Source organism: Calliphora vicina, chromosome 5 (assembly GCF_958450345.1).
Source record: "Calliphora vicina chromosome 5, idCalVici1.1, whole genome shotgun sequence".
Taxonomy (NCBI): Eukaryota; Metazoa; Arthropoda; class Insecta; order Diptera; family Calliphoridae; genus Calliphora; species Calliphora vicina.
Window position 1 is genome coordinate 99222550 of NC_088784.1, and position 72089 is coordinate 99294638.

Here is a 72089-nt window from a genome sequence, read left to right on the forward strand (position 1 = left end):
ATGTTAACAATTTAATTTTCAAATGCGAATATCTCCTAAGCTATAAGAGACAATTGACAGCTACGACTAGGTCTTTTGCAGCACTCGATGAAGAGATTTTATTTGTGTAATTTTTTTGAAATCGGAACACAAACGACGAAATAGGATCATTTTAAAAATGTAATATGCCCGAGGTGTCCTACTTTGAGGACCCTTGGTCGTGCCCCTGGTGGTCCCATGAGGTCCACGTTCAGAACGTAAACTCAACAACACTTCTTCTTTGCGCATGTGAAATTTCATTGAAACCAATCTAACCATTTTGAAGTTACAGATTTATTTCCATCTTTTTTTCTATACCACTATGTGTCGCTTACGATAAAATCCGTTTACTGTAAAATGTATACATTAACTTACGATAAAATCTAACCCACTATAATTTTGAAGTTATTAACAATTTTGATATTCTGAGAATGCTAAAACATCAGTCGGTCCATACAATTTTAATTTTTGCAAAAAAAAAAAATTTGAAAATATCGCTTACGATAATTTGGCGCTAGGGCTCGATATACTTTATGAAAAATGTAGAAATTACAAAACCGAATGACAAACTTAGCACTCATGGTGAAGGGTAGCAAAATGTATGCAATTTTTAATAGGCGTCCTTCCAAAGACCAGATTATTATACATTTTTTTTCAAAATCAGGGAATTCACTTAATTGTGAATAAATTCGAAAAGAATCAATCGATATTTATGACCGATATCTTATTTTGTTCCTATTACATGTGGCAATTTCTGTCATTTTCGATTTTTCATGATTTTTTTAAAACCAATAAAATTGCTATTTTCACGTAAAAAATATATTTTTAGGTACAATTTGTTAATTCAACTCCGAAACTACTGAGCCGATTGAAATGCAATATATATGTAAAAATTTGTATATGGCATGAGGAAAATGTTTTCAAAATTCAATCATACATAAGAGGAACATTAAGTACTCAATTTTATGTATATAAAACTAAAATTTTTTGAAAATAAGCGAACTGACTTAATTGTAAATAAATTCCAAAATAATCAATCGATTTTTATGATCGATATGTCATTTTGTTCCTATTACATGTGGCTTTGCGATAAAGCAATAAATCTGAACAATTTCAGCTATTTTTAATATTTCATGATTTTTTTAAAACGAAAAATGTTGGTATTTTCATATAAAAAATATTTTTTTTGCTTCAATTTGTTATTATAAGTTCAAAACAACTGAGCCGATTGAAATATATTGTAAATATTTATTGTGTAAATATTTATACATATCACATATTTCAGAATTCTTCAAAAGAAGAATATTAAATTTTATGTATATCAAAAAAAAAAAGTAAAATTTTGTGAAAATGAGCGAATACACTTAATTGTGAATAAATTCGAAAATAATCCATAAATTTTTATGATCAATATCTCATTTTGTTCCTATTATATATGGAACAAAAAGAACCTAGAGCCTATTTTAGTTTTTCATATACAAAATTGCTTTTAGTGGGAAACAAAAGTCATCACAGATAATCGCTATTTTTCCATTTAGAACACCTTTAAAGCCTATTAATTTTTTCATATAAAAAATATTTTTTTAGTTAAAAGTAAAAGTTTTTTGATGTATTATACTAACTTAATTGCATAAAAAAAAAATAATTTTTGTAGGAAATAAAAATTATCACTGATTATCGTCCTTTTTCCATTTATAACACTTTTAAAGATGCCAGATTGTGTTGTGGGTCTTCATATAAAAATTCGTTTTTTAGTGCCAAATAAAATACATTTCCATTTATAACACATTTAAAGATGCTATTAAAGTAGATGGAGCCTATTTTCATCAACCTCATTTCACTCAACCTGGCCTACTACTTACACTTGTCTATTGACAATTTTCATGAAAATCGGCCCAAAAATATATAACATTTCGCTATCTTTTTATTAGAAATTCCAAATATTGAAAAATTAGACCTTTGACCTTCACGATTCAAAGGTTATCGTTTTCCGATTTTAGTAAAACTTTCAGAACATATTTAGAATTGCAAGGACTATAATATTATGAATATGTTTTACTTAAAATTTATAACAGTAAGGAAATTGGACTCATTCGCCTAAATATGGACAAAAAATTTGTTTTTCTTGAAAAACGCAAAATTTAAATCGCATAATTTTTTCATATTTTTATTCCCTATTTTGATCTCTCAAAATTTGTTCAACAAAATTTTTAAAAATTTGAAAATGGAGTTGGCTGTTTCAACCGTTAAAAAAAATTATTTTTTTTGGCCATACCTGCGAATAGGTTAGCGGTAGCCTACGAAGACAAAAACTCATATACAAGTAAATATGGACATATTTTAAGTAAAAATGAGCTTTTATTTTAATTTTTCTAGAAATATCTTAATTTTTTTCCTAAATTGTTTGTTCAAGTGGCCTGAAACACGTTAATGGTCTGGCGAATTTGTAATAACTTTAAAATTTTTTAATAAAATTTTGTCATTTATATCTCATTACAACGATAATTACGTACATATTTCGATTCTTTTGCATTTAATTGCAAAAGTATTTATTTAGTATCAAAATTTTTTCAAAAACTGAAAAATTTGCATTTTTCTCTAATTTTGGCGATAATACAGTTTTTGGGTCATTTTGAACCAAAGGAGATACAGGGTAGTGTTTATAAACCGGTTAATCGGTTAACCGAAAAACCGGTTTTTCTTCGAAATCTCGGTTTTTTGCGAACCGGTTAATTTAAAATGTTGATTTTCGGTTAACCGGTTTATCCGGTTTTTATCAGTCGGTTAACCGGTTTTTAAAATTTAGGTCTAAAATCAAGAAATCTCATGGTTTTGTGCATTTTTTATATTCTTTGTATACACATTATTGGTCTTATTTGAAACCTAAACTGCTGATTTACAATACAAACCTATTTATATTGATATTTTTAAGAATTACAATGATTCTAAATAGTAGAGGACGATGAGTTTACTTAAAAACATTTTCTGAATAAATTGCACATAATGAAACTATTAAAAATGAAATTCCGCATAATTCTAGAAGTTAAGTTAAATCTTAATAATGATTCATTATAAACTGAGTGATGATTTTACTTAACGTTAACTTGAATTTGATGTGCATACCTTATTTCTATCAATTTGAATTCATTAGTGTATTTTGTTCTTAAAATTTAATTTTAATATTTTTGAAATCTGATAATGTAGTTTTATTAATTATTTGGTAAGATTTATAATGACAAATTATCACAGTTATGAAGAAGTGCGTTTGCACCTTATATGTCCTTTTTTGGACTTGGAACATTCTCTGTTTCATATCAGAAAGTCGAGGTGATAATAAGTTTAAAAATTATCAAATATTTAATTAAAAAATTGATTTACATATATTTTTTGGTTGAAATTTAATGAATACACCAATAATTAAAACAAGTAATATATATATAGTAACATATTTATACTCAATTCCATTTGACTGAGATAATAATTTTGAAATTTTTACAAAATAAAATGGACTTAGCACTTTTGTCTATTCATAGTTATTTAATATTAACCATTCCTGACTACTAAAAACTAAAATTTTTTAAGCAGTATATACTTTATTGGACATTTTATGTTTTCTACACATATATGACGGTTAACCGGTTTAACCGGTTTTTTCGATGTCGGTTAACCGAAAAACCGGTTTTTTAAAAAAGGCCAATTTTCGGTTAACCGACAAACCGGTTTTTTAAAAAGTCGGTTTTTTATAAACACTAATACAGGGTTAATTTCAAAATTTTTTTGAATGTAATATTCATTAATATAAATAAATCTACTTATTTCTAGAAAACAATCCAGAAAGTTAACAAGTTTCACCTATTTATTCCATATTAACAGTAAAATTTTGAATATATCTGAACTTTGGCCTCGATGCGCGTCCAGAAATCGTTGCCCGATTTGGCTCAAATTTTCAGCACTTAACATCTAGGCCTAGTGTCATAATATTCCACCCGGCACTCTTCAAAATTTTAACAAACATTTTTTTCCATACAACTGATTGTCACTCTAATGTAATATATTGTTAATGTTTTAGTTTTAAAACCTGTATTTTAATGACAATCTGGTATATTTTTTACGCCTTCACTATGCAAAATCGTTACGGCTTTTTTTTAATAATTTATTGACAAAACGTTGTATATACAGCAGCATGAAACGTGTAGTAGAAATTTTTTTACAAGACAAACTTCGCCCGTACTGTATGTGACAATGCACCCGTATGTGTCAGTAATTTTCGCAAGAATCCTGTCACATGACTGACCCAATTTCATGCTATTTCACTGTCACCATGTTATCAATTGGGGTTCACTTGACACTTTGTGTAGTTACGTATCATATTTTTAGAATTAGTTACTTGGTTGATTCGAGTTATAAATTTTGAAGAGAATTTTTTCTGTGCCTTATTAATGCAGATTTTTTATATTCCAATAGCTGCTTGACCGGTTACATGTTATCTGTGGTGATGGCAATTGCCACTTTACTGCCCCTTTGTGACGTATTTAGGGGTCAGTTAGAAAATAGTGAAATGTGAAGTAACCAATAGTGACACTTTTTTGCTAGTCTTGAGACCAGTCCATAAACTACAGGGAATTAATTGTTTACTCATACATATGTATCTGTGTCATGTATTTACTTTGTGTTGATTTTTAATAATCTATCTGGGATTATAAAAAATATAAAATAATAAACAAAAAAAAAGAAACTGAAAAAATGCATTAAAAACAACTTGCCTCACATACATATAATCCAGCAACAAACTTTCAGCTAAATAAGCACTACAGCTGAAATACAAACTTTTATTCTTTAATTTTATTCCAAAATAAAAAAATAAAAAAAAAAACATTGACCTTTTATACAAAATTAAATTTCCTCCACTGTGTTGTGAGTTCCAACACAATTGCACATGTGGGATGTTCGGGGTAAAAGTTAAATTTTATTTTTGGTTATTTCGCATTTACGTTCATATTTGCATTACAAATTTATAAAATGAAAAATATGTAGGAATGAAAATACAATTATTATTTTCATTTAATAATTCGTGTACATATTTAAATTCTGAATTTCTATAACTGCACAAAAAAAAGTTCTTTGATACGTGCATACAAAGGAAAATATAAAATGTATATGGTATTTGTATATATACTAACCAGGAGATAAGCACGTGGTTGGGTCAATAAGTTTTGAAATTATTTATTAGTTTTTTCACTCTAAATTAAAAAGTTTCTCTGTTTACAAAGTAATTTACATGAAGTTTGAAGACTCTCCCTTAATTTTCGATTATAAACATTTGCTTTGTATGGTAGATGCCATGCCCACTGTTTCGTTCGCGCCCATTTTTAGCCAAACTAGCTACAATGATAGGGAAGTAATTCATACAAAGTTTGAAGACTCTCACTGTAACAGTTCACCAAATATTCAGCAATAATTGTTTATTTTGTATTGGAGGTGCCACGCCCACTATTTTTCACTCATTTATCTTCTAACTACGTCAGTAATGCGCAGCCCATAGCACAATTGTGCAGAATCAAATCACACGTATTCTTATGCTCTTACATTTTAGTAGTCGTTGTCCACTCAACGAGACAACTAGGAATACGCATGAGCTCTGGTGTATGACTTCTTATTTATTTTTTCAGTTTTTGTATTTGTGTGTTTGTAAGTGCACTGAATAAAATAAAGAATTGAATGTGTTGGTAAGAGTAAGTGTATTGGTGAGAGGATTTATTTTTGCGAACCTCTGAACTACGTGCAATGGATATAAAGTAACTCTTACAATGAATTGAGAATCGCACTATAATATTTCTCCAGTTATTCAATAACAATTATTTAAATTATATAGGAGGTGTCACGCCCACTGTTTCGAACACTGGAAATAAAGCATTTTAACTTTGTAGGCGAGGGGTCAGCCCCACCCCCTGTTTCCTATTCTATTCATTTGTATCCAAACTACATAGAATAATACATAATAAAATAACGCACGCAAAGTTTTGAAAATCTCGCAATAATATCGATCCCTTAGCGAAAAATTATCGTAAGCGACATTTTCTATTTTTTTTTTTATTACAAAAATTAAAATTTTATGGACCGACTGATGTTTTAGCGTTCTCAGAATATCAAAATTTTTAATAACTTCAAAATAATAGGGGGTAAGATTTTATCGTAAGTCAATGTTTATATTTTACAGTAAACGAATTTTATCGCAAGCGACACATAGTGGAAAAAAAAAGAGGGAAATAAATCTGTAACTTCTAAATACTTAGATTCGTTTGAATGAAATTTCACACGAGCAAAGAAGAAGTGTTGTCGAGCCCCACCAGGGGCGCGACCAATGGTCCTCAAAGTAAAACACCACGGGTATGTTACATTTTTAAAACGAGCCTATTTCTTTCGTTTACACATATAAAATCTCTTCATCGAGCGATACAAAAGACCTAGTCATAGCTATCAATTATCTCTTATAGCTTAGGAGATATTCGCATTTGAAAATTAAATTTTCAAATTTTTACCCAACCTACTCCAGTTTTTTGATAACAGCGTATCCAAATATTTTTCCGATTTTCTCCAGTTTTCCTTTATTGGACTAACAACATATGTATGTGTCAAATAGAAAAAGAAATGTTTAAAAATATTGACTAAGTCTAAAGTTATATGCATTTGAATTTAAAAAATTTTAAAAAGCCGATTTTTCGCAAATGTTTTGGGAAAAAATAACTTGTTTTCTTTTTAAGTTATCGCAAAAAAATTCTAAGAGGATGTATAAGGAATTTATACTTTCTGAAAGCTAAGTTTTCATAAAGTATTTTAAATGAAAAAAAATTAAAAAAATTTGTTACCGAGGGGACCAGGTCCATTCAAAAAATATCTAGTTTTTATGTAAAATTATATTTTAGGGCAAAAATTCTCAAATCGCATATTTGATATCAAAATGTAGTAACCGATTTTAGATGGCCCAAAATGCTTTTAATTATTTTGTAAAGGATTCCGATAACTCCGACCCTTCTATGGATATTATAGCCAAAAAAGTAAAAATTTCCATTTTTGGGATTTTTCAACACTTTTTTGGGAATTGCGGGATGGCTGATAATAATTTCAAAATTCGTTTTTATTTTTCCATTTTCAATAGAAAATTTTACATAACTGTGCAATTTCATTAAAAACTATTCATAAATAACAATTTTATTTCAATACGAAAAATTTGTATCTTTGCAAAAATTCAATAAAAAACATTTTTTGTCATATTTTTCAATAAAGTATTCCATGAATTTTTAATTGTCAAAAGTTTTTGAAAAATAGACAAATAGCTTGAACGAAATTATTTATATTATATCGCATCATAACATTTTTAATTTTATGTATAAATTTCAAAATAATCGAAAACACCTTCTCCTGTAAAATTTGTGTTTTGTTGCTTACGATAATTTGGTGCTAAGGGTATTGTTACGAAATTGTACTTGAATTCAAATATAACGATTTTAAGGGCTGATTTAAAAGTAGCATAATGTTTTCAAATAATAGTGCTGTAATAGCAAACTTAACATATCTATGGGCATTATTAAATAAAAGCTTTCAGTTGACCATTGATCGTAAGTTGGCAACGCTGTTTGAATTCGAATATTCAGTTAAAGAACATTGTAGAAAGTACACCACAGATGGCGTATGATCTAGAATATTCGAACTTTGACAGTTAAAGAGCAATCTAGAGTGCAGATGGCAGTGTTATAAATAGTGGCAGAGGTTGCAGTCGTTAGTTTAGTTTATCAGAGACGCTATTTGAATAAACATCAACTGAGTGCCTTAAAGTGTGCTGTATTTTTCAAGTGAATTCGTGTACATTATAAAGTGTGTGTATTTCTGCGAATTTATAAACGTGTATAAAAAAAACATTGAGTGACTATTTAATTCTGTTGTTGTACATTTTAAATAAATAAAGAGTTGTTACAATTTTCAAACTACTAAACGGCTTTTATTTGCAATCAAAAGTATCCGGTTTATTTAAAGGAAATAAACCAACGTTTTGAAAAGGTTAAGACGTGACAGTATATTCGAAAATAACAATTTATTTTTTATGGGAGCAGTTACGCCAAACTTCAAACATTGGTAACAAACTAAATCATACAACATTTGTAGGCCCTCGTTTATATTTATGTATATTAAGGTTCCCCTCATTTTGCAGTTTTTTGTTATCCGTCATACCATTTGCTAAAAATTTGAGCCACCCTATTAGTTTATTAAGTAGTTTATATAAATTAAATTTTCATTTGAATGATTATATTTCCGTACATTTAAATTCCTTTTAATTCAATTGATTCAAAAATATTGTTTATTTTCATTTTGGCAAAAACAGCTTTAAACTTTTACTGATAATTTAGAGACTTGAGAAAAATTATTCTACTACATAAATACATATTTTATTTGTGTAATTTATTGTTGTCATTTTCAAGCCTTTTATGATTTCATGAGCATTTTAATTTATTTGAAAATTATGGTAGAAAAATGGTAGAAAATTGTTTAAGCCTTTAAATCCTCAGGAGAACACGTTCTGAGTTTTGTTTGTTTTACAAAATTATATTTTAGGCATAATTGTTATTTGTTTAAATTAAAACTAAATTATAATGCAAATAATATAATTGTTTACAAAATTTTCAAATTATTATTTTTCTGCTAAATTAAATTTAAAGGTTCATTGATTTATACTTATTATAGCCACCATGAAAATAGATGGAGGTATATTGATTTTGTCATTACGTTTATAACACATCGAAATTATAAGAGGATCTATCAATGCAAAGTGTGGCAGAATAAAATTTTTTTGGATATAAATCTGGTATTTGTAAACGTCTAGTCCGATCGGGATACAATTTGAAGCGGACGTAGCCAAGGAGAGCAAATTTTGCCATACCTTTGTCCAATTTTTTTAAAAATATACGGCGTAGTTTGGGGCCAAATGGACTCAAATTCAAAAAATACTAGATTTTTTGCTGTTTTTTGTTCAAAAAAATTACATAATTTTGAAGGACGGAGTTTTGTAAGACCAAAAATTAACTTATCTAAACAAAAACAAAATTATTACGGAATAAATGTGGATCAAATTATTACTAATATTTGCAATCCTATTAAAATGTTGATACAAGTTTTAGTTTTTGAAACTCAATAAATATGTAATATGTAATAAAAATCTTTATATATTGTTACGTTTTAACCTTTTCAAAACGCTGGTTTATTTCCTTTAAATAAACCGGATACTTTTGACTGCAAATAAAAGCCGTTTAGTAGTTTGAAAATTGTAACAACTCTTTATTTATTTAAAATGTACAACAACAACAGAATTAAGTAGTCACTCAATGTTTTTTTTATACACGTTTATAAATTCTCAGAAATACACACACTTTATAATGTATACGAATTCACTTGAAAAATACAGCACACTTTAAGGCACTCAGTTGATGTTTATTCAAATAGCGTCTCTGATAAACTGACTAACGACTGCAACCTCTGCCACTATTTATAACACTGCCATCTGCACTCTAGATTGCTCTTTAACTGTCAAAGTTCGAATATTCTAGATCATACGCCATCTGTGGTGTACTTTCTACAATGTTCTTTAACTGAATATTCGAATTCAAACAGCGTTGCCAACTTACGATCAATGGTCAACTGAAAGCTTTTATTTAATAATGCCCACAGATATGTTACAGTTTGCATTACAGCACTGTTATTTAAAAGCATTATGCTACTTTTAAATCAGCCCTTAAAATCGTTATATTTGAATTCAAGTACAATTTCGTAACAATATTAACAAAACTCAATGAAATTTTCAACGTTTTTTTTAAATTTGTCATTCTGAATAACAAAGTGTAAAAAAAACTTGTCAAAGAGCAAACATTTAAAAAATGGTATTTTTTACAATTTTGCTCCTAACATTTCTTTCGGGGCGGGGAAAATACTATACACATAAATAGGGAAGACATCAAGGTTTCCTAAGCTGCTTTCCGTTTTCTGATCACGGCTCTGGTATTTTAGAACATGTGGGCCAAATTTTAATAAGACATATTTTTACACCAAAATATTCCTCGTTAAGATACCTTACAGAAAAACATAAAAATCTCCCTAAAGTATGCAGTACAAATTTAGATATTTTATTTGCAAATAAATAATAACAGGCAGGTGTATGTATGTGGGTTGGAGAAACTTGAAGAATTAACATTAGTAAATGCTACCCGGCGAAGCCGGGGTGGTCCGATCAACTAGTCTATCTTATATATATAAAAATGAAATGGTCCATGTATGTAATGTCATCACGTGAGAACGGCTGGAGCGATTTGTCTGATTTTTTTTTATTCGATTCGAAATTTTCAGGAGATGGTTTGTAAAGAAAAAAAATTAAAAATAACGGCTTTTTTGAGTCCAGTAAACTGTAATAAAAAAGCTCCCTAAAGTATGCAGTACAAATATAGATATTTTATTTGCAAATAAATAAGAACTGGCAGGGTTAGAGAAACTTGACGAACTAACATTAGTAAATACTACCGGGCGAAGCCGGGGCGGTCAACTAGTTTTAAATAAAAAAATAGTTAAGTCACCTTTTCGTCCAAAAAACAGTAAAAATTTACTATTTTTGGAATTTTTAAATTTAAAATCGCTTATTTTTGGATCCATAATTTATATTGCTCTGAAATCTTTTGTATATTATTGGCAATTTAGTTGTCTGACTAACCAAAAAAATTCGAGTCCATTCGCTTTAAAAGTACGACCCATATTTTTAACAAAGCGGACCAAGGTATGGCCAAATTTTAAAATTTCAATTTTTAAATTCCTATAACTCGGAAATTATAAGAGACCTAGATCGCTTTCCAAAAATATAAAAATCTTTTAAATGGGATGAGAAACAAAAAAATGGCACGTCTTTAAAAATTTTACATGTAGAAGGTACACTATTTGAAGCACCGATAGCGCCGCCCCGAAGCATTTGTAGGGTTCATTTTAATAACGTTGGCTACGCCCACGTCAAATTTTATCCCGGTTAGTTAGTTAGTTAGTTAGTTAGTTAGTTAGTTACAAATCGCTAGAATAATAACCGTACTAGTGCCACTTAATATTTCTTTAGAATAACAATGTATTTTTAATTTAATAAAATATGCTGAAGTTCATTATTATTATTTTAAGTAAAATCTATAATTAAATTTCCACTACAAATAATACAAATTAACTGCGGGAAAAATTTCACTTTTCATTAAACATTTAATGATTTTTTTAGCTTCAAATAATGTGAATAAATATTCATAATCAAGTTGAACTACAAAATTTCCATGTGAGAGTGCGATGATTCGTTAATAATTTATGGTAATTTTTTATTAGATTAAAGTAAACATATTAGCGGTATTCACAATGTAGAGTACTTGGCCTGTTAATGTAGTAAAAGATTACATTAATACAAATTAAAAACAAAATACATTAGAAATAAGAATGTTTGTCAATAAATAGCTCTTTTGTTTTTTTACTAGGTCATGTGCTCCACATCATGAATACCGCTAATATTTCCTACTCATGTTCAGTTTCCTTTAATTTTAAACATTTCAAGCAGAATTAAATTTTGTTTTAAATTTAATGCAAAGTATGTTGAATATGTTTGTCAGGCCATAGCTGAAATTAATTGAAAACAATTAAGAAGTTAAACTCTTAAATAAAGCTCTGACACACCATCTTGAGTCATACATTTTTTTATAAAATCTCCAAAAATCCATTTATAATCCGAATGAATTGAAATTTAAAATGTACATAGTCCTTGAGAAGATTCACAAAAAACATTCATAAATATTTAAGTTATCTCTTTTAGTTCAAGAGATATTTAGGTTTATTTTTATATGTTTTTAGAATATCAACTATATTTGTGATAAAAATCCGAATAAAATAAAAACAACTTGCTATCAATTATCTCGTCCCTATAAAAAGTTTCTTCGGGACTATACACAATTTTTATATGAGCCGGAAGAAGAACTTAATGCAAAAGCGTGTTCCCCTAGACCTATCTTAACTTGTGCCAATTTTGAAAAAAATGTTAGGTTTGAGTAAAAAATTCTAAAAACGCAAAGCACCGATCCTCGAAAAAGCTTCATAATTATATAGCACTACATGTTACTGAATTACATGAAAGGTTTTATTACAATCATTTGATAAATAACGTCACAGTGGGCACTTAAGAAAAAACTCAGTTTTTGGAAAACATTTTCCCAGTTTTAGGAATTTTGGTGTTTGAAAATAAAAATGGCAAAATATTTTATGCCATTGATCTTGGAATATTTAGATCTCTACCAGTTGACCTGCCCGGCTTCGCCCGGTAGCATTTACTAATGTTAGTTCTTCAAGTTTCTCCAACCCACTCACATCAGCCTGTTCTTATTTACTTGCAAATAAAATATCTAACTTTGTACTGCATACTTTAGGGAGCTTTTTTATTACAGATGACTGGACTCACAAAAAGAAGAATTTCCGAGTTTTACCCGGTATTTTTGATTTTTTTTTTCTTTACAAACCATCTCTTGAAAATTTCGAATCAAATAAAAAAAATCAGCCAAATCGCTCCAGCCGTTCTCACGTGATGCCATTACATACATGGACCATTTCATTTTTATATATATAGATTTAGATTAGTTCCGAATTTTGTTTTGTTTTAGAAAATATTAGAAAATTTCGTTTTTGAGCACTTCATTTAATTATGAAATAATTGAAACCAATTGAATATGTGATAAATATTTGAATTGCAACTGTTTAGGAAATAAATTTTGTATGTGATTCTCATTTCGGATTGATCAAAATATAATTTATGGGCCAGTGATGGGATAACATTTCGTCTGAACACGCCCTACCAAATTTAGTACTAATCGGTTCACATTATATTAGAAAATAGGTTACGAAATATCTTTAAATTATCAATTTTAATACGGAAAAAAGCCATATACCCTTCCAAATGCATCTTCAGGCATTTCATTCTAATATTTAACAGAACTGTTTTACTAAAGTCTGCATCTTGACTGTCGAGTATATTGATTTTGTAAACCTATTTAACTTAATTTCTTAATTTCTTACTTCATTAGATGGTAAATGTTACGAGAGAGTGCGTGAATATTTAATGTTTAATTTTCTACATCATTATATAATTAAAATCCATAATATACACTATTTGAAAATTTCCAATTCCTCTGCACACACACACCTTATACAAACATAGAATTATTTATACCTTAAAGCTCCTTAATGTTATTTGCACTATGGGTAGATTCATTATTATCCTTTAATACATCTTACATACTTATGTATCCATATACATATAAATATATATGAATCAGTGAAATACTTAAGTGTATGTTTTAAACAGATAGTCTGTAATATGATACCAAAAGTAAATATCTCGAAACCAATACAAACTCTTATAAATTATGCTTATACTATAATTGTAGGAACATACATATGAGCAATCATAGTTTAAGAAAATCTTGTCATTGCTAATACTATTCATTACTATTCATGTTTGTTATTCTCTGCTCAATATTAGATTTTAACTATACATATGAAGATTATGGAAGCCTGACATTTCTTGAAGTTTTTCTATTTTTACTGTATGAAAGTTTTCTTTGGACCTTTGTATCCGTTTAGGCTTACTGAAAGTGTATTCAATTCGAATGTTTTGTTGCTCCCAAAAAGCTCTTAAGGGTATTTATCTGTTTTTTTTTCTTTTTTTAAGACTGAATGACAAAGAATGAACAATAGGGTGATACTTATTTTGCACTTTTCGGATTTTCGATGAAATTTTAGATTTGAAATTTTTAGCAAAATCGGTTTTCTATAATGTATTTTAACATAAACTGTATGAATTTATTTCCAAAACTTTCTCATTATAACAGTGGGAGGATATAATGAGTTTGTAATGCCCAAAAATATAAACTCAACACCCAACTTAATGTATACCGATTGATTTAACGATGTCCTTCCGTCCGTCTGGTTGTCTGGCTGACTGTACATTTGAATGACGAAAACCAATAGACCTTATGGCAGCGATATTTTAAAAACTCCAATATAAGGACCAACTTAATGTAAAATAAAAGAAACTAATGTCAATGATGACTTGCAAAAAATTTAAAAAGAAAGTAATGGAAAGTGTTTACATTCTGCATTTTATAACATGAGAAGAAAAAGACAATTTTAAATCGTTTTGTATTTCTGTAGTTGTTTTCATACAAAGGATCCTTAAATTTGTTTGTGCCTAGTCTATAATCTAAATATAACTTAGGGAAACTTTGTTAGTTGTTCTTATTTATGATATAACAAATTTTGTCAATAAATGTTAAAGATAAAAAGTAAATTTTAGAGGATCCTAGTTTGAACTCAGAACCAAATTAGCAAATTGACTGAAAGTTCGCTATTTATATTAAAAATATTTTATATTTTGTCCATTAAAAGCTAATCAAGGATATCCTTGAAACTTTAACAAATTATACTCTTTTTACCTTTTAAAAACGGTGGTTTATTTCCTTTAAATAAACTGGATTCTTTTGATTGCAAATATAAGCAGTTTATTAGTTTAAAAATTGTAACAACTCCTTATTTATTCAAATTTACACAACAACATTTTACAAACTTATACAGCACACTCTAAGGTAGTTAATTTGACTTTACTTAACGATCCCACTTGACCACCATGAATGAAATCACCATCGAAGTTTTCTCAATAATTTCTCGGGTAAAACATTCGAAAACGGCTATCGAAAGCGACAAGAGTTCAACTGTCGCTCAGTTTTTTTTTTTTTTTTGTAAAACGAACCTTTGAGAAATTTTGAAGCATAGATAATTTCTCGAACATTGTTGTTTCGAAATTTTAACGAAAAAAACATATTATCGACAAATTATCGAGGATTAAAATTTTTTTGTAATTTTCGATGTTTTCTCGAACATTTTTATTTCGAAATTTCTTCATTTTAGTGAATAATCTTTATTTTCGAAACACAGGTCGGGTGGGATGCTTCAAATTAGACTGACCGGCTGGTGTTCTCACGGCCTATTTATATACACTACATTACTATCTAGATGCTTCTTCAAAGCTCTATTTCTACAACGATCTTAAAGGACAAAACTAGTATATTCGAATTCTAGAACTTTCAATGTTAATGTTAGCAGCTTAAACATCTAGTGTTGTCATACTTACAAACAATGCTAATAACTGCATGCTATCAACATTGTTAGAAGCTTCTACGGATGGACATGTTTATAAACATCATGAATGTTGTAATCATTCGTTAAATTCAAATCGCTATTGCATATTCGTAACAATAACAAGGAAGTGCCTTTAGGAGAAAAAGTACCGATTTCACTTGCGAACATTTTTTCTGATATGTCTCAAACGATTCGAATCTGTATTTATTAAGGTGAACCTTATATTTTTATTTTCGATTTTTCAAAAACGAAAGGCAGTTTGTGTGAGGTTACGATGAAAAAAAAATTTGACAAAATTTTGAGCACGAAGGTTAAAGTTCGTGAGAACGTAATTGGGGGAAACATGTAAAGTCAGTTTTTGTAAAAATGTTGCCATTAAATAATTACTTTTGCAATCTATATATATAAAAATTAAATGGTCCATGTATGTAATGTCATCACATGAGAACGGCTGGAGCGATTTGGCAGATTTTTTTTTATTCGATTCGAAATTTTCAGGAGATGGTTTGTAAAGAAAAAAATTCAAAAATTCCGGGTAAAACTCGGAAATTCTTTTTTTTTGTGAGTCCAGTCAACTGTAATAAAATAGCTCCCTAAAGTATACAGTACAAATTTAGATATTTTATTTGCAAATAAATAAGAACAGGCTGGTGTGAGTGGGTTTGAGAAACTTGAAGAACTAACATTAGTAAATGCTATCGGGCGAAGCCGGGGCGACCAACTAGTTTAATATAAAAGAATCGAAATGTGTAAGTAATTGTCTTTGTAATGAGATATAAAGTATTAAAAATATAGTTGTACATGTTTACTGTAACCATTTCAACATTGTTACATGTTTTGTAACAATATTATAGTCACAGTAACTATTTACATAATTGGGTAACCATACTATGGTTAATTAAACCATATATATGGTTAATAAAATCATGTAGATCGTAAATTAACCATATTATGGTTACCACAATCATGTAAATAGTTACTGTGACTATAATATTGTCAAAAAAATTGTAACAATGTTGAAATGGTTACAGTAAACATGCACAACTATATTTTTTCTCTGGGCGTGGCTAGAATTATCCGCGTTTTCAGCTTGAAGTGCAGCCAAAATGCTTATTAGTTTACAATAGCCACTTTAATTTTATATATCCTTAATAAGCAATAATTTTCGAAAGTTCTTTTCAAAATACCTCAACAATTTGTTTACAATTAGATTTTGTAAAATAAAACTCTCATACACTTTTGAAAAGTTTTTATTTAAAGCAATATTTTGCAGCAAGTACTTACTTCCAACTAAAAATAAAATGATGAATTTGTTTGCTTTTGTAATTGTGTTCTAATAAAACCAGCAACAATATCAATTTTGAAATGAATGAAAGATATACTGATTTTTTTCATATGATTGTTTCTCAATATTATATCTAATAATAAAAAACATTTTGTTGAAAGTTTTAAAATGTTTAACTTTATGAAATTTATGTCCATATATAAAACTGACATTTGAGCCCATTGATCAAATGAGAGAGAAAATGTGTCTGTGTTATGTTAGAGGATATAGAATACTGAAACACCCACAAAATTTATAAATTTCTTTTAAGATCCATTTGTTTTTTTCACTACAGATTCATTTACATTTTAACAACAATAATAATATTCGACAACTACTACTATAATCGTAAAACGATATGCAACAAAAGAGGGAGTCATTGTAACAGAGTAATTAAAGTTTTGTTCAAAGTTTTTTAGCCAGACAAAAGGAAAATTTTATTAAAATTTAAAATGTTCAGTTCTAAACATATTCGCTAACATATCGCTAGATAACTCATTTTAATATGAACATTAAGATGGCCCCAAAAAACTGTTCAAGTTTTAAGAGTTCGAATTAATTTCGAATTTATGGTGACCCTTATTTTAGCCTTTTATGGATTTCTCATGCTTCCAAAGTCTAATTTTTTTTTTAAATAATTCGGTATCTTGGGAACTATTGGCGATATCGTAAATTTCACAATATTGGATTAGGGGTGCTGCAGTGTTGAGAGGGCCCCTCACCGCATTTGCAAAACCAAATTTTTTATCTCCACATAAACGGGCCATCCTAATGAACATATCGAGCCCTTAGCGCCAAATTATCGTAAGCGACATTTTTAAAATTTTTGTTTTATTGCAGAAATTAAAATTTTATGGACTGACTGATGTTTTAGCGTTCTCAGAATATCAAAATTGTTAATAACATCAAAAATATAGGGGGTAAGATTTTATCGTAAGTCAATGTTTATATTTTACAGTAAACAAATTTTATCGTATAGAAAAAAAAGAGGGAAATCAATCTGTAACTTCTAAATGGTTAGATTGGTTTGAATGAAATTTCACATGCGCAAAGAAGAAGTGTTGTCGAGTTTAAGTTTTGAACGTGGATCTCATGGGCCCACCAGGGGCACGACCAAGGGCCCTCAAATTAGGACATCTCGGGTATGGTACATTTTTAAAACGATATTATTTCTTGGTTTGAGTTCCGATTTCAAAAACATTATACATGTTATAGAATCTTCTCATCGAGCACTACAAAAAACCTCGTCGTACCTATCAATTATCTATTATAGCTTAGGAGATATTCGCATTTGAAAATTAAATTTTCAACATTTTTACCCACCCTACTCTAGTTTTTTGATAACAGGGTATCCAAATATTTCCCGATTTTCTCCAGTTTTCCTTTATTGGACTAACAACACATGTATGTGTCAAATGGAAAAAGAATTGTTTGAAAATAATGACTAAGTATAAAGTTATATGCATTTGAATTTAAAATATTTTTCGCTATTTTTTTTGGGAAAAAAGAACTTTTTTCTTTTTAAGTTATCGCAAAAAATTTCTAAGAGGATGTATAAGGAATTTCTATTTTCTGAAAGCTAAGTTTTGATAAAATATTTTAAAGGAAACCCAATTTCAAAATTGTTGTTACCGAGGGGACCAGGTCCTTTCAAAAAACTCCTATTTTTTATGTAAAATAAAACTTTAGGGCAAAAATTCTCAAATCGCCTATCCGATATCAAAATATAGTAACCGATTATAGATGGCTCGATATGTTTCTAATTATTTTGTAAAGGGTCCCGATAACCCCGACCCTGGTATGGATATTAAAGCCAAAAAACTAAAAATTAGCATTTTTGGAATTTTTCAACACTTTTTCGGGTATTACGGGATTGCTGACAATAAATTTCAAAATTCGTTTTTATTTTTCCATTTTAAATAGAAAATTTTACATAACTGTGAAATTTCATTAAAAATTATTCATAAATAACAATTTTATTTCAATTCGAAAAATTTGTATCTTTGCATAGATAAATTCAATAAAAAAACATTTTTTGTCATATTTTTCAATAAAGTATTCCATGAATTTTTAATTGTCAAAAGTTATAAATATTTTTTTAATAGACAAATAGCTTGAACGAAATTATATTATATCGCATCATAACATTTTTAATTCTATGTATAAATTTCAAAATAATCGAAAAAACCTTCTCCTGTAAAATTTGTGTTTTGTCGCTTACGATAATTTGGCGCTAAGAGCTCGGTATGTTTCCATGAACATATATGTATATTAGAGTAACAATGCATGCTTACTCTTGAACACATAAAAACATACAAAATAATTGGCATATGTTGAAAATTGTATAATGGCAACCAATTTTACAGTTGTACCAGAACAATATTCAAATCATGAATGTATCTACTATGTATGTATGTATGAGTAATGTTGTTTTTACATATTATTTAACTTTTCTCGTTTTAAAATTTATGCAAATGTAAATGTGTTTATGAAATTACCACAAACATCTGTATGTACATGCAATTTCAGCTTAATTTTTAATGTTTTAAACAAAAAAATGTCAAAGACCGACAAACATCCCAGCTGATTAACAAGTACTCAATGTATTCCTAATAGACAGTTTTTTGTCACTAATGTCTGATCACTTCGATGACTCTAATTTATATATTTTCGGATCATTTGTCATGTAAGTGCTGTTTTTAGGGCAAATGAAAATTAAATGGTTACTTTATATATCCCAGGTAATCTAGCGTGATGGTTTTTGTCACTTTAGTGCCTCTAAGTAATCTAAAGTGTAACGCTTAACTTCAGGGAAATTGGATTGATTCGTACTTGGCTTCAAAAGATGAAAAGTTTTTTGACGCGGAATCCATATGTTGCCAGAAAAATTGAATAAATGAATTTGTGTTGTACAAATATTTTCAAATAAAAGCTAAAAATTTTAAAAAAATGTTCGCATTTTTAAGATTTGAAGGAAAAAACATACATATAGGAAATTATACGATAATCGCTACCACGACTGAAAAACAAAAACCCTTGAACCTTTTTTTCCAAGATGATTTGAATAGAAGAAAATAATAAAATGTTACTATGTGAAAGTATTTAGATCATATTGCAACATTTTAAAGACAAAATAATAGTTTAAACTGATTATATTTAATTTTTTAATGTTTTAGGCTAAAATTGCGGCGAAAACTAAGCTCCCAATAAGCTAGTAGTATGAAATGAATTTGACTCTGATTGTTTTGTTGCTATTGTCAAATTGTTTATTGAAACCGAATGTATATTTTCTATTAATTTTTTTAGTTTTTGTATTTACAGAATATATAATGTTTTATTTTAAGAGAAAAATCTGTCACGTACGGTATGTCACGTACGATATTAAATTTTATTTATTATAAAATCATACAAAGATTGTTCTTATTTAAATATGACGAATTGTAAAGGAAAAATATTTCGTTTAGTGCAAGAAATTAAAAGAAAACATAACGGCTCTCACGATTCGAATATTTTTGCATATTTCTACATGTACCTCAAACTGAGTTCCGTTTTATGTCACGTACGATATACCCTTATTTCGCTCAATATTTTGGACAACAATATTTCGAAAGAACTTTTTATTATTTTAAAATATAGTACCCTCTGAATGGAACATAAAGACCAAATTATTTTTCAGATACTCTTATTTTTGCAAAATCTATTCCACTCTATAGGCGTACAAATGTCACATACGATGATATGGAATTGCCCATATATTATTATGATTATTTTTGATTTTCTATTTATAAAAGTTACTGTGGTATAAATTGTGCATAAGTAATAATTCCAGTTCCAATTTTTTGTATGAAGGGAACCTATCACTTTAACATCTTGATGCTTAAACCGTTCGAAGTCGACTTAAGTATGGCTATTGGCTATAATGTTCAATGTACTAAATTGTATATCTCTCTTTCATATAATTAAAAAAAACTATTTATCTTAATGACTTCAGTTACTCACGTTCATAAACTATCGTCTGCTCAATAATCACCAGGATAAACGGATAAGAGAAAACATTATCACATTGACATGTTTTTTTTTATCATTTTTGTTTCTTATTTTCGCACAACATAAACGATATTTAGCACCTTAATGATAAAACCGGAAATCATGAAAATGTTTCCTGCACATAATGTCCTTCACATCAGTGGTCGGCATAAAGATAATATGGAACATATATTATAATAACATATTATAAACATTCATTATCATAATCAGAGCAGCAAGTGATTGAGATTTTTGTGTCTTAATAATCTAACCTTATATTCTGCCCATGGTGGCTAAGAATGCCGACCACTGTTCTACATAAATACATTCGTATAAATAAATAGTTGTGTGTTCATATTGATTCATTGCCCCATGAAACATAATTTCTTTTATATGTTCCACAATAAATTTTAATCTGTCAGGATATTTTTGAGTTTTATTTAGGGTGTGTATTATTTGTGTGTTTCATACTCGAATGTGTGGGTGCTATAAGTTTCTGATTTATTATGTATTTTAATTTTTTGAGTGTATATAAAATTGTCCATTTAAAATAACAAGTACAACAGTATCAATAATATTAATAAAATTTGTATACTAATGTTAATTTATTATAGTTGCATTTTATTTCCCCTCCAATAAAATTAAAACATGGTAAATGAAAAAAAAAAAACCAATAATAATTAAGTCGTAAGGCTGTAGTTGTTAATTTTAATAATAAATTATTTAATTGTGTTAATAAAAACTAAGTAGAAGCAGAAAAATATAATAATATAAAATCAGTAAAAATGTTATATTCGTCTATCCCGAATATCACATGAGGTCCGAAAAGGTCACAGCTTGCTGTAAATTTTGGTTCTTTTTTTGGAAAACTACGTTGACCAGGCTATCACTGTCAACAGTGAGGTCTATAGGTCAATGATTACAAACTTTTTTTTGACTGAATTGAATGATATGGACACCAAAGACATGTGGTTTCCACAGGACGGCTCACAGTGGTATAGAAAAAAGAGGGAAATAAATAAGTTACTTTCTGACTGGAAAATTAAAACTCATCAAATGACTTTTATATTATGACGGAAAAAATAAAAGTCCTCAAATGAGTTTTTTGATGATGGGTATTTAAAACTCTTTTTTAAGAGTTTCATGCGAACTTTTATTTTTACTTTGAAAAATAACTGTTTTATATGGATTTTTATTTTTAAAGTCACAAACTAACTGTTATAAAATAACTTTTTTGATATCCCTTATAACCAATACGGTCGCTGGTTTTGAATTATATGGAATCTCCTCGTCAAGCAACTGATATCGTCGTAGATATCAGTTATTGCTTACAGCTTAAGAGATATTAGCATTTGAAAAATAAATTTTAAAATTTCTACCCACCAGCAGGTTCATATATTTCTCAATTCTCCTTTTATTGAACTAACAACAAATGTGTGTAACAAATAAAAAAAGAATTGTTTAAAAATCATGACTGACTCCAAAGTTATATGCATTTGAATTTAAACCTGGCAGGTGTTTGGTACTTTTTCAAAATTCGAACCTTTTAGTGGAGAAAAATCCAGGGACCCGAAATAACTGTTATTATACCCTTCACCATGAGTGGCAAGGGTATACCTATATAAGTTTGTCATTCCGTTCCTAATTTCTACATTTTTCATTTGCGACCCCACAAAGTATATATATTCTGAATCGTTATAGATAGCGGAGTCGATATAGCCATGTCCGTCTGTGTGTTGAAATCAACTTTCTGAAGCCCCCAAATAACTTACATACACGAATGATACATCAATATCTGCGAAATTCTTCCGGCTCGGTTGCTATTTAAAGAGAAAATCGGTCCACAAATGGCTGAGATATAAGAAAAAAACCAGGACAACCTCGATTTTTGACCTATTTTTGACCCATATCTGGAATACTATCATTAATATAGACAATATGGATATGTAATGATAGATATTTCAAAGACCTGTGCAACGACGTATATAAGACCATAGTAAGTTGGACCTACAATGTTTTTTAACCCGAATTTTTTCTTTTCACCAACATTTTTTTTGAGTGAGTGAGTGATAATTCATGGCGGAGACTTTTTGGTACTTTTTCTTTATTCGAATGGTAATTTTTGTAATTTCTTCACCAATGAAATAAAGCATATATCGTCCCCATAATAAAACAATAGTGTATAATTTTTTTGCCATTTCGAAATAATTGAGTTTAAAATGTTTGTGTTAGTAGACATCTAGAACAAAAGTTATATTTCAATTGATCTTTTGACCCACTTTGTGGAAGTAGAATTTCACCAAATTTTGACCACATATAGAATCAGTTATGTAGATTCGTATTCGTATATTCGTAAAAAATAGTGTATATCTTCACCTAAAATGCAAAATAACGTAACATCATTTTTCACAAGTTTATAGGAGAAGCAAAAAACGATATAAAATGAAAACTACTTGAGATATTGAAACAAAATTTTCAAATTTGAATTACAATAACTCTAGAAATATATTTTATGAAAAAAAAATAATTTTTTCAAAGCACACTTTAAGATATGTGGCTTACGTTTTTTTGAATTGTTATTTTCTGAAACAAAAATATATATTTTTATGAAAAAATAAAAACTTAATTAAAAATGTTTTTTTTATTTTAAATAAAAGCAGTTTATATATACTTTTTTAATTTTATTGTTTTTTTTTATTTTAATTACTAACGACTACTTTTTTAAACTAAAAAAGTTTCGACATTAAATTTTCATTAAGACTGCAAAAAATATTCAATTGCAACAAATTTATTACAAAAAATTAGGATACTACCTAAAATAAAGTAAAAACGATTTATTAATTAATTGCTCAAATCATATACGTTATTTTGTTCAAGAAAATCATATACTTAATGATACTTTATTTTCAATTTTGGTTATAATTTGGTTATTTTTGATAGTAAAAGTTTAAAATTTTGTACACATATGTAATATGATGTAGTAATCAATAATAAAATCAATTTCGAATTTTTTGATGATACGTTGTTTTGCATTTTAGGTGACGATATGCTTATATACTATCCCAGTATGCAACGTTTCGAGTCAGTTCTTTTTATCGAACTTATTTCGAATTAAAATCGAAAATATGAATTTATTTTGATGCTCTATCCAATCTACATTTTTTAGAATATCATATTTTAATATTTTATAGAAATGGCGAATAATGTTCGAGTTTTTTTTTAATGTCAAATTTTATTTTTGCACAAATTGACAAATTCATATACATACATAATATTTTTTTGTCAATTTGTGAGAAAATAAAATTTTATTTCTTAACCTATCAATAACATATTCATAAAAATATAGTTTAACACGAAAAATGGATCAAAGACGTTTTAAAAGAAAAGCGCAGCTTATTATTGATGTTGTTTTTGACAATTCGAATCTCATAATCAGCAAACATCAGAAATATGTGCAGAGTTTATTGCATTTGAAAATGAAAACACATCTAACGCAACATTATTGGATAATAATAATGGTATTGAATATGCATTATTTCAAGAAGAAATTGCTCGATGGTATAAAGTATACGAAATTGTTCATATATTTAATCGAATCAATTTAGACCATTTTTAATACCGAAAAAGGTATAGTATATCGAAAAAAATTAGAATCAGAACAATAAATAATTTTCGACTCTTTATCGCTCTGCACTCTACTTAGGAAAACACGCACATTCTCGACATTATATCGAAGTCGATATCGATAAAATTTTACGAAAAAATGATTCATATTCGACATAACTTCGAATCATTTTGCATACTGGGATTGTTTTATTGAGGGAACGATATGGCCTATATGAGTGGGAATCCATTTGGAATTTTTTTTATATTCTAATGGAACTTTTTGAATTAAGCGTATATGGTCCTAAGTAAGTGAAAATTAAAGCGGATACTTTTTCTTTATTCTAAATTTTAACGCTTTTTTATATATTGCATGCAAAATGTGTTATAACAACGTTTCTTTTAAGTCAGTATATGTCAGAATTCATAAGTTATATTTACTATTTAATTATATATAGGGTATGAGCCTGGTTCACATTATTTTTCACCGAATATTTTTTTTACAAAAATGTTGTTTTCTCCAAAATTTAAAAAATGTTGTTTTCTCCAAAAATTAAAAAATATTATTTTCAATATTTATCTTATTGCTACTTTGAACGTTATCTGTTATCGGATTTTGATCAAATTTCAGTATGATCGAAAATCACAAAGGTGCAATATAAGGGCCTTCCTAATGTACACGCAATGCACACATTCATGGCTGAACAAATATATGTATGTATGTATTTAGTACAATTGAAAAAGGACGTGAAAAATTAATTTTATTTTATTGTTCTTTATTCTTATGATTGTTTGTATACAAGTGGATGTTTGCGTGGATATATGCAATTCGTTCTTTCGTTTCTTATATAATAAAACTTTCTGTGGAAATAAATAAACATTTCGCTTATAATACGAAACTTAAGCAGTGGTCGGCACAATCACAACATGACACAATCAAATCTCCCATTTGTTAACTTTTAATAATATTAACGAGGTTAGCTCACAATTGTGTTATGTATTTCTAAATTGCTTTCTGTGTCTGGTGGCTCTGAGTGCCGACCACTGATCAAACTACCATAAATACACTGGTAACAAACTGCTACTAGCTCTCTTGTCTACAAAGTATTCTAATACATGCCATGTGATTTCCATTTAGATATTTACTAAACAAATTTTTAATTCAATATAGCTGGATTTAACTTCAGTTGAACTTTGTATACCCTTCACCTTCGTGAGAAGGTCCGCCTGTCTGTTGAAATCAATTTTCTGAAGACCCCTGATATCTTCGGGATCCAAATCTTCAATAATTCTGTCAGACATGCTTTCGAGAAGTTTGCTATTTAAAATCAGCAAAATCGGTCCACAAATGGCTGAGATATGAGGATATCTAATGATAGATATTTCAAAGACCTTTGCAACGACGTATATAAGACCATAGTAAGTTGGACCTACAATGGGTCAAAATCAGAAAAAATATTTTTTAACCCGAATTTTTTTTTTCAAAAAAAAAAAAATATAAAACCAAAAATTTTTTTTTAAAATTTAAAAAAAAAATTGAAAATTTTAAAAAATTTAAAAAAACAATTCAAAAAAATTTTTTTTCCAAAAAATTAAAAAAACTCAAAAAAAAAATTTATTTTGTTTACCTAAAAATATTTAAAATTTTTATTTTGAAGTATAATTTGGTGAAGGGTATAAGATTCGGCACAGCCGAATATAGCTCTCTTACTTGTTATTATTTAGAGTGCTGTACGCTAAAGTTATAAGGTATTATTATAGAGTTGATGTATTTGCAACTTCTATGGTGCCCATGGAATCACGCGGTTACCCAAGTCATTGCAAATATGTCAATTGACTTGCTCTGCATAATCAGAACAAGAGCTTAAACGTATTTTACATAAATGGTAGAAATCGATAATAAAAGCGGCAGCTAGAATTGTCTAGAACTCATTAACATATTCATGTTATTTAAAGGCGAGTGCTTTCTAGGTTTTGTCATTCCTTTTTTTCGAGTTTCGAGCAGTCCGATTTGGATTAGTGTGACACTTGGTATAAAACTTCAAAACTGAAAATTTGTTATTTTCGACATTCGGTGCGTATGTCATGCGAAGCATGTATAAAGAGCACGACATGATATGGCAATGTTTGTTATGACAATTGTGGAAGAGTTCAAAAATTCAAGTATTTAATCTGCATTTCGTTCACTGTCAAAATGTGTAGTGGATTTGTAAAACATGTATTAAACAAACAAATTCAACTTCAAGTTGCTGGTTACATACATATATTTGCAGTCATTTTCTGTGTTCTTCTGAAGTTTTCAAGTACAATTATTATTGATTTTTTTTAATGCACACAGAGCTGTGAGCAGTCGTCTACAACAGTGACGGATTTCTATGCACTGAACAAATATTACCAAAATAACAACAGAAGGATAACAAAAATGAAAGAGTAAAAAGAAAACGCCAAAATATGACTCACTTAGGGGTTTTGCTAGAAACCTGTGAAATGAATAAAAGAACAAGGATATTTCTACTACAAAGATGCTTCAGCTTAGTGGGTTGGTTCAGTTCAGGGTTTGGTGTGGATTTGTTGTTTGTTTTGCGAATGAGATAACATGATGATAACAATGGAATGAAGCAAGTGTGTTGATGTTATTCAAATAAAGACAAAAGTCAAATATTCGTAACCGCATGCTGTTGTGTGTTTATTTATTCTAAAGCCAACATCATCCGTGAGAATTATTGGTGATTTCTTGTTTTCTTCATTCTGTTTCGTAGAAGCACATTTCAACGGAATTTGGTATTCCTTAATACTTTAGACCAAGAAAGGAAAATTTTATCAAAAGTTAGAAAGAATTATTAGTATTTTGAAATGTAAGTGTAAACGCTCTACATAATAATTTAATTCAATGTACTAATAACACAAAAGTTAATTCATTCATTCTAGTACAATGTGAAAGTGATATGCTGTTTTTATGAAAACTTTATTTTTTGCAAACATCTGACAATAATGCACCACTGTTTATGCTGGATATTAACTTTGGTGTTCCCAAGATTTTCTCAAAATCACATTTTATTTGAAGTTTAGAGTTTTGGGTTTTATGTTGGCTTCATTTATAGGAAAACTTTTGGCGCTAATTTGAAGCCCTTTTACAGGTAATAAAAATAAAATTCAATCGGAATCAAAAAATGTCAGCCATTCATTCAATAAATCTATTACCAAAATCTTATACTTAAGCTTTATTCAAACGCTTTTATTTAAATAGAATTCATTTATCGTCAAATTTATCAATAACACAACAGGTCAACAGCCAAAAAAAGGCTTAATTAACCACTATATAGATTGGATTAATCTTTTTGAGTTATCAATTCTATAGATAGAATAGATAGAATTTTTTAAAAAAAATTTCAAGTAAAATTATAAATTTTGTTAGACGTTTCTCCACATAATTAATGATAACTCAAAAAGCGTTAGTCCCATGTTATCAAAATAAACTTAGAAAAGTTGAGATTTACATAAACTTTAATCCGTTTATATATTGCATTTCATTAGGCTCAGTAGTTTCGGAGTTATAATAACAAATTAGAAAAAAAATATTTTTTACATGAAAATAGCTAATTTTTTTGTTTTTAAAAAATCATGAAAAATCGAAAACGATAGAAATTGTTCAGATTTATTACTTTATCGCAAAGCCACACATAATAGCCATAAAATGAGATATCGATGGTAAAAATCGATTAATTCTTTTCGAATTTATTCACAATTAAGTGAATTCGCTCAATTTCACAAAATTTTAGTTTTTAGTTTGATATACATAAAATTGAGTAGTTAATGTTCTTCTTTCGTTTGATTGAATTTTAAAAACATTTTCCCATGCTATGTACCAATTTTCACATATATATTGCGTTTCAATCGGCTCAGTAGTTTCGGAAATATAATTACAAATTGAAGAAAAAAATATATTTTTTGCATGAAAATAGTAAATTTTTTTGTTTTAAAAAAATCATGAAAAATCGAAAACGGTAGAAATTGTTCAGATTTATTACTTTATCGCAAAGCCACATGTAATAGGCACAAAATGAGATATCCAATATAAATATCCATTGATTTTTTTTTCGAATTTATTCACAATTAAGTGAATTCGCTCATTTTTACAAAATTTTAGTTTTTTGTTTGATATACATAAAATTGAGTAGTTAATGTTCATCCTTCGTTCGATTGAATTTTAAAAACATTTTCCCATGCTATGTACCAATTTTCACATATATAATGCTTTTAAATCGGCTGAGTAGTATCGGAGTTATAATAAAAAATTTAAGCAAAAAAATATATTTTTTACTTGAGAATAGCTAATTTTTTATTTTAAAAAAATCATGAAAAATCGAAAATGGCAGAAATTGTTCAAATTTATGTTTTATCGCAAAGCCACATGTAATAGGGACAAAATGAGATATCGATCATAAAAATCTCTTGATTCTTTTCGAATTTATTCACAATTAAGCGAATTCGCTCATTTTCACAAAATTTTAGTTTTTTGTTTGATATACATAAAATTGAGTAGTTAATATTCTTCTTTCTAATGGTTGAATTTTGAAAACATTTTGCCCATGGCATGTATAAATTTTTACGTATATATTACATTTCAATCGGCTTAGTACTTTCGGAGTTATAATAAAAAATTGAAGCAAAAAAATATATTTTTTACATGAAAATATAAAGTTTTTTTGTTTTAAAAAAATCATGAAAAATCGAAAACGGTAGAAATTGTTCAGATTTATTACTTTATAGCAAAGCCACATATTATAGCAACAAAATGAGATATCCAACATAAATATCCATTGATTCCTTTCGAATTTATTCACAATTAAGTGAATTCGCTCATTTTCACAAAATTTTTGTTTTTTGTTTGATAAAGTAGCAATTTTTTTTGTTTTAAAAAAATCATAATTGCTTTATCGCAAAGCCACTTGTAATAGGAGCAAATTGAGATATTGATCATAAATATTGATTCATTCTTTTCGAATTTATTCACAATTAACTGAATTCGCTCATTTTCACAAATTTTTAGTTTTTTGTTTGATAAACATAAATATGTACATAAAATTGAGTAGTTAGTGTTCTCTTACGATTGATTGAATTTTGAAAACATTTTTCTCATGCTATTTACAAATTTTCACATATATATTGTGTTATAATCGGCTCAGTAGTTTCGGAGTTATAATAACAAAATGAAGCAAAAAATATATTTTTTACATGAAAATATAAATTTTTTTGTTTAAAAAAAAATCATGAAAAATAGAAAACGGCAGAAATTGTTCAAATTTATTGCTTTATCGCAAAGCCACATGTAATAGGAGCAAAATGAGATATCGGTCATAAAAATCGATGGATTCTTTTCGAATTTATTCAGAATTAAGTGAATTCGCTTATTTTCACAAAATTTTACTTTTTTTATTTGATATACATAAAGTTGGTTATTAACAATTGTTTAAATGCTGGTTACATTTTGTTTGATTTGTTGGTGTCACAAAATTTTAAAATTGGCCTTGTTTTTCTATTTAATCTAACAGTAGCAGTATATGTGTGTTAAATATACTTATGTGCTGTATCTACGGGTTCATGTCTCGAAGCAAAAGTTGCTGTTGCTGATGATGACATTGTTAAAAATTCATTCTGGTGCGGCGACAATAATGAGGGATATATTGCGATTAAAGTGAAGAATAAATAATGTACACCAGCATGAGAGAACTCTATTCACACAGAAAATTGCGTCCTTAAACTGAAATCCAAAAAAAAAAAAAACAAAACAGAGATATAGGAAATAGTTTTAGCAAAAAACAGTCTTTAAAGCAGAGTCATCAAAATTATGTTAAAATTTCAAATTAAAATGTATTGGAGTATTTTTCTCATAAAGCGAACCTTTTTTGTTGAAATTTAACGAATACTATTGACTGATATGTGTGTTTGTTTTGAACTCTTTCTTGAGAGTGCGATTAGTGTTCGTGATCCGCTACTGTATTTGGCTATCATTGTTTTTTAAGTCATATATTTAAATTTGATTTGCTTTATGTATGTATTGTACTATCGTACTTTATAATTTGATTTTAATAAACATTGAATACTAATTATAAAATATTTTCAAAAAAACAATATTTTATATGGAATCTACATATCGTTACCTTAATATAGAAAGGCCCTAACTCGTGTTTTTTTTTTTTTTTTTTGTAAACCCAGATTTTCGTTTATTTCAATAATTGCTGCGCTCATATATCATATTTAGCCAACAAATCTCGACTTAAAAAAACACGAGTTTGGTCCTTTCTATAATAAGGTAACGTTATACATATTGTGAAAAATGTATGAATGAAATTACATTTAACATAATTTGTTTGCTACTAATGAATATATCATTTATTTCATTGTAATCATTATAACTATTGTACAATATATTTAATTGGTGTAACTAGTTGTTGTTGTTGCTGGTTCTACCAATAAAACCACTGAACTACAACAGTTGACCCACACATGCAGTGAGATAGGAAATGTGTATACACATTAGGGTGGCTCTGTTTTAGGACTTTCAATGATCCCATGTTCTAAAACTGTTCTCCCTCATCTTAAAACCAAATACTGAAAATTTCAGCAAATTCCAATAACGTCTAAAGGATAAACATTTTATTTAAAGTTTTTTAGTAGCAATATTGTCCTAAAATTAACAAGTAAGAGAGCTATATTCGGCTGTGCCGAATCTTATATACCCTTCACCAAATTATACTTTAAAATACAAATTTTAAATATTTTTAGGTAAACAAAATTTAAATTTTTTTTTTACCTGTAAATTAAATTGTAAATAAAATTTTTTTAAATTGTAAAAATTTTTTTTTAAATTTTATATATTTTTTTTTAATTTAAAAAAATTTTTTTTTTAATATTTAGTGAAAAAAAATTTTGGTGAAAAAAAAAAATTCAGGTTAAAAAATATTTTTTCCGATTTTGACCCATTGTAGGTCCAACTTACTATGGTCTTATATACGTCGTTGCACAGGTCTTTGAAATATCTATCATTAGATATACATATTGTCTATAATAATGATTTAGTAATCCAGATCTGGGTCAAAAATAGGTCAAAAATCGAGGTTGTTCTGGTTTTTTCCTTATATCTCAGCCATTTGTGGACCGATTTTCGCTGATTTTAAATAGCATATAAGTTTGTCATTCCGTTTGTAATTTCTACATTTTTCATTTGCGACCCCACAAAGTATATATATTCTGAATCGTTATAGATAGCGGAGTCGATTAAGCCATGTCCGTCTGTCTGTCTGTTGAAATTAATTTTCTGAAGACCCCGGATATCTTCAGGATCCAAATCTTCAATAATTCTGTCGGAAATGCTTTCGAGAATTTTGCTATTTAAAATCAGCAAAATCCGTCCATAAGTAACGGAGATATGAGCAAAAATCCGAGACAACCTCCGAAAATTTCATCGAAAAAAGACAATTTTGTGCATGCTTTGCCAAAAAAGCAACAAAACGTATGTTTGGATGTGTGTTGATTTCATTGCTTTGCGTATTTTGTTTTTTGGTGTTTTGTTTCGTTTGGCGTTGTTGTTTTTATACAACAAAACGTATTTGGGTGATTTTTTAGGAGATTGGAATTTTTTTTTTTTTTAATTTTTGTCTCCTTTTCACTTCACATTTTTCTGAATAAGTGAAATTTGTTGTTTTCATTTCTTATTTTTTAAGTATGAGGAAATTTTAGGAAATAGAGAATTAAATTTGTACTGTCACCTTTTCACTTCTCATTTTTCTTAATAAGAGAAACTTGAAGAGCTAACAACAGTGCCTCAATATAAGAATAAATGAAACGTTGTTTACCATCAATTGTTGTTTTCAATTATTAAAGTTTACAAAAAATATTATTTTTATAGTTTAATCAATAGTCATGAATTTATGAACCTTTTCCAGAAACCCTTCCATTAAGGTTTTTATAGTGCTTTCCGTGACTTTGTTCGGAAAGTCTATAACACTTATAAAAACCTTTTTTGTGCTCTTCAATTATCTTTCAACAGGATCCCAATATCTCACCACTGGCTTTAGCTCCAGGCAGTTTGGAGGATTTGCCTCTTTTGGTACAAATGCCATATTATGGAGCTTGTACCACTCAAGACCATGATTACCATAGTGACAGGATGCCAAATCAGGCCAAAAATAAGTGGACACATTAAGAAGTCTTATGAATGGAAGCATTCTCTTTTGTAAACATTACTTGATGTAAATTTCGGTATTTATAGAGCCCTTTGTAACAAATGTTTGGCTTCTTTTGCTGCAACTGCACTTTTGGGAAGTTTTGTCTGCTTTTGGGTCCAACATTTTTTTACAACATTCCCTCGAACATAAAAATATTGACCCGGAAGCTGCGAAAAATTTTCCAGAACATAAGTTTCGTCATCAATTATGCAGCAGGTATATTTTTTGTATAAAATTTGACTCCAATTTCCGTGATCTGCCTTTGACCTCTAAATTTTTAGCAGAGTTCCTCTCATGAACTTTTTGAGCCGTGTATGGTTTTAAACCTGCATTGGCTTTAACTTTTCGTACCAAATATTCCGAGTACTGAGCTAACTGGACTGTTTTCCTACCGGATGTGTTGGGAGCACTTTTGAAAATGCTTTATATTTATTGAAACATCATGTGGACCATTCTTTTTACATGAACCAGGTTTTCGGACAAATTCTCCCGATACTGTTTAATGCCATTGGAATCAATTTGACGGCAGACCTTTGATTGTTTGGCCAACTTTTTGTAGGACAAAGTTGGACTTTGTTTAAATATTTAATAGTTTTTTTCCGATCTCATTCGTATCAGAAAATGTTTATATTTAAACATCGTCATGAAATACAAAAACTATTTTAAATTGGATTTTTTTTGGAAAATTTATCCAAATATCGAAACTTCTAATAAAATTTAGCTGTTAGATGACCGAGAACAAAATGAGGACCAACCTATTACACTTACACATAAAATCAATTGGCGCCATATGGCCGAGACTTTATTAAATGATATTTAAAAGAAATACATAAAATAATTCCGCTTGGCAAGACTGATTATGTGATGTCCTCTACCAGTTACGATTATATATAAGTGTAAAATCGTACACAGAATCTATGGTTCATAATGGTAGGACATTACGTCCTTGTATCCTTATATAAAAATTATGACCTGCATTTGAGGCTATCTAAATCACTTTATAAAGTGATTCTAATATTTAAACGACGTCCAGGAACCACTACAGATCCATTCAGTTTTACCTTGACCTCGTAATTGTATCCCTCTGTAACCAGTGGTGACCCTAAATAATAATTAAAGTCACAAATACGGGATATTTACCCAGAACTGTTGAGATACCAAGTGTTGTCTAAGGCTTCCGCTGCTATTATTTGTGGTTGTTTCTTAAATGTTTCCTTGTTTTAACTGTTATGGTTGTTTTATATATTAGCCCAATTCACAATTGATGTCGTAGTGTTGTAGCATTGTATGTCATAAATATTTTTCAAAAAAAATTTTTCGAAACAAAAACAAAACTTTAATAAAAAAAACTACGACATACAACGCTACGACAACAATTGTGAATTGGCCAATTATTTTTCTTGCATTTTTTGTGATATATTTTTATTTAAAAAAAATTTTGAATTTTTAAAATTTCGTTTAAAAAAATGTTGAAAATGTAATATTTTAGATTTGAGACATGCATGAAATTTTATGATTTTTAAATTTCTTCTGAATATGTCTTATAAAGTTTATAAACATTTCAAATACGACAACATGTTGCAGTTAATTTTCATTCCAATTTGTGGCACAAACACTTAATATGTTCTTTTGTCCTTTATGCTACACAAAATGTCATATGCTACAATGATGACAATTGATCCTACTCATTTCATGTCTGTAGAAAATATATAAAAGATGCAACAAAACTGCCGCCGTCTGCAGTCCTCCTGCAGGCTACATGACTGGTAGTCAAATAAACTACCATTCACAGGACATTGAGAAAAGGACATACACAACTTTTAGTTAACCAGTTTTATTTGATTAATTTTACGGCACTTTACAATATTCTACTGCAGGAAGTTCAAAAACGCCCCACCTTCGACTTTAAACACCCACTTCACATAAAGACGAAATCAAACAACCGGCTAAAATGCAATTGTATATGAGGAAAATGCAAAAAAATTAAGAATTTAACTAAAAATATTTTTCAAAAATTATGTTGCTGACACGAACACCATGTTGTAGTTGTATACGCCGTTATTAAAGCCTGCTAAAACTGGCTTTAGTTATGTTATTTAGTTATTAAAAGTTATGTTGGCTTAATGATGAAAATTTAAAAAAAAAAATCTTAAAAATAGAGCTTTTGTTTAAGTAAAATTAATTGAATTTTATTTGAATAAATTGACAAATTTAAAAGAACGATTTTCCAAAATTTTTGATTTTCCTCATATCACATATGTGCAGAAACAGCAAGTAAATAAAAGAGAAAATGTTTCGAATAATTTTAATGAACATTTTATTGAAAAGTTGGGGCATGTGTGTACAATAAGGTGACCTCTAATATTGAACCGAATTTCGCTCTGTCTCCCATAAAAGCCAAGTGCTGAATATTTTGAGCAAAATCGTATAATATTCAGATTTGCACATTTTATTTGAAATTTCGAGAATTTTAATTTAAAAACATTAAAATTTTAAACAAATTTTACGAAAAATCAAGAGACCTACCCAAAATCATCTATAACAGAGAGCAACAAAATCGAAAAAAATTCAGAGGCTTTTTAAACCACTACACAATTTCGATGTATTGTGGTTCCAGTAGTACAAATATGGCGCAAATTTTAAATTCTATAGCGAGGTTTTTTTTAAAAAATGTTTAAGTAAAATTGTTTATTGTTGGATATTCATAGAACTGAGCAGTTAATGTTCTTCTTTCGATTGATTGAATTTTGAAAACATTTTTCACATGATATGTGTAAATTTTCACATATATATTGCGTTTCAATCGGCTCAGTGGTTTCGGAGTTATAACAAATTTAAGAAAAAAATATATTTTTTACGTGAAAATATAAATTTTTTTGTTTTAAAAAATCATGAAAAATCGAAAACGGCAGAAATTGTTCAGATTTATTGTTTTATCGCAAAGCCACCTGTGATAGGAACAAAATGAGATATCAATCATATAAATCGATTGATTCTTTTCGAATTAATTCACAATTAAGTGAATTCGCTCATTTTCAAAAAATTTTAGTTTTTTGTTGGATATTCATAAAATTGAGCAGTTAATGTTCTTCTTTCGAATGATTGAATTTTGAAAACATTTTCCCCATAATATGTATAAATTTTCACATATATATTGCGTTTCAATCGGTTCAGTAGTTTCGGATTTATAATAACAAATTGAAGCAGAAAATATATTTTTTACATGAAAATTGAAAATATTTTTGTTTTAAAAAAATCATGAAAAATCGAAAATGGCAGAAATTGTTCAGATTTATTGCTTTATCGCAAAGCCACATATAATAGCAAGAAAATGAGATATCGACCATGAAAATCGATTGATTCCTTACGAATTTATTCACAATTAATTGAATTCGCTCATTTCACAAAATTTTAGTTTCAAACAATAAACTAACATAAAATTCAATCTTTTGATTGATTGATGTTTGAAAACATTTTCCTCATGCTATGTACAAATTTTCAAATATAAAGATTTATGTAAATCTAAACTTTTCTATGTTTATTTTAATAACAGTGGACTAACCCTTTTTGAGCTAATATTAATTATGTGGAGAAAAGTCTAAAAAAATTCACTATTTTAGAAAAAAAATTTAAAAAAAAACTTCTCCGTAGAATTTAAAATTTGGACCATATTTGTACTACTGGAACCACAATACATCAAAATCATGTAGTGGTTTAAAAAGCCTCTAAATTTTTTTGATTTTGTAGGATCAATTGCCACTTTGCAGTCCTAAAATTATAGTGTGTGATATTCATATACTGACTACTTAGTAAAAATTAATTAAATTTTTATCAATATGGAGTTCAGACTCCAGCTCCTAGGACTAATAAAGTATCCAGTCATGGCCACTTTACACCAACCATGTAACTAGTCCTCCAATAGACCCCACTACTTTGGGGGTACATTTACACAGACATTTTATTACATAAATGGAATTAATTACCTTTTATTCGCTTCAACATTTCTGTGGTGGTTTGAAAAAACTAGTTAACTCCACTTTTTTGAGAAAATTGAGATAACACCAAAAATCGAAAGTACGTTTCATTTACTATCACTCTGATCGAAATTTTGATATAGTTTATCTTTTAAAAGTTATTTTCATGTAAAAACTTTCTAACTCCATGCTTTTTTTGAAAAAACAAGTTAACTCCATATTTTCTTAAAAAACTGACAAATTAGAAGTTTAAAACGACGTTGTTTCGAAAACTAAGAAAGAAAGAGCGAAACAGAGCAAATTCGGGTCTTTGGGTTCAAATTTTTAACCTAAAACAAGAAAAAAACTTTGATATGTATATAAGAATAAAAGGAAAAAATATTGTTTGAAACTGAAACTGGGTAACTCCATTTTTTCGAAAAAAAAATAGATAAATTAACGTTCTGAGTCAAATAGTCAATGTTTTACCACAAATGATTACTAAAGTTGCCTTAATTCCATAGAATATAAAAATAAATTAAAAAAACATTTTTTTTTTGGAAAAACTAGGTAACTCCATTTTTCGAAATAAAAAAATAAGGTAATTGACATCGATTTTCGGTTCTAATGTCCAAAAATGAGTTCAATTGCACCAGAAATCTTCAACATTATTTAAAATTATGTTTTGTTTAATGCGCATGTATAATAACATAAATTCATCTTCTATATAAATAAAAATGAAATGGTCCATGTATGTAATGCCATCACGTAAGAACGGCTGAAGCGATTTGGCTGATTTTTTTTTATTCGATTCGAAATTTTGAGGAGATGATTTGTAAAGAAAAAAAATTCCGGGTAAAACTCGGAAAATCTTTTTTTGTGAGTCCAGTCAACTGTAATAAAAAAGCTCCCTAAAGTATGCAGTACAAATTTAGATATTTTATTTTCAAATAAATAAGAACAGGCTGGTGTGATTGGGTTGGAGAAACTTGAAGAACTAACATTAGTAAAAGCTACCGGGCGAAACCGGGGCGATCAACTAGTATTAAATAATTTGTGAAATATGTTTAAAACTTTAATTGTGTTTTTCTTGTGTTTTCAAAAAATGGAGATACCTAGTTTTTCAAAACCACCACAGATTCATTCATTTTTTGTACATGTCTTTTCAATTTGAAACAAATCTAGAAAGTTTGAAAAATGCTAATAGAATTTTCATGAAAAATAATTGAAATTTTCTTTATGTATGTTTTTACAGATACAATAAAGAAATGCAAATTTGTATGATTATCAGTTAAACAATTAGCATACTATTATAGGTAAAACATTTTTATTAAGGTAATTCACGTCACCATTATTTACCCCTATTTACGTATGATTGTTTTGATTCTGAGAAAGTTCAAAAGGGTAAAAACTGTGACGTGAATTACCTTATTATAAATTTGTTTTGCATGCTTCTTTCTGTAGGTAAACAAAAATATATTTCAATCACAAAACAAAAACTACATCTTGTTAAATTTTTTAACATTTTATGAATGAATTTATGTACAAAAATAAAAAATAAATTTTTCACATTTAGTATCTAGATGACGGAAAACAATTTCATACCTTGGAATCATCGAAAATCCAAAAAGTGCAAAATAAGTGCAGCCCTAGTGTACAGCCAAATTATATAGCATATGTGTGGGGGTTTGTTTCTGCATTAAAATTTAGCAGCCCAGCAATAGTTTAACAATTTAAATTCAACAGAATAAACAACAAATTACGGATACACATGAACACACTTGCAATTACAACTTTAAATCCTAAAGCCACAATATTTCCCTGCACAAAACAGTGTCGTCTCTAAGAACATTAAAATAAAACATTAATTTTGCACTTTTGCTCCACTGCAGAGAACGTATCTGTGTTGTAGGAGGGAAATTGGGAAAGGAAAAAAAAAATATGTTGACTCGTTAATGTAGGGTGGTTTGTTTTGTGAGTTTTTGTTTATTTATATGTCCGTCCGTCTGCATACACGAGACATTAGTACATCTTATTGCCAGCAATTCTGGGTGACAAACTACACGAACTGGCAATTTAATACCCAATAATTACATCAGGTCACTAAAGTAACTACTTTCTAAAGAACAGTACAAAGTAAAAGTTTAAAGTGACTTCACCCTAGATTACTTAGAGACACTAAAGTGACAATTGACTTCACAATGCACTACACTACTTATCAAACCCAATATATCTATCTATATATGTATATAAAAATGAAATGGTCTATGTATGTAATGGCATCGCGTGACAACGGCTGGAACGATTTGGCTGATTTTTTTTTATTCGATTCGAAATTTTCAGGAGATGGTTCATAAAGAAAAAAATTCAGAAATTCCGGGTAAAACTCGATTTTTTTTTTTGATTCCTGTCAACTGTAATAAAAAAGCTCCCTAAAGTATGCAGTACAAATTTAGATATTTTATTTGCAAATAAATTTGCAGGCAGGTGTATGTGGGTTGGAGAAACTTGAAGAACTAACATTAGTAAATAGCTACCGGGCGAAGCCGGGGCGGTCAACTAGTAATATATAAATTAGAGTTAGCCAATTAGTGAAAATAACTGTCTATAAGGGATACCTTGACTACTTTTAGAACTGCTGGGTTACAGACTGCGTGTGTGCGGCAATGGTAAAATGTCTGAGTGTATTTTCTTACATTTTGAAAAGTTCTTTACAGAACTGCCATATAATTTCTGAGTGAGTCACAGTATTTTCTATGCATGTTTTATATCGCGTATTGTACCTCAATCTACCTAAATGTTGGATGACAGACAGTGGAGAATTTCTTAAAAAAACAGAAAAGATAAAGGAACAAAGACTAATATGTTCCTTTATTGTATTCTTTCCACAAATTAATCATGGAGGCGTATAAGGTCGCAAAGACCCATTGTGTTTTTCCAAGACACGTTTTTAATACCTAGATTTATCACATATTTTTCACCAAAAAAGGGCCTTATTATAAAGGCCCTTTTGTAGAAATTGCAGATTTATTTTCATTTTATTTTTTTCGAAAAGCCTTAGGAAAATTTTCAAATCTGTATGTGGAAATTATAATCGCGTATATGTTTATGCATTTATTTTATGTTCAAATAAATATTATTGTGCAGGATATTTTCATAGTAATGCTACTACGATAAAAACATTTCAATGTTCTTGATAAAAAGAATTTATAATTTTTTCGCTGCATTTTTTCTTTCACGAAGTTTTATGTACTCGAATGCATGAGTATTTTTAACATTATTTGCGTGCAGACTTCTACGAATTTTATTATATATGTGTTTTCATTTAAAAAGGAACATATACAATGTATATGTTCTTGCACTTGGGGTCAAAATTACTGTGTTTTTCGTGATTTTAAAAGTTCAGGGTCATTTGGACCCCAAGTGCTATTAAGGGTTAATTTCCATTTTTTGTGCTGTTATTGCAAATACTAGACTTAATTTTATATTTTTCTTAAGTTTCATCAAAATCGGCACAAAAAATATATAATATTTCGCTATCTTTCCATTAGAAATTCCAAATATTGAAAAATTTGACCTTTGACCTTCACGATTTAAGGATTAACGTTTTCCGATTTCAGGAAAACTTTCAGACTATATTTAAAATTACCTGGACTATAATATTCTGAGCAGATTTTACTTAAAATTAATAACAGTAAGGAAATTGGGCTCATTCGCCAAAATATGGGCAAAAAATTAGTTTTTCTCGAAAATCGCAAAATTTATATCGCAGGTACGGAAAAACTATAGGAGGTATTGACATACTTTTTTCACATTTTTATTCCCTATTATGTTGTAAATAAATCCCCATGTGATGATCAAAAAATTCTGAAATTTGTTTAACAAAATTTTTAAAAATTTGAAATTGGAGTTTTGAAACTGCCGCTAAAAAAAATATTTTTGTTTGGTTATACCTGCGAATAGGTTAACTGTATCCTATGAAGATAAAAACTCATATACAAGTAAATATGGATATATTTTAAGTAAGAATAAACTTTTGTTTTAATATTTCGCAAAATATGTTAATTTTGTTCTCATATTTCTTGTTCTAGTGTCCTGAGACACGTTAATGGCCTGGCGATTTTTTAATAACTTTAACATTTGTTAACCAATTTTTGTCTTTTATATCTCATTGGAAGGAAAATAAAGTACACATTTCGTATCATTTAAATTAAATTGCAAAAGTAATTACTTAATAGCAAAATTTAAAAAAAAAAAAACTGGAAAAAAATGCATTTTCCCCTTGTAAATGCACCTCAAAACTAAATCGAAAGTCGGCACGGGTTGCCCTTTTTAGAACAAGCTACCCTTCTAAGAACAAGTACCGTTTCAACATTTCAAAAAATTTAGATCTAAGGGACACTCTAATATACATATATGTATGTATATATGTATCAATTCATTAAAATATAAAAAGAAACAAGTTATAACAAGTAACAGTGATATAATAGAATAGGCCTGTTAAAAGCTCCAGAAATAGATAACTCGTGAAACTACTGGAAGATAACACTGTGTATACAAATGTTAACAGCAGGTTGCAGAGGGTCAGTTTATCATAGGCGCTGTTAGATTTAACATCAACTGTATTACCCGTGTATTCTTATACATTACCAATGTGTTTTTAAAATGTGTGTATTAAAAGATAGTGACTAATTAAGTTGTTGTGTTAATTAAACTACTGATCGCTTTTATTTGCAATTAAAAGACTACGGTTTATTTAAAGGAAATAAACCACTGTTTTTAAAAGGCAAAAACGTCTATATATATTAAAATTAAATGGTCCATGTATGCAATGGCATCACGTGAGAACGGCCATTCGAAATTTTCAGGAGATGGTTTGTAAAGAAAAAAAATTCAAAAATTCCGGGTAAAACTCGGAAATTTTTTTTTTGAGTCCAGTCAACTGTAATAAAAAAGCTACCTAAAGTATGCAGTACAAATTTAGATATTTTATTTGCAAATAAATAAGAACAGGCAGGTGTAGGTGGTTTGGAGAAACTTGTAGAACTAACATTAGAAAATGCTACCGGGCGAAGCCGGGGCTGTCAACTAGTTATATATAAATAATTTATTGACAATAAAATATTTTTCTGATATAAGGGTTAATTATGGACCGATCCTCACAAAAGTTCTTACACAGATTTATGGTCATATAAGACTTATTTGTGTCCCATTTCATCACAATATTGATTATCATAATATAAAATTTAATGTTCAAGTCACTTTCTGAATGGGGCATTGTATGGGGACTGAGGAACAATTTACCCGATTTTTGCCATACTTTGCAATATAAATTCGGAGTATTTAGAATTAATTTGTGCAACATTTTATCAGGATTGCCGCATAATCAACATATTTATGACTGCTCAAATAGTATTTCGGGGTATCCTTAACAACAGAGAGTATTTGTGGAAAATTTCAGCCAGCTAGCTCCTTTCGTTTTGGGCCTTATAGTGTTTTCAACAGACAGACGAACAAACGGACGGACATAGCTAGGCCGTCTTTTCGTGGTTCTACGACCTTGGCATACAGCTGCGGTCAAAAAAATAGCACCACGACATTCATATTGTTTTATAAATTTTGTATAAATTTATACTTAATTCAATGAACTTTCAAACCTTAAAAATAATTTTGAAAATTAGATGCAAATTTTAAAGAAAAACTTCATAATATAAACTACCTAAGAAATTCATCAGTCAAAAAAATAGCACCAAGATAGATATCGATTAAAATAAACAAAAATTAACCAGGACAAAATTTAATTTAGTAACAATTATTATGGTTTGTAACGTTCTTAACATGTTATTATTAAAAGTAAAATATTGTTGTCTTTTGTTTTCTAATTTTTTGGCAAAAAAGATACGATTCTAAAAAAAGATAAAGATTCTAAAATTTTAAAAATTTTGTATCTAACTTGAATGCCAAATATATTTTTTCATTCCCCAAAATAAATTCTTAAATATATTTGTTTTCCTTTTGTGACTTTTGGCCATCTATTTTTAATAAAATTATGTTTGGGGATATCGCATCCTGTCCACGACATTGACCTTTTAGCTTGAAACCCAAATTTATATCAGTTTATCATTCCATAGATCATTTCTATGGTCATAATTTCTTTGATTTATATCTGAGTATGATTTTATCAAGCATTTGATCATATAATATTGAATTAGTTATTCCACATATTCAATATATTCTTCGAATGTTACAGTAGATCAAACTATAATTTTAAAATCTGTGTATTTGTAAGAAAAGATGAATATATTATCTTAAATTTTGGTTGAAATTGGATTTGGAGGACATTCTATAGAAGTCTGATATCAAACAATATAATTTGATTAATTATTTGACCAAGAAGTGTTTTGGTACTTGAATGTTGAAAAATGGTAATGCGACTTTGGAAATTTTACCTTTAATAGAGGATGTAATATTGTTATTGGTGAAACTTTTCTAGGATTTAAATAATTTAAATTTTGTTCTTGTAATGATCAGCAAATAACTGCAACACTAGTCGCCACTTTTGACCACCGTGCAGAACATAAATGCCTGATTTTCGAAACGGTGGGCCAAGAGTGTTATGAAAAGTAAAATTAATTTTTTTGTTTTTAATTTTATTCATTTCGATATAAATATATTCAAATTATAATTTTATGGCGATTTTTTAAAACGAAAACCTGAATATTCTATATTTTTTCGACAATTTCTTACGATGGTGATATTATTTTGACTGCACAAAATCTGGTTATTTTTCAAAAATACCATATATGATTGAAAGGTTAATATTTCTTAAAGAAAATTTTACTCATAGAAAAAATAGAGATTAATTTACGATCTTATATTAAAATTACTATGGAAATAAAAATATTTCCCATTTTAATTGCTTTAAGGTTCTGTGGTGCTATTATTTTGACCGGCACTGTATTACAAACAGAATGACAAAATCAATATACCCTCCATGTTTTTTGATGGTGGATATAAAAATCACTGAAAAAGAGTAAAATATTTGGATGACTTCGCAAGCAAGAAAGTACTCCGTGCTCTGTGAGTAAAGGATCTCTAAGTAAAAGTAATATTTACAGTGCATAAGAAATTCATTTAGCATGAAGTCAATTGTCACTTAGTGTCTCTAAGTATTCTAAGGTCAAGTCACTTTAAACTTTCATTTTACTTTAGCAAGTAGTTACTTTACCGATCAGAAGTACTCCATTGGAGAGTTAATTAGTGTATATTTGTAATATAAAAACTTTTGGGTGTATTAGTATTTTTTTTTTATTCAAAAACATCTGTTATCCTTTTGGCCTAAATGATTACATAGGTTCACAAATTTTTTTTAATTTTTAAAACTGCTGAGTTATGTTTGTTTGTTAATATTTCTGTTTTTAGTTATTTGTTTGTTGTATATATGCAAGTATATGATTTTCTAAACATAAATGTGCAAATATATTATATTAGGCTGCATCATAAATTTATCCTAAGATTTATGCCTTTTAACTAATGCAAGTTTAATTTTAACCTTTTACCGGTATCAAATTTCATTTATTTAATTTAATTCTATGAGAATTTAATTGACTATGCTTTATGAAACAGTAGAACTAGGAACAGTCTAAGAGCTGAATCATCATCTTACTACACCGGACAATATCGCTCTCTGAGGACTCACTATGGATCAGCCTGATCTGGTGAATGCACTCATAAAACCTAACCTACACTAAACAAGTAAGAGAACTATATTCGGCTGTGCCGAATCTTATATACCCTTCACCAAACTAAACTTTTTTTTTTCAAAATTGTTTTTGAAAATTTAAAAAAAATGTTTTTCAAAATTTGTAAATTTTTTAAAAATTTTTTAAAAACAATTTTTTTTTTAAATTTATTAGTGAAAAAATTTATGACAAAAAAAATTTTTTTGGTAAAAAAATTTGAGTTAAAAAATATTTTTCCCGATTTTTACCCATTGTATGTCCAAATTACTATAGCCTTATACACATTGTTGCAAAGGACTTTGAAATATCTATCATTAGATATCCATATTGTCTATATTAATGACTTAGTAATCCAGATATAGATCAAAAAAAGGCCAACAATCGAGGTTGTCCCGGTTTTTTCCTTATATCTCAGCCATTTGTGGGCCGATTTTCTTGATTTTAAATAGCAACCGAGCCGGAAGAATTTCCAATATGTATATTGATGTATCAATCATATTTGTAAGTTATTTGGGTGCTACGGAAATTTGATTTCAACATACAGTAGGATAGACGGACATGGCTATCTATCTATCGACTTCGCTATCTATAATGATCCAGAATATATATACTTTGTGGGGTCGCAAATGAAAAATGTAGAAATTACAAACGGAATGACAAACTTATATAGGTATACCCTTGCCACTCATGGTGAAGGGTATAATAAAAGAGACAATTTAGTTTAATTTAGTTTTCCTATGTCCTTATAATTAAGAAGCAGCCTAATATGATACATTTCTACATTTTTCCAAAGAGTCATCATATTTATATGTATATGTTTTTATAAAAATGATGAGAAGTACATTTTAGCATGCTTTGATTGTATGTCTAGTAACTTTTAGATGTGAGTGAATATGCAAGTGACTATGTAAGGGTGTGTCTAAAGGTTATTCTTCATTTCCTTAATTACCTTACAAATCGACAATAACAACAACAGTATAATAAAGTAAATAAAAGAAAGAAACACAACAAAAAATATGCTGGAAAACACACAGGTAAATCAATTATTTAGTAAAGTCCTTAGAGAGAGACTTTTTGTTTTTGGCTTTTTGTAAAGTTAAAAGTCAAGTTTTGAAGATTTAATGTTAAATGTATATATGTATATTTTTCACTTTTCAATGGAAGTTATTTGTTTAAAAGAAATATTTTAAAATAAAATCTTAAATTTAAAAATAATTTGTGTTTGTTTCATTTGCCAAATAGATTAAGAATATATAAATACAAGTAAGAAAGTATTGTCTGTCAAGCCAGACCATATAATACCCTACACCAGGCGCGGATCCAGGGGATCACCCCAAAACGGTTGACCTGGATCCGTGCCCGCCTCACTGTAGTGATGCAGGGTATAATAAGCATTCTTTGATTTAAACGAAAGGAGCAATACCTATCTATGTTTCGTAAATTTGAGGTGAGCGTGGCACCTCCCATATAACACAAATATTTATTACCGAATATATGGTGAACTATAATAGTGGGCCGACAAAAAAGTCGAAACCCAGGGACTTCAGTACATTATAGTTTCAGTTGCGCCAAATCCAAATCTGAACTCCGAATTTCTGCATCACATCAGCTATGTATCTTTTCCCTGTTCTCAAAGTCCCCGAAATAAAAGATTAATTTAAATTCTTTGCCTGTACAAAAAATCTAAAATAAACATTTTAGTTCATAAAATTTGGGAACATCTTAAGAATGATAAAACTAAATATTCTAACATTTGAAAATGATTTCGCGACTGTTCTTGACGAAGCACTTTCTGGACGTTCAATTTTGGGCCACATTATCGAGCATTTCTGACAGTATGTCACGAATAACTAGAACAATGTTGGCGTCAATTGTTGCTGGTTTATCAGCATAAACCAGTAAATTCATGTGGCTCCACAGGATATAATCGAGGAGTTTGAAATCGCACGACCTTGGGGCAAATTCTCAAAATCACCAAATTTTGATTTCAATAATTCGATTGTTGCGATCGCCGACTACAAATATTAAATTAAAATAAGAGTAAAGTAGTATGAAATAATTTTAATATTTATTTTTAACATTTTTATTTTGAAACATTTGTACAATATACATTTAGTCAAAGTACTGGCCATTGTTCTGACCCTTTCCCATGTTTCTGACAAAATAAGGATTCTGCGCCAAAAGAACTGCTCATCTTTTGAGTCCGAGAACGAAACAAGCCAATTTCAGATACTCTTTTCAGAAGTGAAACGTATCCCAGAGAGAGCATTCTGCATCGATCGAAATAAATAGTAGTCGGATGGGGCAAGGTCTAAACTTTAAGGCGGGTGAGGCAAAACTTCCCAACCACTTCACTCTAAATACGAATCAGTTGCGTTCGGTACAGGTTCCTGAGGTGGTCTGGCCAGATTTCAGCAGCTCATAATAGATAGGGCCATCTTGGTCCCAACATTACCTTAGCACCATGGCTATTTGGCTTTGGTGTCGATTCGGCTGGTTGGCTGGGCTTCATGCTGATTCGGTGCACAACTAATTATCCTTTATAGCGTTTCAGACATACAAAAACGTATTTCAAGGTCTCTCAGCATCAATTCGATTCAACCAATTCCCCTGCGTTTGGATGAATCCGTTTTAAAATTACTGATTGAGTAGCTCCCAATTTTGAGTCTGACAACAATCTGCTGGGAGTCAGATCTGATCTTTAAACTTTTTTGGCTGGCCAGGACGATATTTGTCTAACCATCTCTCGCACTTTGAAACCGATGGAACACATTCACCATAAGCATTGGTGAGTAATCGGTGTGCTTCAGCGGCACTTTTTATATCCTACACCACCATAGTGGGGAGGGTATTATGCGTTTGTGCAGATGTGTGTAACGCTCAAAAATATTTTTCTAACACCCACATTAAAGTATACCGATCGACTTAGAATCAATCGATTAAACGATGTCCGTCCGTCTGGCTGGCTGGTTGGCTGTCCATGTAAACCTTGTGTGCAGAGTACAGGTCGCAATTTTGAAGATATTTCGATAAAATTTGGTACATATAATTTTTTCGGCCCAAGGATGCCTATTGAAACTGGCTGAAATCGGTCCATTATTTCACCTAGCCCCCATACAAATGTCCTTCCGAAATTGGACTTTATCGGTCATAAATGTTTAATTTATATATGTATCTACACAAAAATTCATGTCAACAAATTTTGTTACGATCGGTCCATAATTAGTCATAGCTCCCATATAGACCCGCTTCCGAAAATCACTTTAACGTGCTTAAATCACTTAAAAATGTTGGTATATACACAAAATTCAACATAAATAACTTTCATATAGAAATAAATCACACGACCTAATTTTATGGTGATCGCTGCATAATTGGTCATAGCTCCCATATAAGGCCCACTTCCGAAAATCACTCACGAATATAAATTATTGCTATTTTAAAAGAAAAATATTTTTACTCATTTACTTGGTGTAGGATATTATATAGTCGGGCTTGACCGACCATACTTTCTTACTTGTTTTAAAATTAAAAAAGTAAAGCTAAACTTCCCGCATATGCCGCTTTATTGGCACAAAATTCGACATTTTCGAATTCTGTTTACACTGTAATGTTTAAAATGACGTATAAATTATTAAAAACAAAAATTTTAAATCCCACATTTTTAAGTCTTAAGGTTAAGATATCTCAAAGAAATAATAAGGTATAACAGATGTTAAAGCTTTATTTTGAAGGAAATTAGTAGAACTTTCAGGGACAGATTCGTATTCAACGCAGCTCAAACCTTTAGAAAAGTATACTCTGGTCTCAGGCTTAAAAATTAGTTGGCCTTTGTAGTTATAATTTTTATCTTCGTATCTTTAATCTATTTAATCTATTGAGTTATCCATTTATTAATACCAGCACATTGGGTTTTATTTTATATAATTTTTTTTCCAAAGTACTTTAAATATAAACTTTATTTAAATTGAATTAAAACGTATTTGTTTTTAATATTTACATTTATTTTGAATTGAAGCTGCCAGCGTACATATTTGCACATGTTGTATGATGATATGGTTGTGTTCTCATATTATATAATTACAATATATTTTATAAATATACGTATTGCATTTATGCAATTTACGCCAATTATTATATGTATATTTCAATTGAATGCATACAAATATTTATGTTTAATAGTATGGTACCGCAAAATATCAGCTTATGCACAGATATCTATAAGTTGGCGATCGGATATATGTTCCAGGCATTTCAATCTCTGGGTATCCAAAAAGCATTAGGATCAAGGTAAATAGTGGGAAGACAAAAGTTATGGCAATTAAGAAACATGAAGATGAGGTAAACGACTATTTCGGCATTCGAAAAGCCACCCATTTCTAAGGAACAAACTATCACTGAGTGTCAGAAATGTTTGTAACACATCGGTCTTAGATCCAGTAAAGCAGGCACTTATCTAACTCAGTGGTTTGGGAGCAGAAAATGAAATAATTCCTACAATATTTTTCCTGTTTTGTATGAAAAAATTGCATATTTTGTACTAAAAACATTAGTTTTGGAGAGAAAATTTTCTTTTTTTCCCTCCCCGTGGATTCGCGCATGCAGTAAGTGCATGTATTCAGGATCCTTACAAGGAATGACCTAAGGGAATGAATTGTTGTATTAGGTTGAACAAGTTGAGAATATTGAACATTTGTTTGGCCTCACGCTAAATGATACCATTCTAATGTAAATACAAAATCGAGTATCGTGTAATGCTATACATCAGTATCAATGAATAAGAGTTTAACTAAATTTATACTATTTAATAACATGAAGGTTTAATTATTTTCTTTAATTGATATATGTTTTAAATCATATTAAAATACGTGCTTCATAATAAAACGTGTGCAACATAAAATATGTGTACTATGCATTTAATGTGAAAATAATATTGTTGTGACAACTAAATAGATGGTTGTTAATCGAATGTTTCGGTTGCACTTATCAAGGAATTATTCTCAACAGAATCTGTGAATGATTAAATTCTTGTTAATTCAAATCTACTATAAATTGAATTTAAATATTTTTGCTTCATTCTGTTTTGCTTTTAATCGTTTACAAAATTAATTCAAAACAATTGACTTCAGTAATAAGTAGATTTGAATTGAAAAAAAAAATTACTCATTGTTTTAAAGCTATTTTGTAATGGATTTGAATTCAAGAAAATTTAAATGATTCAATAATGAATCAATCTAGATAGAATGAATTCTCAACGGAATAAATTCAATACATTTGAAGTTCAATGAGTTCATTAACGGAATATGGAATGTGGAATCAAGAATTAATTCCTTTGAACCTTTGATTGAAATTTAGAGAATTTAATGTCTTTCAATGATTTAAGTCAGATCGAAGTTACACTTATCTATTAAATACCGTTACCGAAACAATGTAAATTAGCGTTACCATTACCTTGTTAACGTTTATAATAGGTAGCCTGCAAACCTTGACAATTTCCCTGTGTACTTCTATGGATTCTTATTAAATATTAATTAGCTTTATATTGATGTAAAAATTATTATTGTTTTGTCTGCTTTTGTATTTATTTCATTCAATATTACAATTATGAAAATAAAGAGCTTAATATATGATTTTTGTAAATGAGACTGTCTACATTGTATGTTCATTAGACTGGCCTTTTAAAAATAATTATTTTTATTTAGTATTTAGTATTTAAAACTAATTTGGCGATAATTGAATAATGGGAAACCGTTCCGGATATCGATTAAAAGTTGTAAAACTGATTAACAAATACGTACGTATTAACGTAATCAAATGTTTTATACATAAATTAAGATTTATATAACAGTATTTTAGCGGTAACGATAATTACATTTATTTTAAACAAATTAGACCTATATTTTTCAAGGGCAGATATAGTACGTGCATGTTATATAGTATATGCAAATGTATAAATTAATGATATTTAATGGCTTAATCGTTACTCACTTACTGAATTAATACACAATTGAAAATGTTAACAATGACATATGCTGACATAACCACTTTATCAGATGAAAACACAATAAGCCCAATCAGTGGAACAATAAAAGGGGGTTTCTTAAGTAGTAATTTTTATTTAGGAATATCGATAATCTATTGAATTTACACTAGTTTGGTGAGTCGGATCAAGAAGCAAATATACCAATATCATTTAGTAACCTAACGAAATACCATTCATAAACCCGGAAAAGTTAATATATTCTAAACTAGATTAATTGAAATAATCCCAATTTATCATTTATATATGGGCATTTCCTACGATTAGTCAACCAGGTTCGAAAAATAAAATGTTGATAATCATCGTGTTTTATTGAAAATATTTCGATATATGTGAAAATTTGTAAATAGCATGGGGAAAATGTTTTCAAAATTCCGAATCAAATTATACTTTAAGATAAAAATTTGAAATATTTTTAGGTAAACAAAATTAAAAATTTTTTTTTTTAATTTTTATTAAATTTTTTTTTTATTTATTAGAGAAAAAAATTTGATGCAAAATTTTAAAATTTATTTTTTAATTTGTAGTGAAAAATATTTTATGTCAAATTTTTTTTTTGTTAAAAAAATTATTATAATTTATGTTCTAATGCAGGTATTATTAAAAAACGGTTCGATATTTACTCGTAATATAAAATGTTAATATCATATGAAAGTGTTTGAACCTTTGACCTCTGACTAATCAATTTTTTTTGGTGGGTTTGGTTTTTGACTGAAAAGTGCATGCGTTGGCATGTTTGTGTTTGTTAGACATTTCTCCACATAATTAATGATAACTCAAAAAGGGTTAGTCCGATATTATTAAAATAAACTTAGAAAAGTTGAGATTTACATAACCTTTGACGGATTCTTTTTGAATATATTCACAATTAAGTGAATTCGCTCATGTTCAGAAAATTGTATATGCTTACAAGCGTGACTTTGAGTGTAAATTTGACATGTGTTTTTGTTATTTACAAAAAGTAAATAAATTTTTAATTTCTGTTTGTGAGATTTTCAAGATGTATTTTCAATACATTGTTGAATATGGGAGTATTAAATATTGCCTTAATCAAGATATACTCCTAAACCATTTCCTTTTTTTAGATAACCCTTTTTGAATATAAGCCTCTCTTTTTCCATAACTCTTTAGTTTTTTTTTATTATTTTTGCCTTGACTTATTTTTTTGGTTGAAAAATGGCGTAGGAAATGTAATTGGCTCTTCTTTTTCTTTCCCTTTTTTTTCTTTCTACATTTTTAGTTTATTCTCTTTTATCTCTCACATTCATTTTAATTTATAGTCCTGTAGTCTTGTTTTGTATGAAATGTTATTTCCTACTGTGGGAATACCCACATAACCAGAGTATTTATGCGAAAGTTTCTCTGCTATCACAAACGATTTGAAAAATGTTATCCTGTCACTCAGTTTGAGGCAGAAAACCTTCATTCTCAAAGGTTCGAGAGCTATATCAATAACGAATAATTACAAATATCGATTGGGATTTGTTTACTTTTAAAAAATCCTTGACAATTTGTCAAATTTACCTTTAAAAACTTATCGAAACTATTCGAGCAGCAAAAACTTTTCAATTGTTTGGTCGTTTGGGTATTGAGAATGTTTGTTCATTAGGCTGGCCCAAAAAAGGATATTCCCAACTAAAATAAGAGCTTAATTCATTCCAAGATACCATTTCTCAAAATTTTTGTTATAGAGTCAATATTTGGAGAGCTGGATTAAAGTAAAAAAAATGCCTTTTTTAAGGTTTTTATGATTTTTTTTCATATTTCTCGCAAAGGAAACATATGAAATATTGGTGTCATGTGAAAGATCTTTGAAAGGCGATTTCAATACCTTGTCTGATACAACATTTAAAGTGCTTTTTAAAGAACTTTCACATGAAAAAAAATCATAAAAAAATTAAACAAGTAAGAGAGCTATATTCGACTGTGCCGAATCTTATATACCCTTCACCAAATTATACTTCAAAATAAAAATTTGAAATATTTTTAGGTAAACAAAATTTTTTTGATTTTTTGGTAAACATTTTTTTTCGAATGAAGTCCCAAACCTTGCCCGCTTTGACAAATTTGTACGTTTTTTCATATAATGCGTGCACAAATCTGTTACACTAAAATTTCTGTTAAGTCAGTATGTGTTTGAATTCAAAATTTACATTTGATATGTTAATAACAGTTTGTACGCATTATATGAAAAAATGTACAAATTTGTCAAAGCGGGCAAGGTTTGTGGAACTTCTGAGGAGTAAATAAATGCTTTTTATATAAGTATTTGATACTGTTGAAAACATTATGACCTGAGGATTGATATTTTAGTAAAATTAAATAATTTTATAAAATTTTGGGACTTCATTTACCTTAAAAACTAAAAAAACTTTCATATGGTGATTTTCCACGAATAAAAATATAAAATTTGATTTATTGTAAAATTTTAACGGTTAAAGATATCATAACAAAATTGGGAACTAATTTAGATCCAAATGTCCTTAAATTAATGACATTATAATTTTTGACATTTTTTATTTTCAAATACCGAAATTCCTAAAACGAGGAAAATGTGTTCCAAAAACTGAGTTTTTTTAGAAAAGTGCCTACTGTGACGCTATTTACCGTGTGATAGTAAAACAACTTTCTAAGTATTTAAACAACATATAGGGTTATACAAATACGGAACTTTTTCGAGGATCAGTGCTTTGCCTTTTTAGAATTTTTTACTGAAACCTAAATATTTTTTTTAAAATTGTCCAAGTTTGGATTGGTCTGGGGGATACTGTGTCCGCTTAAGTGAGCCCAATTTTACTTTACATGCTTTTGCATTAAGTTTTCTTTCCGGAACATATAAAAATTGTATATAGTCCCAAAGAAAATTTGTTTCTACAAAAGAAAAAATATAGGGACTTTTTTAGGAAAAATCGTAAAAAATTAGGCCCATTTTACATGTTCCAACTTTGGATGCGTGTAACTTTTTACACGGACGAGATAATTGTTACCAAGTTTTTTTTATTTTATTTAGAATTTTATTGCCAATATAGCTGATATTTTGAAAAAAAAATTCGACCCTCCGACAAAAAAAAATCGAGCAAAATTAAAAAAAAAAATAAAAAAAAATCCTAAATATCTCTTCAACTGAAGGAGATAACCTACACATGTAAGCGTATTTTTTGTAGATCTTCTCAAGGACTATTTATATTTTAAATTTCAGCTCATTCGGATCATAAATGAATTTTTGGGGATTTTTTTAAAAATTTTGAGAACCGAGGTGACCAACTTTGAGGGGCACAAACTGGCCCGTATTACCCCTGGGAAGCTGACCAAATGTAATTCAACTCAAAAACACCTCAGCTCTAACCATGTGAAATTTTGTAATAATATCTCCAATAGTTCCCGAGATACCGAATTATTTCCAAAAAAAAAAGTTTCAAACCACTGTGCTATGGTCTTATATATTCAAAGGTCTTTGAAATATCTATCATTAGTTAACCATATTGTCTATATTAATGACTTAGTAATCCAGATATAGATCAAAAATAGGCCAAAAATTGAGGTTGTCCCGGACAGATTTTCTCAATTTTAAATAGCAACCGAGCCGGAAGAATTCCGGAGATATTGATGTATGAATCGTGTATGTAAGTTATTTGGGAGCTTGGGAATGTTGATTTCAACAGACAGACAGACGGACATGGCTTAATCGATTCCGCTATATATAAGGATCCAGAATATATATACTTTATAGGGTCGGAAAATTATATTCTGGAAATTACAAACGGAATGACAAACTTATATATACCCTTCTCACGAAGGTGAATGTTATAAAAAGAAACATATTATCCATTGATCCAGGTTATTAAATACGGACGTCAGTTAAAAAATTCTGAGAAATTGTCTCCTCAAATAAACTAAACTTTCATTTTAGTTTGCATTATATTTCCTCCATACAAACCGGGCCAGCCTAATGTTTATATGAATAAAGGAGTATATTGGTGGGTGTATGATATGTTCAAACTAACTATTCTTATGTCAGTCACGCTTGAAATTTTTGTGATATGGAAACGAATTATAGCAAACATTGAGTAATAGAATATAAACTAAACGATCCCGGCAGTTTGAAGAAGTAGCAATTGCCAATTCTACACTAGTAAGTGCTGGTGCACACATGTCAAGTTTACTTGATCAAAGTCTTGAGTTTATAGAAGAGAGAGGAACAATTTTTCCAATCTCTTCTGCTCTCTCATCGATAAATTCAAGACTTGTACAAGTAAACTTGATGTGTGTGAACCAGCACTAAGTAATGGTCCTAGAATCGTCATTTGTTGTAGGACAACCAACATAGTTGCTAGTTCTAGAAGTTTGACTTTAGGCTACTTATTAAGTACATCAATACCTTTAAGTCCACATCAAAAGCCTTATTTGACTATATACAAAATGTGTATAACCAATATTATTTTAGTACACGCCACCAAATGACCACCAATCGTTAATTATTTCACATCTTTTATAGCTAGCCAAGGACATCAGTGTATAAAATTCATTAGCCGAAAGTGTTGCAAGTGGTAACTAGTGATAACTAAATGATTTTTAAGTAAATTGATCATGATTTCCATGTTTTGCAGGGACATAACAAAATTAGACATTCATCATCTAAGGAAAAGCGGAGGAATGGTGATCCAAAAAAAAAAAACACAAAAATAAAAAGAGAAACAAATTTAATAGATGATATACAATTTGTCCACATTTATTTGCCTTTAGTTACAGTATAACTATATCAAAGAACAAAAAATAACAAAATAAAGTTTTTCTTTTTTATACCCTTCACCTTCGTGAGAAGGGTATATATAAGTTTGTCATTCCGTTTGTAATTTCTACATTTTTCATTTCCGACCCTATAAAGTATATATATTCTGGATCCTTATAGATAGCGGAGTCGATTAAGCCATGTCCGTCTGTCTGTCTGTCTGTCTGTCTGTCTGTCTGTCTGTCTGTCTGTCTGTCTGTCTGTCTGTCTGTCTGTCTGTCTGTCTGTCTGTCTGTCTGTCTGTCTGTCTGTCTGTCTGTCTGTCTGTCTGTCTGTCTGTCTGTCTGTCTGTCTGTCTGTCTGTCTGTCTGTCTGTCTGTCTGTCTGTCTGTCTGTCTGTCTGTCTGTCTGTCTGTCTGTCTGTCTGTCTGTCTGTCTGTCTGTCTGTCTGTCTGTCTGTCTGTCTGTCTGTCTGTCTGTCTGTCTGTCTGTCTGTCTGTCTGTCTGTCTGTCTGTCTGTCTGTCTGTCTGTCTGTCTGTCTGTCTGTCTGTCTGTCTGTCTGTCTGTCTGTCTGTCTGTCTGTCTGTCTGTCTGTCTGTCTGTCTGTCTGTCTGTCTGTCTGTCTGTCTGTCTGTCTGTCTGTCTGTCTGTCTGTCTGTCTGTCTGTCTGTCTGTCTGTCTGTCTGTCTGTCTGTCTGTCTGTCTGTCTGTCTGTCTGTCTGTCTGTCTGTCTGTCTGTCTGTCTGTCTGTCTGTCTGTCTGTCTGTCTGTCTGTCTGTCTGTCTGTCTGTCTGTCTGTCTGTCTGTCTGTCTGTCTGTCTGTCTGTCTGTCTGTCTGTCTGTCTGTCTGTCTGTCTGTCTGTCTGTCTGTCTGTCTGTCTGTCTGTCTGTCTGTCTGTCTGTCTGTCTGTCTGTCTGTCTGTCTGTCTGTCTGTCTGTCTGTCTGTCTGTCTGTCTGTCTGTCTGTCTGTCTGTCTGTCTGTCTGTCTGTCTGTCTGTCTGTCTGTCTGTCTGTCTGTCTGTCTGTCTGTCTGTCTGTCTGTCTGTCTGTCTGTCTGTCTGTCTGTCTGTCTGTCTGTCTGTCTGTCTGTCTGTCTGTCTGTCTGTCTGTCTGTCTGTCTGTCTGTCTGTCTGTCTGTCTGTCCGTCTGTCTGTCTGTTGAAATCAGTTTTCTGAAGACCCCAGATATCTTCGGGATCCAAATCTTCAATAATTCTGTCGGACATGCTTTCGAGAATTTTGCTATTTAAAATCAGCAAAATCGGTCCACAAATGGCTGAGATATGAGGAAAAAACCAAGACAACCTCGATTTTTGACCTATTTTTTTACCTATATCTGGATTACTAAGACATTAATATAGACAATATGGATATCTAATGATAGATATTTCAAAGACATTTGCAACGACGTATATAAGACCATAGAAAGTTGGACCTACAATGGGTCAAAATCGGGAAAAAAAATTTTGAACCAGATTTTTTTTTAAAAAAAAAAAATTTAAATTTAAAAAAAAAAATTTTTAAATTTAAAAAAAAAAATTTTAAATTTAAAAAAAAAAAATTTTAAATTTAAAAAAAATAAAATAACAATCGAAAAATTTTTTTTTTCCAAAAAATTCAAAAAACAACTGGAAAAAAAATTAAATTTTGTTTACCTAAAAATATTTAAAATTTTGAAGTATAATTTGGTGAAGGGTATTTAAGATTCGGCACAGCCGAATATAGCACTCTTACTTGTTTTTCTTGTCCTTAAACATATTTTTTCGAATATAAATAAATAAATGTTTCTTTTTTCGTTTATTTTTCTTTATTTTGTGCCAAAACTTTGGTAATAAAATTGTATTTTTATGTGAAGGCGTTTAGCAAAAAAAATCTTTGAAATTTATGTTTTTTTACATATTATTTGTATATTTTTTTACTGGCCACTTTTCGCAAAAACTTTCAAAGGAACGTAACAAAAACTGCAAATATTTATGTGAAAAATAATTTAATTTAAGTAAATATTTATTAGAGTGGCCCAGTTTATATGGAGGGAAAATAACGGAAGATGTAGAACGTTTTGGACGCCCAACAGAGGACTCTACACCAGGAACAATTGAAAAAATATGACGATATGGTGTTGGCCGATCGGAGATTGACAGTGCGAGATTACTCAGAGGTTTCCATTTTGAATGATCACTTGGGTATGAGAAAGTTTTCCGCAAAATGGCTGCCGCGTTTTCTCAAAATCGGTTACACAAAAGCAGGCATGGATCCAGAGGGGGTGAAATAGGAAATTTCCTCCCCCAAAACCGAAAAGTTTTTATATAAAAAAGGAATAAAAGAAAAATGTAGAACAAATTTTAATTTACCAAAAACCAACCCCCCCCCAAAAATGGTAGACCTGGATCTACGCCTACACAAAAGGGTACACACATGTGCAGTTTACATGGAAAAAATCCAGGAATTAGGCCACGAAATGCTTCCTCTTCCGCCCTATTATCGTGATTCTTGTTTCCAAACCTGAAGAAATGAGATTTGACTCCACAACTCTTTTTGGGGGCCACCTTATATTGATGAATTCATTATCAGTATTAACTATTAAACAAGAATTACTGTATAATATTGTACAATTGATATTTTTTTTAATTTTCCAGTTAAAATCAATAATTCTTTATCGCTGTAATAAATAATAACAAGGAATTAAGTGTTTCCAAGATATAAATTTATTTTTAAAGTACCATAATTTTAATATTCAACAAAAATATATGACACTGACAAAAAAATTATTACAAAAGCTACATAAAGCCTAAAATCCGCTCAATTATGCATCAAGGTTGTAACAATTAAAAGGAAAATTACAACAGTTTTAAAATATTAAGAAGTCTGATTTCAAAACAGAAAGTTAAATTCATATTTCGTATATTTTATGCCCGGTAACGCTAATTTGGATTATTTCGCTAAATAGGCATTTCTGTGGTTTCACTAAAGCTAGTTAACACTTACAGAAGCCATTATAAGTAAAAACAGAATGTCTTATAAATAAGTACCTATTTATCATATAATAAAAAGACATTTGAAAATTTTCGAAAAAAAATCGTCTCATGGATTAGACATTTAACAATTTTTCCATTTATTTCAATTTATACTATGTATGCATTTTTCTTTATTTCTAAAAGTCTTTGATATACATAAATATTATGGCCTTAAACAAACAAAAAAAATTAACAAAGCAAAAATCTAGGTTGTGCAAAAATACAAAGTCTTCTAAATCAAAATGAGTTTTATGCGTAAGAAAATAAACAGACTGAAAAGAAACACCGCAAAGGAGCAAAAGCTAAGAAATTCGAACAAAAGAAAAACATGTTAATTAAAAATCATTTATAATGAAAATATATAAATAGATGATAGAAACTAAATATATTGTCTGATATAAATACATTGACGTCTGTGCGTGGAATATAATACAAACAAATATTCAATACTAGCTGACCCGGTACGCTTCGCCACCCCAATTAGAAGAAAGAAATAGTACTATCAAGTCTCACTTTGTGAATCTAATTGTAAATGTCTAATTTCATATTTCTGGGTCCATTATTATAGAAAATGCAAAATGTGTTCCTAATTTTAATTTTTTAGTTTTATTATTATAAAATATTCAAAAAGTACCATTGCAATATGGAAATAGTACCATTGATTATCACTTTTAAATTCGCATTCACTAAACCATAACCCGTCAAGTTTGAATTTTAGATTTGTATATCATTTCCTATATTATCAACTAATTTTGTTTCTATAATACTTAATATTTAATAAATTATCACAAAACCGAAACCGATCGGTTTTTAATTTTTTAAAACCGAAAACGCGGTTTTGAAATTCTACGATTTTTTGGAAACTCTAGGTCCATTATTATAGTAAATTCAAAAAAGTACCATTAGAATATATAAAAAGTACCAAAAATCCCCCACTTGTGGTTTCCCACTCACTCGGGTCCATATAAGCTTAATTTGATGGCTTTAGGTTCATTGGTGAAGAAATTACAAAAAGTACAATTCGAATAAAGAAAAAGTACCAAAAAGTCTCCCCCTAGAATTCTCACTCACTTAGGACCATATATGCTTAATTTAATGTTTTTAAGTCCATTGCTATAGAAAATTAAAAAAAGTACCATTAGAATAAACAAAGAGTACCAAAAAGTCTCCCCCTAGAATTCTCATTCACTTAGGACCATATATGCTTAACTTCATATTTCTATGTCCATTATTACAGAAAATTCAAAAAGTACCATTAGAATATAGAAAAAGTACCAAAAAGCAGTCACTTGTAGATTCCCACTCACTCCGGTCCATATAAGCTTAATTTCATGTTTTTAGGTTCATTGGTGAAGAAATTACAAAAAGTACCATTCCAATAAAGAAAAAGTACCAAAAAGTCTCCCCCTAAAATTCTGACTCACTTAGGACCATATATGTTTAATTTCATGTTTCTAAGTCCATTGTTATAGAAATTTCAAAAAAGTACCATTAAAAAAACAAAAAAGCACCTATAGTTCAGTTCACACATTTTGGTACCTAAATATTATCCCCTATTCCTAACACTAACTTTACTCAGATACATATCAGCTAACTTTAATGTCGATAACTGAATTAATTTAAAATGTTAACAAAGTACCATTAGGAGAAAAGTACCAATTTCCCTTTTCTTCCTTGAACACCCCTCAAGTTTGAAATTTAAAAATATTCCATTTTGCCAAAATTGTTTATGCTACAGGCATGTCTGAAAATATTAAAATCTGTGTTAATGTGCCCAAGAATAAATATGTTTTAAAAAAAGTACCAAACTGTTTACCCGGATTTGGCCCAATATACACCTTGGTACTCGAGTTCCAAATAACACCCTGTTAGTTAATTTTTGTATGAATCCAGGAACCAACGTTAAAAAAATTATCAAAATTGGCTTAATAATTTCAAATAAAATGTATTTTCCCGAATTTATCCCCTGTACAATTTTATTGAAATAAATTTCTGTAACGTGGTGGGAGAGCTCATAATAAAATATTCGTATGTCTATGTCAAATTATAGAAAAACATATTTTATGAAAAAGTACCAAAAATAAACACAATTTTTATCCCTTAAGGTTTCGAATTTCCAAAAAGTACCAAACTTATATTTTTTATTTTTTGATAAGTAAAGAATACGATTTAAAATTTGATTCTATGTTTATTGGTTTAAAAGATACATAGGGTGCCAAAAAAGTACCAAAATACAGTTTTTACCCGTTTTCTTCCCTAAAAGTTTCGAATTTCGAAAAAGTACGAAACACCTGTCAGCTTATTTTTTGAATGGAGTAACATGCAATTTTTAAGTTTTTTTGTATCTTTATTAGTTTTTAAGATATAAGGTTACCGAATTTACCCGTTTTTACCCTTTTTACACCCTAAACGTTCGAATTTCCAGAAATCCCTTCTTATCGGATCGTTTTGGGGAGGGAGGAACCCACAGTTAAAATTTCATGATTCTAGCTTCAGTCGTTTGGGCTGTGCGATGATGAATCAGTCAGTGAGTCAGTAACGTTACTCTTTTATATATATAGATTAGGGTGTCATTCGAATAAAAACTATTCGAATAATCGAGAGGAATCTAAAGTCTATAAATCAACAATGAATTCATATCTTTTAATATTGTCATTGAAGGGTACATATCCGTGAAAAACTCTAGTTGCTATTTAAAATCGTCCCACAAATTCCTGGTCGAGAAAAATGTTTTTGCTCTTTTATCTACTTAGAGTAGGGTATTATATGTTTATTGATGGATACGGTTTGGTATATATTTCAATTCGACTTCATAACTGATACCTACAAGAAATTACCAATTAAATTGCTGTAGAGCACAAAAATAATGTGGTCTAACCTAAATATAAAGAAAAACACAAAATACTTTAAGTCCTTTCCCATGAAGTATGATAGTAAGTGTAAATGACCAATAAACACATAATTAATATTACTTTACACTTTGTTACTTTGTACTTGAAGTGCTATTGCTATTGGTTATTTTATGTTTTCTTACACAAGCACTAGATAACTTTTCTAATTACTTTACGTTTCTATTTTATCGTCATTTCTTTAATTTTCTTAACATTTCCAATGGATTTTTATTTTTTTTAGCTGTTTACTTTTTTTATCGCCTGGTTACTACTACTGGGTGTTGGCTGACGACTAATCACGCAATATTTGTTATACTAGAAAGTATTAATGACCATAATATTATTAAGTGCGAAATACCAATAGTGTTAGATGATGATGATGAAGTGTTTCCGACCCATTTTCTTTCTTGATGTGAGTTTAAATGACATCACTTCCTTTTTTATTTTGTGGTTTCTTTTCTTTAACATTATTATCAGGGAAACCAAAATATGCAAATGCATGTTTTTTCTGGTGAGTCTAATGGGCACATGGATAAGATATTTACACGTTTCAGAACTATTTAAGAATTTTGGCATCGATTTGTTAGTGCATATTTTTGCATATTTTGCCCTTAAATGCATATTTTTGCATATTTTTGTTTTAGGAGCATATTTATGTCATATTTTTGCGTTTTAGAGCATATTTTACTGTTTAATAGCATATTTTGACTTTATCAAAAAAAAATTTTGTCTTACTTATTTTCGCTGTTGTGTTACATGTTTTTACTTCCTTTGTTTAAAATTCAAAATTGAAAAATATATTTTTTTTAATATAAAATAAGCACTATTTTAATAATAGCGCCATCTAAATATCAAATTTTAGTTCTAATTCAAACTCAACCATTCTAAGGTTAAAGAAATATTATCTTTTAAATTCGCTCCTATACCATCAATTGATGTCGAAGGAACATTTTCTATGATAAAAATGTTTTCAGATCCAATAGACAACGATTTTTATTTGAAAATTTAAGTCAACATTTTGTAATTGCAATAATAACCCTAATTGAAGAAGTGACTTTATATTTATATAAAATATCATCAAAAAATACCTCTCGATGATTTTTCATAACTTAAGTTCCTATTGTTTTTATGTTGTATTTATTTTTTGTTATACTTTTTAGTTCTTGTTATTTTTGTTTATTTTACGTTACTTTACCTTTTTAGAAATGAATTGTATTGATTTTTTAAAATAAAAGTATACTTTTTGGTTAAAAATTATGTAAAAGTTTGTTTTTTAAGAGCATATTTTTTAAATTTTAAGAGCATATTTTAATGTTTTTACTGCATATTTAAAGCGCTTAAAATGCTTTTTTTAGAGCATATTTCCGGTTTCCCTGATTATTATATTTTTATAGCCTGGACTAGTGAAGAGATGGTTGTTAATATAAATTGTTTATGTGGCTGGTAACACGTTGGAATTAGTTAAGTCTATTTTCATGATGCTAACACCAAATTTTGGGAAAATTTCAGTCACTTAGCTATAAAATATTCGTAATTGATTCCAAAACACCCAACGAATTATATGCTTTAGTCCTAAGTATTTATTTACATATGTATAATATGCATACGTCTATTTACAATACATTTGATCAATTCACAAGGTCTCCTATCCTGTCATATTGTCATAATGTCGTAATATTTCACAATGGTTTGAAAATGTTGTCCGAAAATAATACTACTCTGTATGCTATGTTTATTGTGTTATCGTAACCAACCAGCAGAGACCTGTGCCAAACGCCTAAGAGTCGGTTAAGCCCAGCTACCGAGTCGTGAAATATTAGGACTTTATGACATGATAGGAGACCTTGTGAATTGAACAATTGTATATATTTTGTAGCATATTTACTAATATTTAGTATAAATAATGAGTCTTTGCCAAAATATATAAAACAGAAAAAGAAAGATAAAACAAAAAACATGCCTGGCCTTCCAGCACAAAATGTTGTGTTAAGTTGTCTTCTTTTTTTGTTGGCCAAAAAAGCCACAAAACTATTTTGAAGAGAATTTTATGTGTTTTTATTATTATTTTTGGCAATATTGTCTTCCTGTACAAGTAAATGTCTGGCTGCCATTTACAAAATGTATTTTATTTATCAACTTGTTGGTCTGAAAAGTTTATTTATGGTCCTTCTATGTACTCTTAGTTGTATACGATAGATATTTGTTTTTTTTTATAGTCTTTTGCTTTTTTTATCACCACAATAAAAGTTGTGTTATGGCTTCTTTTTTTTTCTAAAATAAACATATTTTGAATTATGTTATATAGGGTGATTCATTTAGAGTTTCTTTTTTATAGATCAAGCTTGACTGGTGTGTCATACTCTCATTTTATTATACTCTTCATCTTGAGTCATTCCGTTTGTAATTTCCACATTTTTTCATTTGCGAGCCCATAAAATATATTGTATAGTCTGGATCGTTATAGATATCAGAGACGATATAGCCATGTCCAGCTTTGGGAAGCGCTCAAATAACTCACATATACACTGGTGCATATTCCTATAAACGCACTCTACTTTTTTTAAAAAGATTGTAAAAATTAAACATGAACATATTCAGGGGGCTACAAATTTGTTTATTAAAATATTGTCTACAAAAAATTTCATTTGTACTTTATTTATTTATTTTTTCCTTAATTTTGGAGATTAACAGCCATTTTTAAGGGTATTTTCCTATAAACGCACTTTAATTTATGGGCCACTGTAGCCATTATTAATAATGTGTGGATGATCTTTTGTTATGGATTGTTTCAAAAATACGGTCTGGCATTGATTCCACTAATTTTTTAAGCAGATTGGAATCAATTTCCTCCCAAACTTGTTTAATTCTTAGTTTCAGTTCTGTCACAGTCACTATGCTTTCATTCTGGGCATTATTTGAATAAATTTTACGGGCCTTGTATGCCCACAAGTTCTCCATCGGGTTTAAGTCTGGACTACAAGCCGGCCAGTCCAACAGAGGAATGCTATGTTCATTAAACAAAGATTTCGATTGCTTAGAAACATGGATTGCAGCATTATCTTGTTGGAATATGCATTCTTCATCCATAAATGAGAGAAGAGCATCTTCCAACAGTTCGTTATAAATCGCACTATTCATTTGTGTAGGAACAAAACATATTTTCGACTTGCCAACTGCAGAAAACGCTACCCAAACCATAGCACTGCCACCACCGAAATTAAGTTTTGACATCCGAACATCGTTTGATCTCAAATCGTGCCAATAGCATTAGTATGAATCAGGATCGTCTAAATTAAATTTTTTTTTCGTCAGAGAAAATTACTTTTTTCCACTCATCTGTCCATTTCATATATTTTCTTGCGAATTTTAGACGATTTTCGTTATGGTGCTTTTTATACCCTACACCACCATAGTGGGGAGGGTATTATGCGTTTGTGCAGATGTTTATAACGCCCAAAAATATTAGTCTAACACCCACCTTAAAGTATACCGATCGACTTAGAATCACTTTCTGAGTCGATTAAACGATGTCCGTCCGTCCGTCCGTCCGTCTGGTCGGCTGGCCGGCTGTCCATGTAATCCTTGTGCGCAGAGTACAGGTCGCAATTTTGAAGATATTTCGATGAAATTTGGTACATATTATTTTTTCGGTTCAAGGACCAAGCTTATTGAAACTGACTGAAATCGGTCCATTATTTCACCTAGCCCCCATACAAATGTCCTCCCGAAATTGGACTTTATCGGTCATAAATGTTTAATTTATATATGTATCTCCACAAATTCCGCTCCAAATAAGTTTTATATCCACAAAATTCATGTCACCAAATTTTGTTACGATCGGTGCATAATTAGTCATAGCTCCCATATAGACCCGCTTCCGAAAATCACTTTAACGTGCATAAATCGCTTAAAAATGTTGGTATACACACAAAATTTAACATAGTTAACTTTAATATGGACATAAATCACACGACCTAATTTCATGGTGATCGGTCCATAATTGATCATAGCCCCCATATAAGGCCCACTTCCGAAAATCACTCAAAAATATAAATTATTGAAATTTTAAAAGAAAAATGTTTTTGCTCTTTTACTTAGTGTAGGGTATTATATGGTCGGGCTTGACCGACCATACTTCCTTACTTGTTTAGCATTGGTTTACATTTCGGCTTTTTCCATTTTATGTTTTCATCGTTTCGTAAAATGTGTGCAACGTGTTTGGAAGTCACTGGAAGATTCAATTTATTCTTTATTTGTGTGGAATTCAATTTGTTGGGGGTTGCTTCTTGTTTTATTAGATTAAGTTGTCTTCTTGTATAATATTGACCTTTCTTCAAGAAATTTCGCACCACACTTTCCGAACGATCGATTTTACGTCCAATTTCTCTATTGAAACATCCTTGGTCGTGAAAAAATTTAATTTGAATCTTTTCTTGATCGGACAAAAAAGTGATGAAATTTATTGATTCAAATAGAAAAAGTTGCAGTAAATTGAGATGTTACTATTGAAAAAAAACTAAAATTAATAATATTTTATTTTTGGTAACTTTTTTAAAAACAAATTTCACGTCTGCGTTTATACGAATCTTCCACTTAAAATAGCACCAAGAACATTTGATCGCATAATTAAGGCAAACAACATTAAAAAAGTTAAATTTTGCTTTTGGATGAAAACAACAAAGATATAACAAAACAAGTAAGAAAGTATGGTCGGTCAAGCCCGACCATATAATACCCTACACTAAGTTAAAGAGCAAAAACATTTTTCTTTTAAAATTTCAATAATTTATATTTTTGAGTGATTTTCGGAAGTGGAACTAATATGGGGGCTATGACCAATTATCGACCGATCACCATGAAATTACGTCGTGTGAATGAAAGTTTACTATGTTGAATTTTGTGTGTATACCAACATTTTTAAGAGATTTATGCACGTTAAAGTGATTTTCGGAAGCGGGCCTATATGGGAGCTATGACTAATTATGGACCGATCGTAACAAAATTTGGTCACATGAATTTTGTATATATAAAACTTATTTGGAGCGTAATTTGTGGAGATATATTTATAAATTAAACATTTATGACCGATAACGTCCAATTTCGGAAGGACATTTGTATGGGGGCTAGGTGAAATAATGGACCGATTCAGTCAGTTTCAATAGGCTTGGTCCTTGTGCCAAAAAAATAATATGTACCAAATTTAATCGAAATATCTTCAAAATTGCGACCTGTACTCTGCGCACAAGGTTTACATGGACAGCCAGCCAGCCAGCCAGCCGACCAGACGGACGGACGGACATCGCTTAATCGACTCAGAAAGTGATTCTAAGTCGATCGGTATACTTTAAGGTGGGTGTTAGACTAATATTTTTGGGCGTTACAAACATCTGCACAAACGCATAATACCCTCCCCACTATGGTGGTGTACGGTATAATTAAGTGCGTTTATAGGAATATGCACCAGTGTATTGGTTATAGTTCTAGTTCGGTTGCGTATTATGCGTTCGTTCTGAATCGAAGACTATGACATCCAATTCTATTTTCGTTATTATATTTCAAATTAAAAGAAAAACTCTAAATTAATCACCCTTTAGAAGTAAGATTAGAAATGTAAACTAACATAGATTTGCTTTTTAAATATTTTATTAGATATTTTAAATATAAATTATATGTATAGCTTAAAATAACACATTAAAGTCTTAAATATTTTAAGGGAATGAGAAAATAAATATTTCAATGAAATTTATTTTCCATTTTTATAAACTTTATAAAAAAGCATTAAACATGAAACAGAAACAATTTAAAGTCAAACAAATTAAAATAAAGGTTAGTAGGCCGACTAACTTTTAGTGTTCTATAGTTGAAACAAAAAATCTACTTATCAACTTTCTTCGATTTTTAAAAAGTCAACTATTCGACTTTTTAATAAATTTTTTAATAATCGACTTTACGACTTTTAGTAATTTATGAAAAGTTTACTTTTTGGCTATTTTATTTAAAAAGACGACTTTTGAACTTTCCACTTTTATAGATTTTTTAATAGTTCGCCTTTTGGTAATTTAAAAAAAGTCAACTTTTCCGCTATTTTATTTAAATCGACTATTTTCGAACATTTTCGATTTTATCCACTTTTTTCAATATCTTTTATTTACAATGAGCGAATTCACTTAATTGTGAATAAATTTGAAAATAATCTATCGATTTTTACGATCGATACCTCATTTTGTTCCTATTACATGTGGCTTTACGTTAAAGCAATAAAAATTTCTTCCGTTTTCGAATTTTCATGATTTTTTTAAATCAAACAAAAATTGCTATTTTCACGTAAAAAATATATTTTTGTCATTAATTTGTCATTATAACTCCGAAACTACTGAGCCGATTAAAAAGCAATATATAAGTAAAAATTTGTACATAACATGGGGAAAATGTTTTCAATATTGAATCATTCAAAAGAAGAACATTAACTACTTATTGTTATGCATATCAAATATAAAACTAAAATTTTGTGAAAATGAGCGAATTCACTAAATTGTGAATAAATTCGAAAACAATCAATAGATTGTTATGATCGGTATCTCATTTTGTTGCTATTATATGTGGATTTGCGATGAAGCAATAAACTTGAACAATTTCTGCCGTATTCAATTATTCATGAGTTTTTTAAAACTAAAAAATTTACTATTTTCACATAAAAAATATATTTTTTTCTTCAATTTGTTATTATAATTTCAAAACTATTGAGCCGATTAAAACGCAATATATAAACGGATTAAAGGTTATGTAAATTCCAATCTTTTTAAATTTACTTTAATAATATCGGACTAACCGTTTTTGATTAATCATGAATTATGTGGAAAAACGTCTAAAAAAATTCACAATTTTACTTAAAAAATTTTCAAAATAAAAACTTCTCTATAGAATTTAAAATTTGGACCATATTTGTACTACTGAAAACACAATACATCAAAATTGTGTAGTAGTTTAAAAAGCCTCTAACATTTTTTCGATTTTTTTGCAATGTGTAATTGATCATAGCTCCCATACAAGGCCCAATTCTAAAGATCACTTTAGCTAGCATAAAAAAGTTGGAATCCAATGAAATAAGTTTCATCTAGAAAAAATCACGCGACATAATTTCAGTATGATCAGTCCATAAGTGGTCATAGCTCCTATATAAGGCTCACTTCCGATCAAATCAATAACAAATGGAAAATGAGAGTGCAGCTGCTTTAGCCCTTATATTTGTATTGTGGACCACTTTGACCCACAGACCCACAGGTTAAATTAATATCGTTGATTTTAAACTATTTTACTATTTGTGAATAAAAAAATTGATTTATATGTAAAACAACCATTTACCACATGACGTCTTCCCTTCAATTAAATGTTAAGAAAATTCGTTTTTAAATATTTATAAGTAGAATTTCAAAGTAAATTCCTACCAACCTTCCAAATAATAAAGCAATGACAATATTTTATCATTCAACAAACCATTAATCATAGACTTTATTTAAGACTCTTAGCATTTATACATATTATTACGAGAATATTAAAGGAAACAAGTACTGTTTTGGCTTTTCTGCTTAAAAATCACGTGACAAAGTATTTATTTGTTATTTTTTTAATATTATTTTCTACAAGTCTTATTATTTAGTAAAGTAAGCACAGAAAATCTTTACAACATCTTACTATTAACTGACTATTAACCCTCATAAACATGCCTGGTTGCACCATTTTTTTCCTACTGAACTACCCCTCAGCTTGAGGTCTCTAGCTCACAGATTAATTGTTTATAATAAATGTTGACTTAACAGTTGGATGTCAAATATAAATTGCTCTTTTACCTTTTTTGTAACGTTTATTAGCTTTTGCTTATTTAAAAAATATTTAAAATAAATAATAAATAATTAACTTAGGAAATACTAAAAACCGTAAATAAGTCATATTTTTATACCCTTCATCATGAGTGGCAAGGTTATAAGTTTTTCATTCCGTTTGTATTTTTCATTTGCTACCCCACAAAGTATATATATTCTGGATAGAGAGCGGAGTCGATATAGCCATGTCCGTATATCCGTCTATATGTTGAAATCAACTTTCAGTAGCCCCCAAATAACATAATTCATACATCAATATATCCGCTATGACCAGGTTCGGTCGTGAAAATCGGCCCACAAATGGCTGAGATATTTCTAGATTACTAAGTCATTAACAATAATATAGACAATATGGATAAGTAATGCTAGATATTTCTAAAGCGTATGATATCTAATAGCAAGTCGGCCCTACAATGGGTCGAAATCGGGAAAAATGTATTTTAGTCGAATTTTTTTTTTTTCTACAAAAAAATTTTTTGGCATACAATTTTTTTCCCAAAAAAATTTTTTTTTAAATAAAAAAAAATTTGCTTGCCATAACATTTTTTTACTAATAAATTAAAAAAAAATAAAAAAAAAATGTTGAAATAAATATTAAAAAAAACTTTGTTTACCTAAAAAGAACGTATCCAAATTACTCAGCTGTATTATGAAAATCAGCGTTATGTGAGAAACGTTTTTCATGTATTTTCAACCAACAATGGCTTTATTGAGAAATAATTTGTTTGAGCAGCTAATTTCACGTTCCGGATTTCTTCATTGGGGCTATGTGAAGTCAGAATTCACCAGATATCAATAGCAATGCTGAAAAGAGTCGTTATTCGCTAGATACTAGTATCAATCAATTAACCGTTAATCGGTTAACAGATTACTTTTGGACGGTTAACTGTTCGAATAATTTGAAATTGCCGATTTTCAAATAACAAATAAACCGATTAATTTGTGTCGATTAACCGATTAACCAAAATTAATTTTTTTTGCACTTTAAAAAATTGTTTTGTATTTATTTTTCCGTTTCAATTCAAATACAAATTTCAAATTAAAATTAGATATTTTTTGAACATCCAATAAACATGATTAGTGAGTATGTATAACAACTGACACATTTAATTTACATGTATTTTAAACTTTGTTTGTATTTACATGTATAGATGAAACTTTTTTTTTAAATGAGTGATGATCATAACTAAACGAAACTATTAAATTAAATCTAAAACAATCCAAAAAGGAATATTGCTTTTGATTTCTCCAACCTATACAATCAGCGAAAGTGTTTTTTTCAAGAAAAGTTTTATTAAATCTAAAGAAAAAAAATCGTTTAAATTATATACTTTTTATAGAAGATTATTTCAGAAGATCTCACTAAAACCCTAAAAAAACTCTCACATCGCTCATTTGCTGCAACAACGTCATAATTCCAAAAAAGTAGTTTCGAGAAAAACGTCTTTGAATATTTTATGACATTTTACTATTTCATAAATAAATTTTCAACAAATCATGCGATTTCAGAAATATTAATAGTAGATGTTAATATCGTTCTAATCTGTATTTAACCCAAATTTTAACTTATCAAATATACGAGAAAACATGAATTTTAATTATGATGTTTACAACAGAAAAAGACTCTCACACAAAAAATAATTGCCTTTTTTGAAAACTGATAAAAGTATATGAAAGATTATAGAACAGCGCATATTTTGTATTACTCAGTTAAAAAAACAGGGATTTTGAATTATGACATTGTTGCAGCAAATAGGCAATATGTTTACAAAAATTATCTAAATACCTTATTTGCTGTTTTTTATGTTTTTGTACACAAAATTCGTTGTTGTATTTTCAATTTAAAATGAAAATAGAAATTATTCGGTTAATCGAATAATTTTGAATTAACCGATTATTAATCGAATAAATGTAAACCTCGATTAATTATTTGCTCGATTAACCGATTAAACCAGAAATCCGATTAATTGAATACCTTACTAGATACTGATATCGATGCTGAAGAGATTGGTCGAAAATTTTACCGGTACGGGTTCTCGTTATCCTATTAGCCTTAAATTATGCATCAGTTAGTTTTAAAGGTCCGACCTAATGTAAATACTGGCAACGCTCATATAGTAGTTAATTAAGACCATTCAATAAATTTAATAAAACACATATGTATTCGTATTACAATTAATATTAATAGAATTCGCATCGCTATTAAACTATAATTTATGCTTGAATGGAAAATTAAACATAAATTCAAATAAATGAGAACGTAATTTAATTACATTTGCATGTGAAACTCTCTAATAAATACATATTAAATTCAATTTTTAATTAATCAATGCAATAATTAAATGTTGGCGGCGAGTGTTGATGATGAAACAACTATTTAAGCATACATATAATGAATAAAAATAGTTGCGATAGTCAGCTTGTTATGCAAATATTATGCAAGTAGGGTAGGCATTTGAATATGAATGTCTATAATCTATATATATAAAAATTACATGGTCCGTTCTCATCACGTGAGAACGGCTGGAGCGATTTGGCTGATTTTTTTTTATTCGATTCAAAATTTTCAGGAGATGGTTTGTAAAGAAAAAAAATTCAAAAATTCCGGGTAAAACTCATTTTTTTTTTGAGTCCAGTCAACTATAATAAAAAACTCCCTAAAGTATGCAGTACAAATTTAGATATTTTATTTGCAAATAAATAAGAACAGTCAGGTGTATGTGGGTTGGAGAAACTTGACGAACTAACATTAGTAAATGCTGCCGGGCGTAGCCGGGGCGGTCAACTAGTAAATTATAAATATATGATACGAAACAAAAAATTTCGATGTTGAACCTTTACTTCTCAGAATTCGATAATATTTGGTACACATATTTTTCATGATCGTACAAAATTTAGAGTTTTCCAGAATTTCAAAATTCGCTTTAGTTTGGTTTTTGTATAGGTTCAAAGTTCATGATTTTTAATAGATGCATGCAAAATACCTAAAGTTAAACTATTAATAACTTTAGAACTGTTGATCAGATTTTACCATTATCGACCTCATATTTAAAGCTTATATAAATAAGTTGATGTAATTATAATTCATTAAGCCCACACGTGTATTATGATGGCTGCATTTGTTTGGCATCAAAAAAGATTCTCACTGAAATTAGGAAAACCTTAAAAAAGTTTTTTTCTTTTCATTCATCCAGCTTACCTAACAATGGCTAACCTGTTTTAGAAATGTTAAGTTATAAAAATTTGGATAAACATTAATTACTTTTTTAAAGTTTTTTGGAGAGCCCTCCTAATGACTGAGTGAATCTGTAATATGTTTGCATATTAATTTATTAAATTTACTCATAATGCAAGAATATATCATTAATAATATGTAATTATGTATGTAAGTATAATTTTCAAT